At 51.7% G+C, this 60,948-nt stretch overlaps 1 protein-coding gene across 3 annotated transcripts; it reads right to left on the bottom strand.

The window, feature by feature from the left end:
• Positions 1 to 762: 762 nt before the first annotated feature.
• Positions 763 to 44,565, bottom strand: PRDM11 (PR/SET domain 11). 3 transcript variants are annotated; one of them, XM_045557878.1, is made up of 8 exons: positions 44,409 to 44,565; positions 43,697 to 43,821; positions 43,241 to 43,344; positions 42,418 to 42,680; positions 23,032 to 23,099; positions 8,626 to 8,813; positions 4,128 to 4,754; positions 763 to 3,022 (listed from the first exon to the last, which is right to left on the bottom strand). In XM_045557878.1, the coding sequence occupies exons 2-8, from the start codon at positions 43,813 to 43,815 to the stop codon at positions 858 to 860; spliced, it is 3,534 nt and encodes a 1,177-aa protein (XP_045413834.1). In that variant the 5' UTR covers positions 43,816 to 43,821; positions 44,409 to 44,565; the 3' UTR covers positions 763 to 857. The 3 variants fall into 3 exon arrangements, with proteins under 3 accessions (XP_045413834.1, XP_045413832.1, XP_045413833.1); XM_045557876.1 differs by lacking the exon at positions 4,128 to 4,754; XM_045557877.1 differs by lacking the exons at positions 763 to 3,022; positions 4,128 to 4,754; positions 8,626 to 8,813 and adding exons at positions 14,786 to 15,758; positions 18,537 to 18,958.
• Between the last annotated feature and the right edge of the window lie 16,383 nt (positions 44,566 to 60,948).

The following is a 60,948-nucleotide window of genomic DNA, read 5'->3' as shown; positions in this document are numbered from 1 at the left end:
TGGAATTATATTGTTTTATCTTCCACCACATAAAAACAGGAATGCAAGAAGCTCACACCTTCTCCCTTCCCTAGGATTTCAAGCTTGGCTGTAAGGCGATGCTGCCTTCAGCATAACAGGTAATATCTAGAGTCTCCAGGGCCTGGAAGGAGGGAATCCACAACCCAGGACAGGGGGAGAAGCAACAGAGGTGAGGAATGGTGGTGTCACAGTTTGACCGACGCTTTTGTTTCTAGGACAGTGAAGGAACCCTCATCAGGAAATGAATAAACATCTCTGAAGCTGAAGTCAGGACAGGGAGGGAGGAAGCTCAAACACCCCAATCCAGATACACAGCCCCTCCCCACCCCCGTCTGAAATCAGAGATCTGATTCAGCTGGACCAGAATGTCAGTGAGGAGGCCAAGACCCCCCAGCATCAAACCACACACAAAAATAAAAAGCAAGAACATAAACCCAAACCCAAACCCTCTCAATTCCCCAAATGAAAACATAAACAAATAAGCTACCTAAAGGTGATGACAGAGACCCGTCATTTTAGCTTATGCTCTTGGTAGACTGTTAGGTGGGCACACAGGTGGCCCCGGCACACGCTTCTGTGAGTGAAAATGAGTTGCCACGTATGTTGCAGCTGCCGGATTGTGTAGACAAGAGTCAGTTTCTGACATTATTCCTTTCTGAAAGCTCCCAGTGGCTTCTGGTGGACACGTCACCTTGGTTTTTAAAAAAATTTCAGTGTGAGTTTATATATATATATATATAATATAATATAATATATATTTATATAATATATCAAAGCTCATGAGTATAGATTAAAAAAATATTCAACAGCTTAGTGAACTCTGCAGCGCCAGCTCCCTAAATGTCGGGGTAAAACTCTGCCCCGTGGTCCACGGTCTGCAGCACTGGCTTCTGCTCCAGCGCAGACACCCTGCTGAGGACCTCGGCAGACAGTGCATAACTGTTGCCAGACTTCTCTTCGAACCAGCTGTCCAGGGCTCGCTTGGCATCAAAGTTGGCGATCGGCGGTCCGTTTACAGCGATGGTCAACAGGTCGCTGAGCTGCTCCAGGGTCAGGCGGGAGCGGTGGTTTTTGCGAACTCGCTGGAGGGCGCTGCGGCCTTTCTCGCAGCAAGCGGTGGAAGTGGGGAGGACTTTAAGAACCTGGATGATCTTGTTCAAGAGCGGAAACCTCTGTTTGTACTTGCAAATGTGGCCGATCAGGTCTTTAAAGCCATTTTTGGTGTAGTAATCAGCCTTGAGTTCCCGCCACTCCATCAACAGACTCCCCCGGGGGTCCAGCCCTTCCCTGCAGAGATCCCGGGAAAAGGTCGGGATGGCCTCCAGGTGATCGAATATTTGCACCATATCCTCCTTGCCATAGCTCATGAGCTCCTCACTATTCCTGGGCCAGGCGGCCAGGTCGAACACCTGGCAGGCTTTCACGAAGATCCGGCTGCGGGAATCGAATCTCTGAGCCAGGATGACTTGGGTCTTCTGGCAGATCTTCTCCCTGATGGACTGGAACTTGGCTTCGGCCACCCTGAGGTTCTTCATCGAAATCCCATTGAAGCTTTCTCGGAAGTTCTCCTCGAACTCCTGCAGGTACTCCCCCGGGGAGTCGGCCAGCCGGCTGACCTCCTGGATGGCCTCCTCGATCTTGTCGTCCACCTGGGACACCAGCAGGTACTCGCCCTGGAAGACGTAGGCCAGGCGTGAGAGCACGGCGATCACGTCCAGCAGGAAGTAGATGAGCTTGACGGACTGGTAGTCCATGAGGAACTGCAGCAGGGCCAGGGCGATGGCCGAGGCGTCCGCCCGCTGCGTCTGGCTGCTGACGTCCTTGAGGTGGGCCACCACCTCCAGGTAGTCCTTGATGAGGGCGTTGAGGACGTTCTGCTCGCCGATGATCCACCTCACGGCCCGGATGTCCCCCAGGAACTCCGTCTCCTCACAGAGGGTGGAGGCCGTGGAGCGCAGTTCGCACATGAGGCGCGGTGAGTAGCGGTAGAAGCTGAGCAGCTGCTTCAGGTTGTTCTCCAGCTCCTCCAGGCAGGGCAGCTCCTTGCCGCTGATGGCGTCCAAGATCTCCAGGTGCGGCCGGTGCACCATGAAGGGCAGGCACAGCAGCCAGGGCAGCGTCTTGCGGATCGTCATAAACATGCTGGCGCGCAGGCTGGCTGTGACGTTGGCCCCGTCTACGCCCAAGCCAACGGTTGGCTTCTCATCCTGCAAGCGGATGCCTAAGGCCGAGAAGGCCCGGTCAAGCGCCTGGAGATAGCTCTCTGTGCTGGAGAAGCCCAGCTCCTGCAGAGACAGGAACTCGGTGGCTGGGGGCCCATCGCTGCTGGTGTACTGGACGTAGACGGCCACCGTGTCGGCCAGTAGGTCATCGCTCTGCCCGTCCAGGATGATGCTGAGGCAGGGGGACTGGCGGATGCGCTCCACCAGGTCTTCCCGCAGGGCCCGGGCGATGTGATGGATGAGGATCTGGCAGTCCCCCTCGTTCATGTACTGGTCCACCACTTTGAGCTCGCACTTCCTCAGCAGCTCCGCCAGCGGCCGGAAGTCCAGGTAGGGCCTGCCCTCGAGGGCCAGGTGGTAGGCGGTGTTGAAGAGCAGGGTCATGTTGCGACACATCTCCTCCGTCTTCTCCGGGTGCATGCGGAGCTTGTACAGCTGCAGGCACTTCTTGTGCAGGTTGCTCTGGCTGTGCAGTTTGATGGTGTGGATCTTGAACTGCTTGGAGCCGATGATGAAGGCCGAGGTGCGTGAGGACTGCACCGTGTACTGGCGGCAGACGTGGCACCACATCTCGTTGAGGGTCGGGGAGTACCGCAGGAACCAGAACTTCTTCAGCCACTCCTGCTTAAAGCGCCGGATCCGGCGCCCGGTGGCGGACGACATCTTGGAGGGCTCGTCGGTCACAGTCATCATGTCGTTGGAGACGGACTCATCTGCCGAATCCACCTCCTGGTCGTCGTCCTCCATGATGGCGGGGCCGGAGACCATGCTCTCGGAGGCTGCAAGACAGAGGGGAAAGAAACATTTACACTTGGTGGAAAACCACAGATTGTTCCAAAAGGACCAGGAAACATTGCCTGAAAGGCAGGTGCTGTACTGTGTGCGACAGAAGTCCATGGAAGCCTAGGAAAGATTGAACCGCAGCCCAGAATTTATTTCTAAGCACCCTTGTTCTCCCATGTGACTTTTTCTCTCTGTGGATTGTCCACCGTGGCCTCTATCACCTCCACCGTGCTCCAGGCCGCCTGCCCTCACCCTCCACGTGCCGGTGCCCAAGGGATTCAAATGCTCCCTGTGTGGCCCGGCACAGGTCGGGAGAGTAGCACATTGAATATCCCCCAGTTACAGCTTCAGGACTTGGGACGCGTTTGCCCTCCACTAAGGTGAATGAAGGCAGCTTGGATATGGGCTCCAGTGATTTCAGGATCAAAATGCAGTGTAGTTCAGATGCATGCTTTGAATATCTAAAGTGCCTCATTCTGAGCTAAGGGATGTGGTTAAAAGAGGAAGTGCTGTGTAAACAGTCTCACTCAGCTGCAGATGTGACCTGAAAAACCTCCCTAGTTGTCAACCAACTCTAAAAGATCCAGGCAGCCAACAGAAAAGGGCGAAGGCATGCAGGTGAACACGCTGGACCTCAGGCTCGCCATCCTTTTAAAACTCCAGGTAGGGGAACTAGGATCACGGGTGGCAGAACAGAGACTCAGGAAGAGAAGAACAAGGCTGTGTCCCTACACTGAGTCTGGGAAGCTGCGAGACCTCCCCAGCAGGACACCCTGCTTGGGACTGGAGAGAGAGAAAGTTTGGGTTTAGGAATTGAGCTTTGGGCTGAGAAACCAGGAGGACCATCATAGAAAGGCAGTGGGTCAAGAACACAGCACACACCCCTTCTGCAGCGGAACTTCCTTTATTGACAAGGAGGATACAAGGGCGACACAGGAAGCATCCTGCCAGAGCTGCAGATGGGCTGTCAGAGGCAGCGAGGATGCACGCTCCCACCCACAGAGAGGGCCACCTCCACATCACACTCCTCTGGTCTCCCCGAAGGTGGCTTTAACAATGTTAGGCTACCCTCCGGCAATACTCTCATCAATACCAACTTACCTGCAGGGTCTGAGAACTCTGGGAGCTCCAGTACCTGTGGTGGCAATACGGGGGGCTCAGGAAGCTTCCCAGACTTAAGCATGTCTAATTCTGCCTGCAGTTCCCGGACCTTCTTCTTTAGGCGGATACAGTTAGGGCAAAAGGAGGTGGTGGGGAGTTCATGAGGGTCAGAGGCAAGGGAGGCCTCGGCGGGACTGTCAGCCTTGAATGATGAAGGCTCCTCTTCTTCATCCTCCAATGGGCCGGGCTCCTTGGAAACCCCCTGGGGGATCTTCCAGTCCCCTTCCCCCTGGGTCCGGCCGACGTTCTGCACGCCACGGGTCATGGTCATTGCACACCGACTGTAGGTGTCATCTTGGTACTTGGGGACTTTTCTGATGACCAGCGAGGTGCTCAGTGCCAGCTGGCGGGCTTCCACCTTCGCAGATTCCAACGAGGCCTCCAGCACATCCTTGAAAATGAGGTCAATTTTCTTCTTCTTGGGCTGGGGATGCACATCCCCCTCGTCAAAGCCACGCTTGTAGGGACTTTTGCCCTGTCTCAACACGGGGAGCTGAATGGGACCCCTCAGGTCTTCTGGGTTATCCAGAGCCTGCTCAGACTTCTCCCTCTGCAACCTCTTCTCTCCTAGGAAGGAAAACCAGGGTGTAAGGAAGTGGGGAAAATCCCCGAATTGGAGAAACCAACAGAAAACACGGCAGGCCTCCTGTTAGGAAGTCGCCTGACACATCCCTCTGAGTCTGGCCTCGTGGGGCAGGTGTTACATGGGAGAGGTGGATCACTGGGTGATCATGGGAGCTAGCGTCATAGGACCCGAAAGTGGAAAGACCTTTTTTAAAGAGACAGTTTCGAAGAAGCCTCACGTATGGAAGCACAACACTTACAAGTTAAGAGCAGTCTACAGGGAAGGGTAATTAAAAGTTCTTTTAAAGGGACTGGACATCCTGTGGCCCTAGAAGATGCCATCCCACCCACCACACTGGGTGATGGGAACATACCTTGGAGCCAGTGAGCATTGATCCCCAGCCCTAGCAATGACAAGACGCTGCTTCGACTTGGTAAAAGGTACACGTGGAACACCAGGAGCCTCGCCCCTTCCTCCTGCCTGGCTGCTCTTGAGACAACCCACTTAGGGAAAAGTCCATCCCATAGCAACTGTCCTTTCTGATTCTCCCAGCAAGCAGAAGACTAGGAACAGGTGAGAAAACAAGATCCAAACTTCTGCGGTTCTCACTGACAAACAAGGCTGGAAGACGGGGATTCCTACAATGGCAGACTCTAACAAGAAGGACAGGTTGGCCACAACGACCCAAAGCAGCCTCAAAATACAGCTGTGTTGCCTTCCCTGACAACTCAAAGGATGCTTCCTTTTCTGTTTCTATCATGTGAATTGCTTCAATTGACTTTGAATTACTTTGAATTATTTCAGAGACTTTGATGAGCTCCCCAAGAATGAATTATTTTAGCTTGATTCTTTAAAATGGCCAACATAGTTTCCTCAACTGCCATGGAAGAGCTGATGCTCCCAAGGGGAGATGCTAGGAAGGCACAGGCATCTCTTCAGCCCTCAGAAGGTCCTGGCGGCAGCCTGTGGGATTCGGAAGTCTGGGTGATGTGACACTGAGCAATGACTTGACCTGAATTTATGTTGTAATTAGGCTTCTGATAGCTACATTTGCTCAAGGCCTCTGAGTGGAAGCCCGAGGGCTGTCCACGAGCATCCAGATGTTCCATGCTTGGCTTCCCACAGCTGGCGTGGGGTGCCGTGCCCTGCCCGACATATGACTCCGGGTTTTCTACAGGTAACAGCACAAAAGGGAGTGATCTATGCGGGATGAATACGTAAGGAACAATTATATCTCCAAGGCTTCTGGAACTCAGGCTGCTCCCTGTAGCCTGCATTTCTATAACAGCTCAGCTGCAGAAAGGGGAGCGATGGAGAGAACTTTTTAAAATGCAACGTTTGCCTTATAGATCCGATATGGCACTTGCTCACTGAGACTCTCAAAAAATCAAGGGCCACCCTTTCACCTTGTCATGGACCAATCAGGCAGCAAACAGTGGAGGACACTGGGAGGTCAAAGCTGCACAATCACCAGAGATTCTTCATTGTGGCTTAAAAACAAGTCAGCTCAAATTTCCTAGGATGAGCCAGAGACCTTGTTGGATTAAGGTTTCTGGAAAAATCTACAAGCCAAAAAAGACCTCTAAGCCATATGAAATTGATTCCAAAGCCTCCATACAATATGGAAAAACAAAAAAACAAACAAAAAACCCTCAGAGTAAATCAATGATTCAAAATAGATCAAATAATATGAATTTTTAAAATATAAGCTTCAGCTGTGTTCTATTCTTCGAAGATAACCACAAAGGAATAATTTATACTCTCTTCAGGAAGCAGCTCTGGCTCCAACCAATGTCCCTACTTAATAAGGCCTAATAATTCATGCTCTGGCCTTTATTAGGGCACACAGCCCCCAGCCTCCAATTATGAAGAAACCTCCTCCTAGGTAAGACCTTAGAGCGCAGGGGCTGTCCCTTCCAGAGCAGGACCGGCACATCAATCCCAGACAGCACTAAAAGCGCCCAGAGTCTACTGACGCTACAGCTACAGAAACACACGTCGAAAAGCCACTTGGCTTCCGAGCCAAGACCACCCGCAGCTCTGGCACTGCCCCACTGTGGCTTCCTGTTTCCTTCCCGTTTCCCACTGCTCAGCCTGGCTGGGACACTCTTCCCTCCTGGATCTTCGCATGTCTCGCTGTTTCTCCTTTCAAGTCTGTCTGACGTGCCTCCTCAGAACCACTCCAGAAAGCTCACTCCCTTCTCTGAGCAGTCCCCGGGGGTCTCAGGGCTCTCTGAGGGTGGTCCAGCCATAGGCACACTGGAGAAGACACTGGGAAGGAAAGGGCATTGCAAATCCAGAAGAATGCAGGAAGGTTATGGCCAAGGGATGGAAACTGTGTTCTCAGATATGACTTCTCTTGATTTTCTTTTCTTCTGGTGGTATGAGTCTTTTGGAAACTTCTCGGTGGTCTTTATTCATTTCTTCTTCTATCCATTCAACAAAGATTTATTAAGCACCTACTATGTGCCAGACACTCTTACATGAGGCATCTCCAGAGGTCACATGGAAACCCCTGCAATCTTACCACAGAAGCATGCCTTCAAGTGAAATCAACACGTGCCCAACCCCCAGATGCAAAGAAGACAAGAGATGGATGTGCGTATCGCGTCTCTCACTGCCCACGCAATCACCAGATACCTTTTACCAAGTCAGGCAGCAGCTGCACACTCAATGTTCACAATTTGTCTTGTTTTTAAAGAAAGCTTAATCTCGATAGGTTACCCCTAGTCCCATCTCATCTTCTCCACTCATATCCCAAATGAAGATTTAATTCCAATAGGTAGGTTGGTTGGGAACATGATATGGTGGGGCTTAGGCACAGCTGTGGTTCCTGGCACCAGAGGGACTCTGGGTGTTTGGATGTGTGGCTTTAGTGCAAAGAAGATCCCCTTGAAAGAAGGACCTGGGCTCCCCAGTTTACTCTGGGCAGGGTGAGGAAGGAGTAAAGGGCTAGAGGCTGGGGAGTATTTAAAACCACTTTCAACCCTCTAAAGGGCGCCTGGATGGACACCCTGCCCAGAGGCTCCCCAAGTCTGAGGCCATCTCCCCACCTCCATCCAACCTTCTGGTAGACTGTCCTTTCACATCATGGCATTAGGGCTGCCGGTAATGAGACCAGGAGGCAGCGAGGAGACTGGTTTGTCTGGGAGGCCACATAGGTTAGAACTTAGACCTTGAAGTCAGACAGGTGTGGGTCAGAAACCTAGCTCTGCCCTTCCTAGCCATGTGACCCTGGCTGAATCACCATATTTACCTGATACTCAGTTTGCACATCTGTAAGATGGACAAAACAATCCACATGGGATCGTGAGCATGAAAAGTTTATAACGGAGGGCTCACTACGACCGAGGTGGGCATCGTTCTACACGCATCATGCACACTGCTCCATCTAACTCTCACAGCACACTGATGGCGTGGGGACTGTTGTGACAATGACACGGGACATGCAGAAAACCTGCTCAGCACATGTTAAGTGTTTAGTAAACGTTACCTATTAGTGCTGTTGTTACTGGGGTGGGCGGTTTGTAACATCTTTCCAGCCATTTGAAATGAGGAAACGGGATATGTTTTGATTAAACTTATTTGCTTGGCTGTAGGGACTTGTCCCTGTCACTGATGCTCTCAAACATGTATGGTAAGGGTTTCTGAGACCATTTCTGGGGGAGGAGAACACAGAGGGGTGGCCACTGCCTGGATTAGAGCTGCTGCTCAGACCTTGGCCATCTGTCCCCCTGAATTGCTCGGGGTCTTCCCGTTGCTGGGGAACTGTATTTCCCACTGGCTTTCTTAGGAGGCTCCAAGAGCAGCTCTCCCAGCCTCCCCGGGGGCACGGTGGCGGGCGCGGCCCTCACCCGGCACGCGGGCACTCACCTCTGGCCAGATTGCGGTGGATGGTTTCCTGGGACATGCTGTGCAGGCGCTTCATGTAGTCCTCGCTGTACCAGACCCGCAGCCGCTCCCCAGGCCGGATGTCCCTGCACGCCCGGAAGTAGATGCGCTCGCTGTGCTGGAATGCCAGCAGGTTCTGCTCCCTCTCCTCCCGGGAGATGGCCACGTACCTGGGGGCGAGGGGGACAGATGAGAACGCTCGGGCCACCCTTCGTTGAGTGCCTGCCGGTGCCAGCACACTGCTGGGCAAGTGTGGATGGTGAGAAGTCCCCAAGCCCGTGGGCACGTGTGAACGTCGACAAAGCAGCTGTCTAGGGAAGGAGCTCCAGCCAGAGCCGGTCCCTGTCCTGACATCGCTGCTTTGTGTGACCTCAAGCAAGTCTCTGAACCTTGAAGAATCTGTTTTCTGAGACTTGAAATGACACCTGCCCTGCTTGCCTCGTAGGCTATGGAAAATATAAAATTCAACGCCAGATATACAGGTGATTGGAAAACTGAGAGATCATCCCATCTACTCCTCAATAACTTCTAACCTCAGGGGTCCCCAGACACCCACAGGCTTCTGATGCTGGTAAGGGTAGGGTCCTTGAACTGTTCCCACTATTTCATAAAGCCTAGCAGAAATAACCCCTGTGACAAGGGTGCCCAAGAGATCAATTAATAAATGCTAAAGATCAAAGTCTTTAAAAACAGGGGTCCAATGGGGACAGGGGAGGAAAAGAAATAAGAGACAACAAAAAGTTGGTAACCACTGGTTAATCTAACTAAATGATTTTAAGATAAGGAGACTGAGGCTCAGAGAGGTGAAGTGACTTGTCCAAGGTCACACAGCCAATAAATGGGAGATGGAGCTTTGAGGCCTATGTTCTTCCCACGTACTCATGGCCCTATGTGGGCTTGTAAAGCACCAACACAGCAATGCCCAGAAAACCTTGAAAGTTCTGTCAGACCTCAGAATCTATGGCTTTCACCTAATCTCACTGAAACATCGTTTCCAACATCCAACCCGCCACCTTACCCACCTCCAAAAGGTGGGATGATGCAACATCTGCCAAGGAGTGGAGGTGGACAGATCAAAGGGCAAGAGGAAATTATTTGGAATTTTAGAGCTCTATGTTACATAAGCATCTAGGAAATTTGTAGTCAAAAATAAACTTATTTTCCTTATGCTATGGTTTGTTTCAAAAGCCAAGAAAGAAATCAAAGCTATCTGTAGCCCAAGGAATTGTATTTGGAATAGTCTGGTAATAGTAATTCACAGAAAAATTCAAATGGATAATAAACAAATGAAACATATTCAGCATTGCTAATAAGAAACACAAAGTAGCACATTATTTCACCGGCACAGATTTTTTTTTTAAATGATAACATCTGCATTCTGATGATGCAGAATAAACTGGCACAACCCTGTGGGAAACTAACTGAAAATATCAGTCAAGAAAAATAAGATGTGGATTAAGTATGCAGACCCTGCCTACCACCATGCTCGGTTCTATCACTGTGTGTGCTAGTGCAAAAGAAAAAACATCCGAATGTCTCCTAAAGGAAGTGATTTAATAAATGATGTTACATTCATACAATGGAATGTTACTCATCTATAGAAAAATGTTTTCAAAGAATCTTTCACGACATGGAAAAACGGTGCTGATAGAGTGTAGCCTGAGAAGAATAGCGCTGGAAGCTACTATCGCTCCAATAATGCTTTAAAAACAAGCCTCAGTAAACTACCTGAAGGAAATATACCAATGTTTTAACAGTGATTACCCATTATATGTGGGTCTTCTTTGTAATTTTGTGTACTTCCCAAGATTTCCTCAGTAAGTGATTATTACTGTTATCCACCCCCTCGCCCCATCCCCCCTGAGACACACACACACACACACACACACACACACACACACACACACACACACAGAAAAGAAATACACAAATGCCAATTCCAGCACGAGGTGGCCATGGGCACAGCCACAGCATTGAGAATCTACATCTGAGATGCCCCATCCGCCCTCACCTGCATCCTGCCCTTCTCATCTGGGGAGCCTTGGAGGAGGCTATTGCCTTTCAAGGGGGACCACGGGAGTCCAGGGAACAATTCATTCTGACAACAGGATGTAGCAAGACCCCCCGGGGAGTAAGAATAAGGCAGACGGGAGAACAGACACTAGCTTTGGCTGCTTTGCGCTCTGAAGAGCAGTGAGTCACAGGCTCCACCCTGGGGGTGTGGAACTTGCAAGATTTACGGTGCTCAGATCCCCAGAACTTGCATGTTGTCCAGATCTCACTCGGCCTCAACACATCTGCGTTCTCAACACCGTCTGATATGAGCCTTGGTCTCCCTGGGCTGTGAAGACAATAGAGGGATTTCCCTGCAGCCAACCACAATGGTATCAAAGGAAAAGAGGGCCCCCGGCCGAGAGAAGTCATTCCAGATTAATACTTCCCCATCTCAAGTCTCCAAATGCAGAGTCCACCTTTTCTCCATATCTGAGATTTCTTCTGAATATGCAAAATATTTCCAATCCCCAAATTAGTGAAAGTATAGGATCTGACCTCCAAAAATAATCAACCTTGTGGTGAGTACAGAACAGAAATGATGTCGTTCCAAACTGTCCTGCTCCCAGATACAGAAGGGAACCCATTCATTCACCCTTTTATCACAAGACTGAATCACAGAGCACGATAGGAGAAAAGCACCTTCTCTCCTTTTTTCAGTTTCTAAACAGCCACCAAGCTCTAAAAGCTGGAATTATTTCCCTGCCACTCAACTTTAAGAGAAAAAGATAGATGAGGAACACGTGGCTATCAGGGATTTATTTATTCAAAAGAACAACTTCTATGGTGTGTCAAAAGGTTTATTCAAGTCAATTTTCCTTTCCATCCTCTGGTCCTTTGCTCAGTAAGAATCAATATTTACAAAGAAAACCCCAAGGCTTCGTGGAGATCACAAAGTATTTGCAAAGGCAGACTGAAATTTGTTTGGCATTTTGCTGTATTTGGTAGGTTTGACATTTGGCATTTGAAACAGGATATGTATGACAACTCTTGGTGAATCACCACCACCCATTCCCCAAAATACGTTACATCATTTCTTGAGGTAAAGCTAAAGGGAGCCAGCTAAGTCCCCAAACCCGCTACCTCTAATTAAGTCTACCCCTTTTAAGTGTTTCGTGGTAATACCCGACGGCTTGACTCACTCCCAGAATCCTTCTGTCCCCATTCACGACAACCCCTTTATGAAGAACCATGCCATGGCTACAGGGAAGCAAAAGCCCTCTCCAAGGAGTGGAAAGCTTCCAGGGAGGGAAGCATCTTTCTATGCTTTGTGGCCGATCATCCCTTTGCAAAGAGGTTTGAGGAGCTGCCGGGTCACCGTGCCTGGAGAGAAGGCCAGAGCAGGTCTAGCAGAGGCTGTCCTGCAAATGCTAGTGCTGATCCGATAGCATTTCGAACCCAACCCACACAAAGAGGGACTTCTGAAGCAGTCAAGGGGTGGTGGTAGTGCTGCGGCTGCTGGCTGTGGAGAACTCTGGACTGACCCTGTCCTGGTGACAGTGGAGTGTTTTAATTCCAAACTACTCACTGACCTTGAGTGCTGGGCAGATGAGCACGAAGACAACAATTCTCAGACCTCACCCCCTGTGTATTATCAAGGGCACCATATTGTCTAGCTGGGTCAGGAAATGATCAGCAGTTCTAGCTCAAAAGAGAAGAAAACCCACAGGGCATCTATTTTATCAGAGGGGACCAACAAAGGCCAGGCTCAGACACTACGGCTTTCAGTGAGTATCTCTCCGATGGAAAGGAAGCTGCCCCGGTCAGGGAGGCAGAAATAGCGAAGACTGACTGAGAAGAGGCTGGGTTCTGTGTTCTTACACGCAGGTAGGTCTCCAGGCTGGGAGGGACGTGTGTCCTGCATCCACCCGCCAGGTGGTCGCCTGGCCTCTGGCAGGCCACCATTCACAGCCTCCACTCACTCACCCTGGTTTCCTATTCGAGTCCTAAGGTGCTAGCACCAAAGTCCCCACCGAAGCCAAGAAACAGAAACTGCAGTCTTTCCCATCCCTAGTCAATGACTCTACACCTCATTGTCCCCTTCCCTCTGACACTCATTTCTGTTTCACTCCTCCCAGGTTGGTCCCCTCCCTCCCCAGGACCAGCCAGTCACTGCTTAGTACATTGTCCTCGGGGCGGAAGACCCCAGGCCTGCTTTCATGGCATCTTTGCACCTCCTGCAAATTGAATGGTCATGATTGCCTTGGACATGCTTTTTGGCCAAGAACTAGAGGACAGCCTGGATTCTAAGACACAAAAGGTAGGGTAGAACCTTCTAGAAAGGGGATCTGTGGTCAAGATGTGGGAATTTCCTGCCCGGGAGAAGCTCTCCCATGACTGGCAGGAAGCCAGGGCAATGCACAGGTGAAGAGGCCCCGTGAGAACCGGAGGAAGCAATTACTTTGAGGGGCCTCAGGTCCGGGTGGGCGGGGCCTTGCCTGTGCCAGACAGACACTTGGACCCCAGGGTGGTCCCTAAAGTGCACTGGCACATGGACAGCCCCTGACCCTTCTGGGGTCTCCTGTCCTTAGTGGTGATTTGTTCCCCAGGATCCCTAACTTATTTTTAGGGAACAAAAGGTGAAATTCACTTAGCAACATCTCACTTTTGATGTGCAGAGAAACGAAATATAACTGAACGATTGAGCGCATGGCGGCTGTATGTCCTCAGCCCCAGCATGCCTGCCTTTCCTCTGAGGCTAGCGCGGTGCCGCACACCGGGCAGCCGTGAGCTTACAGAGCCGGGGAGGTCGAGGGGAACCGGGACCCTTCTCACCAACATGCCTTTCCTAACCATCTAACCCCTGCTTTGGGGGCCTCAAGGTTTTCACAGGAAGCAAAGAAAGAGAATATACACCAAAGAACGATCCTGGAGACTGCGTGTGTTCAAAGTGTGAGATTGATTTCTTTTTATTGCCGTCTTAACAAAAATACTTCTGAAGGCAATCTTTGATTCCAGCATAGGAGGGCAGGGCGATTCCAGGCAATAATCGAGCCTTTGGGCTGTTGGACAGGGGAGTGTTCAGTTTAGGGGAGCAGGAACCCCCAAAGAGCCACAGAAAGTGGGGATGGACCCCAGGGTGCAGGGACATCTCAGTTGCCCTCTGTTCTCTCTACGCTGGACGAAGCTGGTATAAGCAGTGCTCCAGAAACAGCCTCGGCAGCCCTGGCACAGCAGGCCCCCGGCTCCCACTATGGCACTAGGGGTGGCGGGATGGGAGGGTGGAGAGGGGGGCAGGGGGAGTTCTGCTGGCGTCAGCCTCAGGCCAGGGAGCAAAGAGGACACAGAGCTGAGCTGCACCCAGATCAGAGCAAAGCTTGCATCTGCCACCTGACACTTCTTCCCCTGATGCTAAGAATCCAGTTCCCTCCACACACTCCAAAATGAAACATGAAGCTAAAGACGTGTGTAGCTAGTGCGTACGCAGCCCAAGCGAGCAGAGGCGAGGCATGCTGGAACCTGGAATGGGATACGAGCCCTGGTGGGCTCTGAGTTCTTTTAGAAGCCAGAGGAGGGGTTGCCCTCCAGCTCCTGACCTGGACCCTGCCTCTCCCCAGCCACTGGCTGTGAGCCACAGGGCCAGGGTGGGATGTAGACTCACCTCCCAAGTGCTGTTGCTGCCTCCCACTCTGCCCAGAAGAGCTGCAGCAGGGGCAGAGGCCAGGAAAGGGCGAGACCTCTCTTCCCACCACTCCAGATCTGGCCTCTGACAGGGGGAGCTGGAAAAATCCACAGTTCTGGCTTCCAGTCCTGGCCCCCCACTAACTGGCCATGTCATTTGTCATTGATAAAATGCAGATGATAATAGTAATGATCATAATCATACCCAACTTGGCTGCCTCTCTGATTGTCCTGAGAACCCACCAAGAACCCTCTGCAAGGATGGGGAAAGGCGTAAAGTGCTCTCTATGAATGCAGGATCGTCTTTTCCTTCCTCTGACATCCTCCTGTTCTCCCCACTCCACGAAAGGCAAGCACAGCAGCTGAGCACAGGCACGAACGAGGGCAAGCAGAGGGCCAAGGCACCACCCCCCTGGGGCAGCAGAGGACAGACCCTTTCTTGAAGAGCAGATTCGACCTGCCCATCCTCAGGCCTGGCCCCCTTCCAAAGCAGCGGGACGGGGCCTGGGGTTATGCCAGGTCTGGGAGCTGGTGCAGTAACCCATTCAGATGCTGCCCACACTGCCCCCCTTCCCCGCAAGGCCTGCTGCCGCCACGGGATACAGACCAAGAGGACAGTGATCCTCCAGGCCAAGCAAGCATCAGGCAGGTAGCTTTTCTTGCACCTTGAGCATCCACCAAAGATGAGGGAATGGGGCTGAATACGTGTTATTACGGCACAAGCCAGCAATCTGCACTTGGTGAGGAGGTGACAGTGCCCCCAATGTCCTATAAGGGTCATCGGTCCTGGACACGAGATACTAGCCCCTGTTGCAAGGCCAGACACCCCTCCTTCATCCTTCTTCCTCCTAGAGCAGACTGGCCGGGTTAGAAATTGTGCTTTCTTTTCCGAGACCTGGTAGTCCGTGTGGGGGCTGGCGCTGGGGGAGCTGCTGGGGGTTCCGGCACCGGGGCTTGGGCCTGGGTGGCCTGGGGGGTGAAGCCTGTGGGGGCTGCCCCGTCTGGCCCCCGCTGAGACGCCTGAACCCCATCCCGGATCTCTGTCAGCGTCTGGCACATCTGACCGACACGGCTGGTCAGCTCGGCCATGGCCTGCCCGATGACGTGCATGCTGTTGGCCATGTCCTGGTGCACTGTCACCAGCTCCTGGCAGAACTGCCGGAACACCTCGGTCTGTTGGGCGTGGACGTGGAGGAGCTGCCAGTCAAGGCCCGTGGTGGGCGGGCTGGGATGTGGCCGAGGGGTCCTGCAGGCAGCCTGGGCTGGGGGCGAGGGCCGGGGCAGGGCCTCTGGCTTGGGGCCCACCGGCTCGGACTGGTCTGAGGAGGAGGACGAACGGAGCAGGGCGGGCCTGGCCAGGCGGGCCTCTTCCTCCGGAGACCGCTGCAGGGGCACTCGCAGGGGCTGCCTTGAGGGCCCAGGTGCCTCCTCATCTTCATCATCTTGGGGGACAGAAACAAAGGACAAATGATTACAACAGGGAGAAAAGGGCGGCCCTGGGCTTGGACCCACCCCTCCAAACACCCCAAATCCCTGGGGTGCATGGGCCAGGTGCCCCGGGGGGAAGGGTGAGCGTGAGCAGCTCCCAGGTCCCCTCCTCTCCCTGAAATGGCTGCAATCTAGGGGCAGGAGCCCAGGCCAGGGACGGCATGTCAGCCCAGCACCTCGTGACCTCAGCCACACCACTGCACCTCTCTGTGACTCACTTTCTGCAAAGTAACGATGATGCCTGTTCTGTCTACCTACCTCACACTGGGCCACCTAGCCGGGTTGTGAAAAAGAGTGATAAACAGAACAGACACGAGGGCACTTTGCAAAGCTGAAAGGGTGACACCTGCCGAAAGGTACTGAGATGCTTTCCGCCCTCGAGCTCCAGCCTCCCTGAGCCCGTTTCTGAGTTGCTTGGGGCCACCTTGTGGCCTTGCTGGAATCTGCAACTTTATCGCCGCAGGGGGACACTGACAGGCCAAAGAACAGGCAGGATGGTGCAGAGCAAGGCAGCCACCTCTGCAACCTGCCCTGACGCCCCCCTGGACCCCCAAGGCAGGTTGCCAGGTCAGGCACGTCGTGTCCCCACCCACGAGCCCCTGACCTTGCAGGGACTGTCAGACAGACTGCCGGAGGAGGGGCAGGATGAGGGAGGGCCCAGCCCCGAGCACCCTGGTGACCAGCGCTATGGACTGATTCCCACGCAGAGATGAAAAAAGTGTGATGGGCCGACCCGCCCAACAGGCAAATCCTCACTGCCTGTGCCTGTGGGCTAAACTGGGGACCACGTCCAGGAAGGTGACAGGGAGGACACCCAGGTCTACTCTACAGGTCGCCTTGTACTCCCCCAGAGTCCTGGGGTCTCACTTGGGCCAGCACAGTAGGAGCTTGGTGCCTCTTGGCCCTCCGTAGTGAGACAGCAGCCATCCAGGAGATCCCAGAAACACAGCCTGGCACAGCCAGGCTGGAAGGAGCGAGGCCCAGCCGAGGGGTGCGGCTCCCTCCCTGCCGGGGCCTCATTCCACCAAGCCCAGCTAAGCGCACAGCAGCTGCCACTAGCTGGGAAGGGGGGCTGGGGGAGCCTCCCGCGTGGGGTGCTCTGCCCGACTGGCGCACAGGCTCCCTGGCAGCCAGGTCTTTGGCAATCTTGCCGCCTTCAGCCTCAGGGAGACGCAGGGCAGAGCAGCGCAGGTTCAGGGCACAGGCTTAACTGGGTACTGGCTCCCCTTTCTTTTTGCTCACAATTCAGTGGAATCACCCTAAGACTTAGGAAAACACCGATTCCCAGGACACTGGCAGACCCTGGCTCTGAATCGAGCTCGGGACCACCTCTGTTTCTGGAGCTGACTTTCCTCGTCTGCGTAGCAAGGAAGTCAAACTAGATGGTCTCCTTTCCAGTCCTGAAGGTCTGACTCTGTGCCTCGCCACCTGTCAGGAGCCCCGGCCAAACAGGAAATGAGCAGATCCCAATGCAGGGGCCTGGGAAGGGAAGGCGGGAGTCTGTGCACCACCTTCCCTGGGCTGGGCTGTGGCTGCTTCCTTAGAGCCCCTCCTGCCCTGCTCCCGCCTCTCAGGCCCCTCGGGCAGGTGGCCTCCCTCAGGGACCGAGGCTGGGAGCACAGAAGGGCCTTGATTGCTCCCCTGCCTGGTGAGCCCCAACTAGAACTCCAGCCCCAAGGGACACCCGCCCCAGCCGCTGGGCCCGGCTTCAAAGTGCATCTGAGATGCAGGAAGCAGAGGGGAAGGCAGGGACACATATGGGAGGAGAAGGGGGGACAGCCAGGAGGACAGAGAGCAGGAGCGTAGAGACAGCCTTAGGGTGGGCAGAGAGGAGCGGGGCAGGCAGCACGGCACAGGAGGGGGAGTGCAGGAAACAACAAAGCAGTTAGGACTAGACACAGAAAGGAACTGATCTTCCCACCACCTGGGCCCTGACAACTTGGCCGCCTCCTCCCAAGCCCCTTCCCCCTCGCCGGCTACACTACACTCAGGCTTCCCTGGCTTCTCACTGTTCCTGGAACGTGCCAAGCGCCTTCCTGAAGCAGAGACTTGTACATGCTGTTCTCTGCCTGCGTGCTCTCCCCTCCCCTCCTCTGCGCCCCGCACTGCTGCCTACCCTAGTTAACTCTTACCCTGCAGATCAGCCTCCTGCCACCTCCTCGGGGAGCCTTCCCCAGCCCCCAGCACAGCCAGTGCTCACCGCGTCTCACTCTCAGGCAGAGCTGCTTCGTAACTTGCAGGGCCCAATGCAAAAGAAGACCCGGGGCCCCTGGTCCAAAGATTATTAAGAATGTCCAGATGACACTAGCAGAGCCTTAAACCCAGCAGGGCCCCTGCAACTGCAGGGTCTCGTGCCCAAAAGTCAGCCCTGCTCCCGGGACTTGCTAGACTCATTTGTCCTTCATCCCTTCAACACAAGTTTACTTGTGCGATTATTTAAAGTTGGTTTATTCCCAAGAGTCCAGGACCTCCCTAAGAGCACAGTGTGGGGATGGTTTGTACACAGCTGTCCTCCCAGCTGCTGGCACAGCGCCTGGCACAGAGATGCTCAGGAGATATTCTAGAATGGATGCACAGAAAGGGGTGGGGAGGAGACAGAACGGGGCGGGGGAGAATGGAAAGAGTGGGCTGGACAGAGAGGGACAGGGAGGCAGGAGAAGGAAAGTGCACGAGGCCGAGCGGAGCAGGCTGGGAGCGGACAGCCCAGGCAGGCGTGGGGGACGGATACTCACAGCTGGTCGAAGGGCTGTCGGTGCCATCCAGTTCCGCCCTGGGGAAGCTGCGCCCCGCACGGGCCGTGAGCAGCGCTGACTCGATGGCCCTCTCGTGGGCCGTGAGCACGATGGTGGGGGCCCGGCCCCCGGCCCCAGGGCCCGACAGGGACTGCTGCATGAAGGCCAGCTTGTCCTTGGTCCTCCGCTTCATGTCATCCCATCTGTGCTTAATGTCCTTCACGGAGCGGGGCACCTGGCTGACGGAGGTGATTTTCCGAGCTATGCCTTCCCAAATCTTGTCCCTGTCAGCATGGGACAGCCGCATGGTCTCCCTCCCAAAGAGAACTGCTTCGTGGTGGGTCACCTCTGTGACCAGAATGTCCAGCTCCTCCTTGGAGAACTTGGGCTTCCTCTTACGCTCGGCCAGGGGTGCCACGTTCCTTGGGTTGAATATCCCACAAAGCACAATTGGGTAAATGACTGTCAACGTGGGTGGTCCTCCTCCTTCCTAATTGCCGGCCCCCAGCTGGGGAGCCCAGGAGGCACCTGGGGCCACTTGGCCCCACCACAGCCTCCTCCTACTGAAGGTCCCTTCTCCTAGGCCTCCGGGGGAGACTGGGGAGAGGAGATGGTGGCAGTGGGTGGGAGCGCTGGACTCAAGTCGGTTTCAGGGCCTGCTTCACCTCTTACTAGCGGTGAGAGCTGGGGCGGTTCAAGTTCATTTAACCTTTCCTGCCTCGGAATGGGAATAACAACCACACCAACCTCTCGGTTGTTACTAAGGAGCGAAAGGCACAATGAGGTACAAGAGCTTTAAAGCCCTGAAAGGCTGTGACAAAGATCCTTATTGGAATCAGGATTAGACCTTGGCTTCCATACAGCGGTATTTACATAGAGCCCCACAGCCCAAAGAATGGCTCCCAGGAGCCTTCACAGTGGGTGGCCACTGGGTGTGGCATCGGTGGTGCCACCGGTTAGTGAGATGTGATCACAGCAAGCTCCCCCTGTCAGTGGCTTTCTCCCCCTTCCCCGCCAACCTCCCCAAATCCCCCGTCTGTGTATGTGCAGGAAAACAGGTTCCCTGTCCTATGGGAGTGCGTGCTCCTTTGGGGGTGGCTGTCATGGCATTGTGGTAAAACAGAGGCACCTGTGAGCTTCCAGAGGGAGGCAAGTCCCACTCTGATGGGCACCAGCAGTGGCCTCAGCTTCCACCTCCACGGAGCAGCCGGGGCACTAGGCAGGGGGCACAGAACAGCCCTTGCCTCTGACCTGGCACCTGCTGTGGCTTTGGAACTCAATGTCTCCACATTGTGGTTCTGTTCACCCTTTAACTAGCTAAAAGGTCTGTAAAAATCCACCCACGAGAAGACATCAGGGTATGGAGGGAAACCCAGAGCCTGATCTACTTCCCTGACTGCTTCCAAAACCACAGAGAGAGGTCAGCGGCACCAAGACCCATCAGCCCTCACCACCCCACCCCGACCCCCAAAACACCAGGGCCTGGAACATGGGGAGAAGAAGGCCGGGGTTTTGTTACCCGGCCCAAGGCAGTGGCAGGGACACAGGCCTCACACTCAGACAGACCTGGGACTAGAGGCTGAGTCTTCCCGGGCAACCCACGGGATCTGCGTAAACCTGGTTTCCTCTTTTGTAAAACTAGGGTGATAATTCTAGTGCCGAATTAGCTGCTGGGGTGATTTAATGCAGGTTTCTTAATCTCACCACTATTGGCATTTGGGGCTGGAAAAATTCCTTCAGGGGAGGGGGCATGCCATGCAATGTAGGATGTTTATCAACATCCTTGCCTTCTACCCAAGAGAAACCAGTAGCATCCACTCCCAGATGTGACCACCAAAAATGTTTCAAGACACTGCCAAATGCCCCCATGAGCACAAAGTAGCCCTGGCTGAGAAACAGCACCTTCAGAGCACCGAGTACAGGGCCATCAGGTCAAAACTCACAACGTGAGAGCTCACTCCCTTCCTGGCCCACCACTTACTTTGTAAAGAAACAAACTGACTCCATCTGAGCATACCCAGCCCGGCGCTCCGACGGTGCGAGCGAGAGTGTCTGCAAATGAGGAGCTGCACGGGAAGGGGAAGGGCGGTTTCCAGGCTGCACCGGCTCTCCCTTCACTCCAGCTACCAGAGGGGCGTCTCCATGGCAGTGAGCCACACACCCGACCCCAACCTGCTCCCTGAGTCATCATGAGACGAGGGCCTGCCAGCTGTGACCAGGACAGGCTGGGAGCAGAGCAGCACAGGTCCCATGCTAGGCAAGGAGCTGGAGGCAGACCCCCGCCCCCACCAGCACCCACAAGGCCCTGGAAGCCACACATCGCCCGGTCCTTGGCACACAACCAGAAGGACCACTGGCCTGGAAGTCCAGAGTCAGAGGTTCAGATCCTTGTTCTTCCACTGACTGCGTGACCCTGAGCAAGACCTTGCCCTGCTCGGGGCCTCAGTTTGACCACTGTGGCATGAAGATCAGTACAGAGCGTGGTCCTCAATGCCAGCAGCACATCGGAATCATTACGCGAGCTTTAGAAGTACCAACGCGCTGGGCCCATCCCCAGCCCGATTCAGTCAGAATCTCTCGGGTGCCAAATGATGGCTAAGTTGGTTCAGATGACGACTCCCCTTCTGTGAGGTTTTGGGAAAGATCAGAGACGGGTGGAAGAGCGGGGCAGACTCAGCTCTTGGGGCAAAGGTCCTGGCACCTTGAAAGCAGCAGTGCAGAAGCCTGACGCCAGCAGGGACTCACACACGCGTCTCTGCTCGCCTGGAGCCCGGCTGCAGCCGCCCGGCAGCCTGTCTGGACACCTCAACCCCACTTGCCCACAGTGCCCCCGAACCAAAGCCTGCCCCCTCTGAAGGCCCTTGTCAAAGGCCCCCCAACTTTTATCTGGGCCCTCACAGCACAATGTCTGTGCCCCTTGCCGCAGCGGTGTTAGAAGTCATTTCTGTGGTGCTAAGTGTGCGTCCCTGTAGGGGCGGGGGTGGGGAGCGGGGCCGGGGATCCACTCCAGGTGCCCAGCACGTGGCCTGACTCGCACGTGGCCTGACTCGCACGTGGCCTGACACTCAGTACCTGGGTGATCACCTGCACGTGCCGAGCTGACCAGGGCCTGGCGGTGGGGAGTTAGGAGCGTCAAGCCACCTTCCTGGGGCCACTTTCAGGGCAATGTCTAATCAGACTGTGTGAAAGAGGATCGGGCGGACTGGGTGCCTGTCCCCATGCCGCAAGGCTGGAGCCCACTCATCTCTGGCACCTCTATTCTGCAGCTGTCAAATGGCAACGAGAGTAGCTGACCCAGCCCACGAGAGGACGAATGCTACGGAGCTCCGAGAAGTGTACACTGCTGCTCGGCGGATCAGGTGCTCAGAGGGGAGCACGGGGGGCAGTGGGACCACTGGGAAGGGCACAGGGAACCCCCTCACTGACCCCCCACCTCAAACCTGTGTCTCCTTATCTGCTCGGAAAGTCTCAGAGTGCAACACAGCACACTCCCTCCTCCAAGCACAATTGCTCTCTCACTCCCCGCGCCCCCGGCACCCATGGGTCACGAAACCGTACAAACACCACCAGAAGGCCCCAGCCTCCAGGAGGCCCCAGGTCCACGCTGCAGCTGTGCCCCTGGCTCCAGACAGGCCTCCCTCCCCTCCCACCCAGATCCAAATCCCCAGTCACCGCTCTTGGGCCCCAGAGAGAGGCCACTAAGGAGGTAACGAGGCATGTCTGATCCCCAGACTCTCCCCACCTCCCCCAGACCCCACCGCGCAGGCCCTTGGCACGCGGCACAGGCCGGCAGCGCCACAGCGGACCTGTGATTCCAGGCTCAGCTCAGCTGCCTCTGGGCCACCCTGGGCCAGTCTCCTGCTCTCTCTGTTTGGCCTTTAGGATCCTTCTGGTGCAAACTTCCGTCCCAAACACAGGAACAGGGTGAAACAACTCTTCAAAAAAATATTTTTAAATTGTTGCCCCATATGATCTGTAGGAAGGTAAAACTACTCTCGAAAGCAATCAGGCCTGGGCAGCAAGCACTGTCAAAAACTGAGCTAATGGCTTTGCCAGAAGCTTCCTCCTCCAAGACGGCCATTTAAACAACTGCTGGGGGCTTCACTGGAACGGTTCCCAAATTAACCCAGCTGGAATCTGCCCTGGGAGAAGGTGCCACAGTCCTAGGCAGGGGACACTCTCCCCCTCCTCCCAGGAATGCTGCCAGGAGCCTGGGGCTTGGGTATGCCAGACACACTAGCAAGTGTACAGCCCCGAGGGGGTCCCTGTAACCCACCAGCCTGGCCACAGGCCCTCCTCCAGAGCTCCCTGATGAAAGCCTCGGGGAGTAGGAGGGTCCCCCAGAGCTAGACACATTGCAAACCCTGCAAATGGCAGCCCCAGAGCCTTTAGGGGCTTCCACCACTGAAGATCCCCTAGGCCTAGTACGTTCCCTTGGACTCCTTGTCAGATACCAGGCAAGACTCCCAGGAAATCAGCAGAGAGCAGGACTCACCTCATCCAGTTGGCTTTAGTCTCGTCTGACCCATCTATGGACTTGTAGCGGTTGTTCTTGTCTACAATCTGGAAGAAAGAGAGAGTCTAGACTGGGCCATGCTAGAGGGGCTCTCACGTCCCTGAGCTCCTTCCAGACCCAGGGCCCAGGGCCTGGCCCCACCTGCTACCTTACCTCCCTTCCCTCTGCCCTCGCCCTGACATGTCCCCACTGCCACTGTACTGAAACCCAGGTTGGGGTCAGGGATCCCTGCTACCCACCCTCCACCCATTTCCATTCCCTCAGAGACTCTGGAGGAGGCACAAACCCCTTCACAGGCAGTTTTGAATTCCTGGGAGATGGGAGGCAGATGGGCGGGACCATCTCCCTGTCTCGATAGAATACTCAGCAGCATGGCCAGCAAGCGGCATTTCCAACAGCCTCCCGCTGGAACAACACAATCTAGATCCAGTCCTTCTCTCGACAGTTTCTGCTGGATGACTGGGCATACATGGTTTCAGAGGGTTCCTCCTCTCCCCAACCTCTGAATGTTCGAGAGCCTCAGGGTTTGGGGCTGGGCTGCTTTCTCTTCAATAAAAATGTCTTTATTTCCCCATTGCTCTTGAATCAGAGTTCAGCTGCGTATGAAATTCTAGGCTGATTAAGTTTTATTTTCTTTCAGTACTTTGAAGATTGCTAAAAAGACTGCCATAGGCTCAAAAGCAACCTGCTGTTAGCCTAATGTTGTCCTTTTGTAGGTAATCTGTCTGCAGTAAATTTTAAGACTTTCCCTTTAGTCTTGATTTTCTGCAGTTTTGCCATGTGGTTTTGAAGTGGAGATCTACTTTTTTGAAATTCTCCTCATTACTTGATGAGCACTTTCCAACTGTAGACTTCTCTTTTTCAAAACTGGAAAATTCTCGGCCATTATGCTTTTGAGTACAGCTTCTTAGTCATGTTCTCCAGTCTCTTCTGGTAGAATTTCTAATAAGCACATGGAAATAGCTCAATCTATCCTCCATGTCTTTTAACTACCCTTTCATATTTTTCCTTTATCTTTCTCAGAATTCTCTTCCAGTTCACTAATTATCTCTTTGACTGTGTCCAATCCACAGTTTCTCCCACCTACTGAGGTTTTTCCTTTCTTCCTTTGCTTCCTTTTTTAATGAGTACCTTTCATTCAAGGAATATTTTTCATTCTCAGAATTTTTAATTGGTTCTTTTCCACATCCATCTTTCTTTTATATCCTGCCTTTTTCTTTCATGATGACAAGTTCCTTCTTTTTACTTTTTTAACAGCTTTATTGAGGTATAACTGACATATAAAGTACAATCCAATAATTTTTGACAAACGAGCTAGACCAAGGTTGGTTCCCTGAGAACTCAGTGAAGCAGAACCACTATACCAGGCCTAGAATCCTAACTAACTTCCCTGATGGCATTCTTAACCCTTCACTGATTGTCCTCAGAGCCGCAGAGAAATCTCTTCCCAACGTAAATCAGATCTGTTACTCAGCAGCTCAAGACGGCATCAGCTGCACTTACAATAAAATTGTACTCACGGTCCAGGCTTTCAAGGCCCACGTGACTGCCCCCTGCCCGCCTCCCAACGTGCCTCGCGCCTCTCCCCACTTTCACTGGTCTGCAGACACATGCTCTGAGAGTGAGCCTTAACACTGGTTGGTTCCACTGCCTAGAACCTCTTTCCCTACTCTTAAAAAAAATAACAATCCTGAAATAGTTCAACCATTCAGAAACTATAAGGAATAATGCAGCTGACAATTCTGTCCCCATCAGATACAGCCAACAAAAGTTAACACCAGTTTATATGTCCCAGACCTCTCTCTCCTTTCACTATGTGCAGCTGAAGACCCTCTCTGCCTCCTTCCACTCATCCTCTCTCCCTTCCCCCCTCCAGGGGTAACCGCTGTCCTGGCGGGGAGCCTTCCCATTTTCAGCATGCAAGGATTTTCCTAAGACAACATACAGAACTGTTTTGCATGTTTGTAAAGTTTACAGAAAAGACACCCAAGTGAACCTATCCTTTTTCGACTTTTTCTCGCTAAGCTCTGAACGCCTGGTCCCTTCTTATCTTTGGGGTCTCAGATGACGTCAGCTCCCCAGAAGGAGCCTTTCTCCACCGGAACCTAAAGTAACTTCTTCCTTGCCACATGTCAACCTCCACACCTCCTGCCTCCCACAGCCATATCTCTGGTGCATCGTCCTGTTACTTCCTTTTACAGCCCTTACTACGGTGAGTGGTTTTCTTGTTTTGGGAGTGTTGACAGCGCTTATCTATCTGTCAGCCTGGCAACCAACAGCCTCCCTCTCTAGACTGTAAGCTAATGAGGCCAAAGCATATGCTGTCCCGCTCAGGATGGTAGCGCTGGTCCCTAACGCAGATGTGGCCCGTGGTAGAATCCTGGGTGAAAGAACCAAGGATTAGATGAAGAGCCTTCTAAGTAAAACACAAGTTAAAAAAGAAAAAAAAAAAAAGAATGACACGATTTTTTTTTTTTTTGAGAGATGGGGGTCTCACTCTGAAACCCAGGCGGGAGCACACTGGTGCGATCATAGCTCACTGCAACCTCGACATGATGTCAATATTTTCAAGACGAAATGAGCGCTGTGCTGAAGCCGGCTCATGCTGACTGAGGGTCAACTGTTATGTTTTCAGGATTTTGTGAACCAGTTGTTAAACACAGCTATTATTAAAAATTAAAGTATATAAACTTACAAGTCAATAAATTATTTATTTTTTTAAACAAGACACTCAAAACTTACCACTTCCCAATTACTGTGCTACATTTTACTACTATCTGTGTTCTTGAGGGTTCTGGCATCTACTGTATCGGAACAGTAGAAATACCATATCATACTAATAGTTGCTACTGCATATTTCTTCCCAACTGCACATTCAGTGGCTTCACGTTAGTAGCCTGAAATCAGCCGTGGTGGGAGCGTTTACACCACGGCAATCAGCACACGCTCCTCCCCGGCCCCCTCACCAGCAGAGTGTGAAACACACCAGCACACCACTACACACGTGTTTATATGAGCGCAGAAAGTCTGGGAGATACATTTCAAACTCTCCACTCTGGTTACCTCCAGAGGGGAGGACAGAGGGCAGTGGGGATGCTTCTGCTTTGTCTATTTATGAGACTATTCTGCTTTTGTGTTTTAAAAATCTCAAAAAGATAAAATAAGAAAACACGCAGCTCAGGTGTCCTTTTTTTCTTGCAGTCTCCCCAGATGCTGCCGGGGTCTGTAGCAACCCTCCCCTGGGGTCTCACAGAACCCTGTACTTTATCGTAACAGTAATCACACCACATTGTCATTTTCTGATTGCTCCTCTCACACCTGGGGGCAAAAAGAAGCATCTCTAGTTCCCACAGCCAGTAGTAGAAGCATCTAGAGGGTTGTAGGAGCCACAGAGCCAGAGGAATTGGCTAGAATCTCAGCTTCACCACTTACAGGCTGAATGGTGACTTCACTGGCCATGCCTCAGTTTCCTCATCTGTAAAATGGAGTAATAACCAACCTTGCAGCACTGTCATCATGACTGATGTGGAGGCACTCAATGAGTGGTCACTGTTAGCATTGCGATTGTAAGTGATTACTGATGAAGAAATCAAATGCTAGTCATTACTAATGCTGGGTGGTGGGAGGCCTGTGGGTCAACACTGAGTTGTTATAATCAGCCTTTTGCAGCTCCAACTGGGCAGAGAGCCCTGGGTGGGGGCCGTGAGGGACACGGGAGCTGCCCAGAGGGGTGTTTATTTATTCGTTTGTTCACTTATTCCTTCCTTCCTTCCTTCCTTCATTCAGCCAACAAACATCACAGAGGGAGCAGCTACAGTGACAGACTCTGGGTGTAAAGTGCTGATCCTGGCAGACAGAATCTTTGCTATCAGAAAGCTGACACTCCAGTGGGTACAGCAGCGAGGCCACTGTGACGATGCCTGGTCCCTACTGTGGTGGCAAACGACGTGGGATTATGGGAGCTCCGAGCTGGAGCCCCATACCTGGGAGTCAGCCAAGGACCTTCCTGGGGGATATGGAGTCTAAACGGAGATCTTGAAGAAGAGGAGGGTGATGGCGCTCTAGGCAGAGGGCCCAGGGCGGGCAGGAGCACGCAGGCCAGCGATGAGCCCAGACCACCCTGAGTGGGGAGTGGGCTGTGGGCCTCCAGGCCTGGGGCCAGATGGGGCCAGGGCCAGCCAGCCAGGGCCAGATTGATCCCCAGGAGGCTGGTTTCCCAGTGCCCTCCCTTGCCTTATCCCTCAAGGTCAACTCCTCGGCCCCTCTGAACTTGGTGCTTCTTGGACCAGCCCAGGAGCTCTGAGCACTGTGATGTGAGGACTTTGATAACCTGGACCCAATCAAGGAAGCACAACCAGCATGGTCAGGGGTCCCTCGGCCTGGAGAAGGGGAGGCTGAAGACAGCAGAGCCGCCATCAAATGTGGGACGGCCCACCACGTTGGGGGACGGACCAGGACTGGCATGCATTTAGAAGGACACAGACCTGAACTTGGCACAGGGAATAACTGTCCAACCTGCAGAATGGTCCTGAAATAGGACAAGCAGCCCATGAGGTGGCAAGCTTCTTGTTATTGGAAGTATCTAAGCAGTGGATGATCTGCTATCAGGGAGACTGAAGAAAAGGATTTCCCCCACTGAGTGGAAACCTGTCCTAAATGACCTTAAAATTCTGTCTGTAACTAATATCGTATGATTCTACATAGAGAGATGCTCAGAAAAATAATATATAAGCCTGAGTTTTGGCCCCTTGGGTCAAACATGGTCCATGTGGACCAGAATGGTATTTCTGACCATGGTAATAATTAATAAAGACAACAATGATGTCACCAACAGCTACCACTCATGCAGCTACTGCGTGAATTCCCACAGTTAATGAAGTAGCTACTATTATTATCCTCATTTTATTTTACAGATTAGGAAACTGAGGTTTAGGGCCGTTAGGATATCTGGCCAGGGCTACAAAGGAAATACACGGGGAAGCTGGAGTATAAACTCAGATCTCTGATGGTACAGCCCATGCTTTAGCGTGATAGACGTTACCCCCAAGATTCCCCTAAGGGCCCCATCAGAATGAAGCAGGACTCTCCCAGAGCCTGCTCAGAAATTCCAGCTTTGCCTCTGGTTTAAGTGAATTTGCTATATGCAACTTGGCATTTTAATAGGGAGAAACACCCCACTTTGCAACAGAACGTCCACCCCAATGCAGGATTCACTGTTGAGCTCCTCTAAATGGTGTCATTACCAGATGCTGCAGAGACTGGGTTTTCAAAAACCTGATTTGCTTGCAACTTTCCAGGAACCCACTGAATCCATAAAGCATTCTGATTTTCAATCCTGCACCTCCTCATACAGTGAAGTGGTTATAAAGATGATTTGCAAAGCATCCACAGTTGACGAAGTGCTTTGGCACACCTCAGATGCTCCTCCCCAATCCCTGGGAGGCAGACAATATAACAGCCCTCTGAAGACCAGAGAGATAAAGAGGCTGGCCTGAACTTGAACTCTGGCCTCTGCTACACCCAGAGACATGCAGTGAAGAACACTGAAGCTGGGCTGGGCATGGTGGCTCACGCCTATAATCTCAGCACTTTGGGAGGCTGAGGTGGGAGGATCACTTGAGGCCAGAAGTTTCAGACCAGCCTGGGAAACATAGTGAGACCCCGTATCTACAAAAATTTTTTAAAAAATTAGCGAGGTTTAGTGGCACATGCGTATAGTCTCAGCTACTCGAGAAGTCAAGGCAGGAGGATCATTTGAGCCCAGAGTCTGAGGCCGCAGTGAGCTGTGATTCTGCCTCTGCACGACAGTCTGGGTGACAGTGAGACCTTATTTCTCAAACAAACAAACAAACAAACAAACACTGAAGCTGGACAGGCACCTCTGAGATTATCCAGGCCCTGGGTTCCTCACCTGGTGTCCAGGGGTCCCTTAAAACGTGTGCAGCATTTTATGAATATTGGCATGTGAGTGTAACTTTTTTGAATCACCACCTAGGTGATTCAAAAAGCTTGAGAACCATGATCTAAGGTATCTGCCCTAATTTTACTGCTAAGGAAATTAGCACTTCCTTTTATTGTTCTAAAACTACCTTTTATCAAATTCCTTTTCTGTTTAAACCACTTTATTGAGGTATGACTGACATACAAAAAGCTGTACACATTTAATGTATATAACCTGATGAGTTTGTATATTAAGTGTACACCTGTGAAAACATCACCACCAACTATGTCATGGACGTATCCATCACTTCCAAAAGGCTCCTCCTGCTCTAACTAATTAATTAATTAATTATTATTGTGATAAAACTTAACATAGGATCTACCTTCTTAGCAACTTTTTTTTTTTTTTTTTTGAGACAGAGTCTCGCTCTGTTGCCCGGGCTAGAGTGAGTGCCGTGGGGTCAGCCTAGCTCACAGCAACCTCAGACTCCTGGGCTCAAGCAATCCTTCTGCCTCAGCCTCCCGAGTAGCTGGGACTACAGGCATGCGCCACCATGCCCGGCTAATTTTTTCTATATATATTTTCAGTTGTCCAGCTAATTTCTTTCTATTTTTAGTAGAGACAGGGTCTTGCTCTTGCTCAGGCTGGTTTCGAACTCCTGAGCTCAAAGGATCCACCTGCTTTCTGTGAATTTGACTATTTGGGATTCCTCAAATAAGTGGTATTAGGCAGTATTTGTCCTTCTGTGTCTGGCTTGTCTCACTTAGCATAATGTCCTCCAGGTTCATCCGTATTGTTGCAAATGGCAGCACTTCCTTCTCTTTAATGCTTACAAACACTCTGGAGCCCTGGTAAATGAGGCATGTTTACATACAACCCCAAATTCCACATCCGGGTTTTATATACTTTGATTTCACCCCCATCCCCAGACATTCCTGAAACCCATGTGACGTAACCGGAGATAATAAAGCTAGCTGTGACCTGCTCAGTCCCTGCCGGGCAGCAGGCATGCAACAAGCATCAATGTTCACAACTCACAGGGGTGTGTTCCATTAGACGGAGCTCAGAGAGAACAGGTGAGCAGCCTAAAGACACACTTCCAGCAGGTGGCAGAGCCAGGATTGGAACCAGGAGCACGCGAGTCCGGAGCCCTGTAACCAACTCAGACAGCTCTGTCCTTCGCCCCTCCCTGCCCTGACCACACACGGCCTGACTCTCCCTGGTGCAAGCAAACAGCATTCTCAAGTCCCAGAAGGGGCCCTTGGGCAGGGGGAACTCGAGGAGCGGCCATCAGGGAGACCAGCCTGAATCCTGTCTTCTAGTTATGCTTTACATGAAGGGGCTTGGGCAAGGGTGGGAGAGAGATCTGGGAGAATCTCCCCATCCAGGAGGGAGTAAAAATGTAAACTGGAACGAGCCTGTGGCCAGAGAGAAATCAGGTAGAAACAAACTTTAAATGTCATGCTGTAGATTAGAAGGGTCTTCCCAGTTACAATGGAGGGGGAAGCAATTAACAGGGATGATGCGGAAAACACCCTATAGAGTTGTTCAGTGCACAACCCCCATATCCAGCATGGGTGGCTCTCCTCCAATAACCAGTAAAATGACTAAGAGACAGAAAAAAAGCAGTGAATAAAACCTAAAGATCCACAGTGAGCTATCACTTCACGCCCACTAGGATGGCTAGAATCAGGAAGTCAGATAAAAACAAGTGTTGGCAAGAATGTGGAGAAATAGGAACCCTCATATGCTGCTGGTGGGAACGTAATCTGGTCCAGCTCTTTGGAAAACAGTGTGGCGGTTCCTCGGGTGATTCAACACAGAGTTACCACAAGGCCCAGCAGTTCCGCTCCTAGGGGTTATACCCAAGAGAAATGGAAACATATACCCACACAGAAACCTGGACACAGATAATTACAGCAGCATCATTCATAACAGCCAAAAAGTAAAACAACTCAACTGTCCACTGGTGGATGCACGGATAAACAACATGTGGAATATTACTCAGCCATAAAAGGGCATGGCACATGCTACTACACGGATGAACCTTGAAAACATTAGGCTAAGTGAAAAAAGATGTCACAACAACCCACATACTGTATGATCTCATTCATATGAAAGTCCAGAATAGAAAAATCTATAGAGCCAGAAGGTTAGTGGTTGCCTCAGGCTGGGGGTGGGTGGCAGGGGGAGATGACAACTAAAGGACATAGGATTTCTTCTTGAGGTGATGAAAATGATCTAAAATTGACAGTGGTGATGGTGGCACATATCTGTGAACATCCTAAAAAGCACTGAATTACATGCTTTAAATGGGTGAATTATATAGTGTGTAAATTATATCGCAATAAAACTGTTAAAAAAATAAAATCTGCCAAAAATTCAGGAGTAGCAATCAGAGAAGGGAACGGAAACAACCTTATACCGTATGCTTGAAAAGCATTCCTTAAAGAAACAGGAGGTTTCCATGTGAGTGGGAGGATGACCAATGGGACATCGTGTGGGCATTTAGATATTCACATTTGGGGCCCGGAGATTATGAGCTTTAGTTTGGTTTGCGATTCTGGCCCTACAATTAGCTGTAGAGCCTTGGATAAGTAACTTGGCCTTTCAAGCCCCATAACTACCCCACAGTACTGTTGTGAGATACAAAGAGTTAGGACACACAAATCATTTGTATTCAATAATCGGCAGTTACTATTATTCCTGTTATTATTGATGTTGGTATTGTTGTCCATCCACCCGAACTAGCATGCGCTGAACTAGGTTCAGGGAGCATAGATTAGATTAGACCTCCCCTTGGGGAATTTTCAAACACCAGGAAACTCAAAATCCCCCATTGTCAAAGCCAAGGCATTTACTAGAAATTAATATTTCTCAAACTAGGGTCTTTGGATATATTCCCAAGATCTGAATGTTCTCTTTAAGAATTTTTGATTCAGTGTTTTCATTTTTAAAAAATCAATACATGGGAATCACCATGAGATTTCCGCACCCACAAGAGTAATGTGTTCATGACTGAGTTGGCACCATGTCAGAATGAAGTCTTGGCGCCAGTTCTTCACCCGTCCCTATCACCCTTTGCCATGTGACTCTGCATTCAACTATTTGACGGGTGGTTCGCACAACCTCATGTTCAACCATAAGCTGTGTGGCCAATGGGATGTTAACAAACGACGCAAGCAAAGTCTTGAAACATAGAAGAGCTTCTCAGGGAGCCCCTGTGCACTCAGCCTGGGCCCAAAGCAAACACGCTCCAGGTACCTAGAGCCAAAATCACCTGCAGCTTGAGGCCAAGCCGCCCAGCGAGCCCAGCTAAACCAGCCAAGCTGCAGCGGACCAGCAGACACGCAAGCGTAAGTGAGTCACGGCAGTCAACCGGCAACTATGTAAGAGTAAACAACGGTGGTCCACCAGCTAAGAATGATTTGTACGTTTTTAAAAGGTTGAAAATAAATCAAAAGAACAATACTTCATGATGTAAAAATTATGTGGAATTCAAATTTCAGTATCCATAAATACATTTTTACTGGAACACACCATACCTGTGGCTGCTTTTGCACTACACCACGGCAGAATTGAGTCATTGCCACAGACACTATAGGGTCTGCAAAACCCATTTCCTATCTGGCCCTTCATAGAAAAAGCCTGCTGACCCCCACTTTATGCCACTGAATTTTGAGGTGGCTTGTTTCATGGTAACAGTTGGCTGTACAACGCTAATTATTACTACTTGCCAAATGAACAAGGAATGAATGCAAACTTAATATGTAAATGCCGCATTCTGGCGAAGAAAAGGCCAAGGGACATTGTAGCAGTTGCACTGACAAAAGATTTCCAGTGTTTCAAATAGAGGCAAACAGGAAAATAAAGACACACATGGCACAGAAAAGGCATTCCGAACACCAGTGACACCGTGTCTTAGCAGGCACTACCATATTCTCCCTACAAACAGTAAAACAATATCATCCATCACTTTAAAATGGTTTTGTTAACTTGAATTATATTGAGGTTTTTGTCATTCTGTTCATTTTATATCTGTAAATTTGTTTTGGTTTTATAGTTGTTTAAAAGTTATAAGTGTTAAGCAACTTTGTCTTTACTTACATAGCTTTATGTTTATACCTTTTTAAGTAGCAGTAAAATAAAACTGATGTAACATTGGGACTCCACCAACATTAAAAGTCACCTGAACACAACTCAAGTGAGAAACAGCTGCGGTAGAATGCGGCGAGGTTCAAAGACTACAGAAGGTCAGGTTAGGACCTGGTCTCTGCTGGAAACAGTGGACCAATACAGAATAATTTTTCATGTTCTACTTTTGTTCCAATATAATAGATTTTGAGAATTATAGACTCTGCTCCCGCCAGAACTGGTTCACTATTTTTTGGTGGAAATCCTTGGTTTGGTTTATGTTTCAATAACCAAACTACTTGCATTTATAAAACAGCTATACAAGCTGAAACCATTCAATGCTTCTGACATTAAGAGGAATCTCAGGATTGAGGTCCATATTTTTACTCCCTGAAAAGCTGATACTGAATGAATAGCATTTTATATAATCCATAGCATCTGAGAACATGAGAAATGTGACTTTTTTGTAGCCTTATCTTTCACTTTTCCTTCCAAGCACTCTGGGTACCTCTGCTAAACCCTTTACCACCCCCACCTCAACATTATGTATGTGTCTCAGGGCCTTTGTACATGCTGTGCCCATTGCTTGTATGTTGTGTTCCCTCAGTTTTTGACTTGGTAGGCCATTCACTTCAACTCCTCTCTCAAAACCTAGTTCAGGCCTAGAAGCAAGGATACCCCAATAGCAATCGCGCACCCAGTGCCCAGAGATCTTGGCTTCTAAACACCATTTCCCACTACAAGGAATCACAGGTCCTAGGAGAGACAGCTGGAACATCTTTTTGTGCCAGAAAATAAGGAAGTGCTAAAATAATGTCAAAAGAACAAAGAGCCAGTTTGAAAGGGCTCCCACTGGCCACATCTAGGGCCATTTAAACATCAAAATGAATAATGACAGGAACGGACTGTAACATGATGAATGAAAAAAGAATTCATGAGTCCATACAGATACTAAAAATAGTTTTAAAATAAGAGATGGGGTGATGGAGAAGGCTGAACACATTTTTTTTAAACAGAGGAATGCCAAGTAATAAATGTAGAAGCAATGGAAGAAATAGGAAAACCATTTTAAACTATGAATACTAATTGATACAGGTAAGAACCATCAACGGTTGCTAAGACCACTGTGTAAAAGACAAGAAACGCTGACATCACATGCTTCCTGATCGCATGCCATGAGAAAGCTCCAATATTGCCTGTGCCAAAAAGGCACCATCTGAATCCACCATGAGGAAAGGATCAGAAAATCTAAACTATGCAACATTAAGCCAACAACTAGCCTGAACTCTTCAAAAGTGTGACACCATAAAAGAGAAAAAAGAAATGCAGGGGGACTTTTCTGGAACAAAGGAGACTAATGAGACATAACAACCAAATGCAATGGGTGATGCACAAGTGGGTCCCAGATGGGGAAAAAGTACAATCTGAATATGGACCATTGATGAGACAGTGTTGTATCCATGTTAAATTTCCTGGGTGTAATAATCACATGGTGGTTAAACAGAACTGGGCCAGCCACCTACCACTGGTAAGTCAAATTCAGCCCCCACCACCTGTTCTTAGACAGCCTGTGAGCTAAGAATGGTTTTTGCAATTTTTTAATGACTAAAAAAATGTTCATGTCATTTCATTTATATGATTTTAAAATTCATGTGAAATTCAAATTTCAGTGCTTACAAATAAAGTTTTATTGAAACACACCATGCTCTTTATTCATTTCTCATCCATGGCTGCTTTTGTAATACCAGAGTTAAGTAGCTGTGACAGAGACTATATGGTCCATAAAGCCTGAAATATTTACCACATGGCCCTTTCAAAAGATGTTTGCCCATGCCGAGTATAGAATGTCTTACTCTTAGGAAGTATATAGGCTGAAGTGTTTAGAGGTAAAACGTCATGATGCTTATAATTATATCTCAAACAATTCAGAAAACAAACAAAAAAGAATGTGTGTGTGTGTATGTTTGTGTAAGTACAGAGAGAGAGAGAGAGAAAGCAATAGTTATAAAATATTAGCAATAGGTGAGTTCTAGAAGCATGTGTGCAGGTGTATACTATACCATTCTTAAAATTTTTCAACAGAGTTTGAAACTTTCAAAATAGTAGAAATTAATCAAACAAGCATGAAAATCACTTGCTCATCACGTGTGCACACACACACGCCCCCAACCTATTTCAAATGCCCCTTCTTTCTTGGACAAGCCGGTTAACTCCTCGTTTCTCTGAGCTCCCCCAGACTTGGTAAAACCTGCCTGTTCCCACCCCACCTTGTGGCACTGCAGCTGTCTGTGTACGCTGCTGTCTCGCCCAGGCACTCGGTGTCTCTCGGATTCTATTCCAGAGGGTGTGCCATGAGCTTTCGAACGTCCACTTTCAAGTTTGAAAAGAAATCCCCGTTTTACAATGGAAGCTGAAACGGGAACACTGCAGCACCGTCTCACATCTGCTCCTCCCCAGCACAGTAGCAGCCCGGCAGGCGGGAAGGCTGCCCGGCCTGGGCCGAGTCATCCCATCTCACATCCCCTGATGTGAGATCAGGGGCCCCTGGGAAATATGTCCAGTGTCCGTGCCCAGAAGGGAGGACTCCTCAGGAGGCCTCTGGTCCCTTTCATGTGACGGGGAGAATGCGCTAGTAGCCAGCCAGGCTCCCCTCTCCCGGGGCTGCCGGATCTGGAGCCTATGTAGCTGAAGTGCAGATCAGATATAGGAAATTACGGTATGCATTTGCAGCCTCACACTTGGCTCTGCGTAGGGTCTCCACCCTTGTTTTTCTTTCTTCTTTCTCTCTCCCAGTTTTAACATGTTATCATGGTATATTTTATGTATCCTGCTAGGCTGCCCTAAATCCCTTCTGGAACAAGCCGAGGTCTGTGTGAAAAACTTACACCAAAACCCTGAGTTGGCCTCCTCGTTCTTCTGCCTCTTTACAAAACCACACGGCTGCATGGCACCTCCAAGCACCTCGTGGCTGCAGCATCAGCCCTGGCCTGCAGTGTCTGAGGCAGGTCTGGGAAGCCTTAGCAATGATTTATGGCATTTATAATTTCCAATGGGATGAAAAAACAGAGGAAGGGGCATTTCTTTTCTAAACAGCCAGAAGTGAGTGCCAAACTCCTGGGTGCACGCAATGGGGCCAGCTTTCCTCCAGGGTGAGGGGTGAGGGGAGACGGAGAGGGAACTGGTGCTGGGCAGGAAGCATGAGTAGAACAGAGTCAACCAAGGCAAGGAGACAGGAAGAAACACGATAACTAAGGGAGGCAGACAGGACCAAGAGGCGGAATGAGAGGGTGGGTTCTGGAGTCAGACTGCACAGGTTTGAACCCCAGCTCAGCGACTCACCAGCTGTTTAGCTTTGTGCAGAATGACTCATCCTCTCCAGGCCTCAGTTTTCTCAGCTGTGCAATGGATAGAATAATACCTACATCACAGAAGTGCTGTTAGGATCAAACGCAATTATGCTATAAAGCGCTGAGCACAGAACCAGCATGTAGTAAGTGCTCAATAAACATTAACAGCTAGGCTTATCAGGACCACCACTATCATTTCTGCTGGAGTAGAGCGCACATATGAGGGATCGTGAAAAGAAACATGTGGTGGATTGGGACCAGAGCTTCTGAAGGCAGGCAGAAGGTCAAGAAAAGACAATACCCAGGATGGCTTTGGGACAGGACTGGACTAATGAATGCAGTTTATTTAGGATGTGGGGCTTCCAGATGCTGGTCCAAAATCAGTGCCCAGGTTCGGCCTACCTTTCTCTCCACTCCCTGCCACACCATTCAGCCCACCATCACCTGAGCAGGCAGAGCCATCTTCATGCCTGCTTTTCCCCAGCGGAGGCCTTAACGCCCACCCCAACACACACACACACACATACAGACACGTACACACATGTACACGTACACACATACACACTTTCCTTGAGCCCTTTTGAGCATCTGGTCTCTCAAGGCCTTCAATGCCTCTCACCTCTCAGATTCCCAAAGGTGAAAGCCTCCACATTGTCCTATACAGCCCACAGCCAGTCCCTCCCTGCTCCCATCTGCTTGCTGCAGCGCTCAGGCCCTGGGAAGAAACCTCCCAGAGAGAAACCTCCTGGCTGCTGGCCCCCCCTTGAACCGCAGGCCACACCCACTCTTGCCAGGTGAAGCCGGTCTATACCCAGGCTGCAAACTCCAGGGCCTTCGATGCTTCCTTTTCTCCCACCATGGACCCATGCTGGGCAGCAAACCTGGGCTAGTCTGTCTGCTTTAGCAATGCTCAACCTTCCTCGGCTAGGCTGCAGCCAGGTATAAACTCTGGCGGGAGGAGGAGGGGATCCTAATAGCCCTTCCCTGGGCATGGCCCTAGATTTTTTCCCTTGCAACTGTCCACAGGCTGAGAAGCCAGGAGCTTCCTCTGTTGAACTCCTACCCATCCTTCAAGACTCATCTCCAATCTGCCCTGTTGAAACCAATCCCCCCTCCCTGCTTCTGCAGCCCTCTGCAGCACTGTGATCACACAGCAACGCTCTGTCTCTGTATTACTTGGTTGGAAGTAAGTTTCCTCCTCTCCTGCTGCCACCACAGGCCCTGCTCCTCGGAACTGAACCGCAGGTTCCATGAGAACAGCGACAAAACCTTATGCATGTCTGTTACCCCAGCTCCCTGCTCAGAGCCTAGTGCTTGGGAGTTGCTCTGTATCTACGAGGTTGAGCTGAATTTGGGCACGTAACCACACCTGGCCCAGGGTGCCTATTAATTGCTCCTCCTCCTTAGTGCTGTCTCCCCAGAAAGGAACCCCTTAAGGCATTGTGGAGAGGCACTACCTCTCAAGGAACCAAGATCTACAGCGGACCAGCCACGGGAGTCAGGGCTGCTCACTTGTCCTCTTCAGCCCCGCGCTTCTCATCTGAACAAGAGGGGCAGCAACGCCTGCCTGCGGGGCTGCCACAGGAAGGAGAATGAGATGACAGAGGTTCCTGGTATACACCTGGCATATAATAATTGCTCAATGGGCAACCAGACTTTTAAAACAAGCCACACACCCTTGCTGGTTCCCTCTCTTCCCCTCCCACTCACACCTTAACCTGCAGCAATCTGGCTTCTGCCCACGAGACTGCTCCTGCCAAGGGGACCAAGAACTTTGTGTCACCTGGGCCAGGGGACTTTCAGTCCTCAGGCTTCCTGACCCACTGCAGCACTGGCCCCACCCACCACCCTTCCTTCTCCTCACTTCTCCTCCCACTGTCTCTGCCTTCTCAGCTCCCCTTCGGCCAAGGATTCCTTAAACCTGCATTCCTAGCGCAAGGCTCTTCTCTCCTCCAGAGCGCATTTTCTGTAGGCAACCCCTCCCTTCCCAGGGCCCCAGAGGCATGTATTTATACACTCAGTTTCCACTGTATCCCAGCATCTCCCCTCCACTGCAGACCCACACACCCCAACACGCCTCTGGACAGCCCTCCCTGGGCACCTGGGGCTCTACCCACCTGGACCTGAACTCCCTTCTCTGATCTCCTCCATCTCAGGCCACCTCACTCCACCTCCCTGCACATTCTAATAGACGCCCCCCCCCCCACCAAGCACAAACACCTACTGTATTAGTTTCCTATCGCTGCTGTAACAAACTGCCACAAGCACAGTGGCTTAAAACAACACAGATGTATTACCTTACAGTTCTAGAGGTCAGAAGTCCTAAAATCAAGCTGTTGGCAGGGCTACCTTCTTTCTGGAGGCTTCTAGAGGCTGCTTGCAGCCCTTCCTGGCTCCTTCCTCTATCTGGAAGGCCAGCAGGGTAGTGTCCTGCAATCTCTTTCTCCTAACTCTGACCCTCCTGTCTCCCTCTTATAAAGATGCTTGTAATGACACTGGACCCACCAGAGAATCGAAGATAATCTCCCGGCCTCAGGATCCTTGATCACACCTGCTAAATCCCTTTTGCCATTAAGATAACATTTTAACAAATTCTGGGGATTAGGACGTGGGCATCTTTGGGGGCACAATTTGGTCCACTACACCTCTCTGCCTTCATCTGCCCCACTGCTCTGTGCTACTGCCCCCATGGCAGGACACATGCTGACCCACCCCCCTCCATGTCCAGTGTCTCCATCTGAACCTTCTGAGATGACGCAGCATGGCCCTCAGTGCCTTATCTCTCCTCTCCATTCAACCACCTCTTCAGCAGGACTCCCCCACTGGCTCTTTAAGGATGCTGACGTCTCTCAAATAACAAACTCCCTCGACTCCACCTCTCTTTTATCTCTTTCTTCCACATCTGATCTTATCTGTCACCAAACTTCTGAGAAATGACCATGCTTGGCCACCTCCATGCTAATCAGGTTTCCACCCCCAGCGCTCTCCTCCAGGGTTTCTGCAGATAATTCCTTGTTGGGGGACACTATCCTGTGCACTGTGAAATATTTAGCAGAAATCTTGGTCTCTACCTTCTAGATGCTAGTAGCATACCCCCACCCTGAGCTGTGACAACCAAAAGGTCTCCAGGCATTGGGCAAGGGGCAGGGCTGCAAAATTGTCCTGGGTGGAGACCTGTTGCCTTCTGGTAACAGCTCTTGCTAAAGTCACCAATGGCCTCCCTGGCACCAAATCCAAGGAACACTTTTCGGCCGTTCTCTTGGCTCAGCATCTCAGCAGAATTTGACACTGTTGGCCATTGTAGCCCTGGAGAACCTCTCTTCTCCCCTGACTTCCAGGTCACCCACTCCCCTGGTTCCCTCCTACCTCTCTGGATGCTCCTTCTGTGTCTCCTCTGCAGAATCAAGCTCTCCTTCTGGACCACGAACTGCTGAAGCTCCTCAAAGCTTAGCCCCAGGCCTGTCCACCTGTCACACAGCCTGGTCTCCCCAGGGGCTGCCCTCCACACCTCTGGCCCCACTGACTGCCTATGCGCAAGGGACTCACAAAGTGACATCTCCAAACCTCCTCTCCAGCTCCAGACCTGTGCGTTCCACAGCCTACTCGACCTCCCCACTGGGATAACTTGATGTCATTCCAAACTAAAGTCCCAAAGCAAAACCATGATCTGTCCTTCAACCCAGCATCCTCCATTTCTCAGAGAAAGGCACCTTTACCAACCTGTTGGGAGAGGAAACTGAGGTATCCTTGACACTTTCCACTCCCTTACTTAGGCCAATTAGTCTATTTCCAAGTCAGAGCTGTCACCTCTGACACAAAGCGGTTTGCTTGTCTCCATGTCATTGCCCCCATCCCAGCCCCAGCTTCCACCATGGCTGACTTGGAGAACTCCCCCAGCCCTCTAACTGGGGTGAAGGGAGTGGGTGGCCATGCCCGACCACCGTCCCTGCCACCCCCATCAGCTCTCCAGGCTGCAGCCAAAGTCACCCTTTCAAAACATAAATGCGACCAGGTCACTCCCTGCTAGCTCCCACTTAAAACAACCTGAAAGCTTCTCACTATTCCTAAAACAAACAACAAAACTTCTAATTTGGCCCACTGGGCCCTACGAGGTCACAGCCCCATCTCCTCCTCCAGGCCCCGTGTGCAGTGCACTAGGCACACTGCCCGCTGTCCAGTTGCTCAGACTCGCCATGCTCTCTCTTGCCACGGGGACTTTGCTCTTGCTGTTCATCCGCCCGGATGCCCCGATCCCGTCTTTGCTTGGTGGGCACTCCTGCCCTTCAACCCCAGCTCAACGAGCAGGAAGCCTTCCCCGACCTCTGGCTGTACCACTTCCTCGGTTGCTCACTTTCTCCCCACCTCACTATCTCACCGTCACCTTTAGAGCTATAATTTTATATGGATTTATCCTATTCTTGGATTAATTCCATCTGCCCCACAGCAAAATCCACGAGGGCAGGATGTACGTCCAGTCCGGCCGGCCACTGTACTCCCAGGGCCAGCACAGTGCCTGACACAGGAGACACTCAAGAGTGCGTCTTTCATGAACGAGGACCTTGCGCCCGCTGACTGCCTTTCTCTATTACGCACATCCTCCCATCTCTGTCCGGTAGTTCAAGCCTGGCTCCCACGGCGAGCTGTCTTTGGTAACCCTTCCTGCTCATATCACTGAAAACCCCTGCTCCTCACTTCGCATCCCATCGTCAACATATCTCCCTCCTAAATCTCCCTCCTAAACCTCTTTCACATCTGTCCACCTCTAGCACCTGAGTTCAAGCCACTAGGTTTTCTTACCTGAACCCCCACCCCTGCCTCCTACTTGGAATTCTGATTTTCCACACTGCAACCTGACCAGGTCACACCTATGCTTGACATGCGTCAGTGGCTTCCCCTGGCCCCAGGATGAAGGATGCACTCACCCTGGCTTATGAAATGCAGCGTGACCCAACCCCTGCCTTCCTCTCCTGCTAATGTCTGGCCACTCTGCCTCTCGGGCTCACTGCTGCCACCAGCCTGGACTTCTCCAGGCTCCTCTCGCTCAGCTCTTCTGTCTGCATTTTTGCACCCCTCTTCCAAGATGAGCTGTGATTCATTCTTCATGTTTTAGGCTAAAGGAAACCTTCCCCAAACCCCTCACTAGGCCAATAATAATAGTAATAATAATTGATACTCCTGTGTGCTTACTAAGTACAAGCATAATCCTAGGAACTTCACAATATTGATTCATTTCATCTTCACCAACAGGTATTATTACGCTTATGTCACAAAACAGGCACAACAGAATTAAATGACTCGTCCAAGGTCACATTAGATAGTAAATAGCAAAGCTGGCTGACATTACAAACTAAGGCTCCAGGCCTCAAATTCTTGAGTGCTATGAACACTGCCATGTCCCACCGTGCTATGTTCCCAGGGCGTCCTGTGTCCCCCCGTTTGATCACAGTAATCACATGTGTACATTTTCAATGCCTGTCTTCCCACCAGATGCTGTACTGCCTGAGTGCAGGAATTATGCCTGTCCTGTTGAAGGCTTCACCTGCAGAGCCCAGCCCAGTGCCTGGCCTTACAGCTTTGGAAGAAGGAAGTCAGGCTCTGCCTTCACCGCCCCAGCTCCAAGTCACCCACTCTGGAAGAGGGGTTAGCTAAACCTTTCGTAAATGCCACCAGACATACACACGGGGAAACTGCCCTGAGCTTGGCCTGGTGATTTACTGATCTGTTGACTACTGCCAGGTAGGCTCTCTCAGCATTGCCCTTGGACACCAAGGGTTGCAGCCACTCAGCCAGGGCAAGGGGACAGCCAGACCCATCATCCACTTGTCCAGAAGTGATGGCAGAAAACCTCTCAGGCCAGGCAGGGCCAGCGTACGGCTCCACCTGCTGGTTTCCTTCTACGTTCTCTGGCAACCTCTCCCATGGAACGGCCCAGGGGACACTCACCAGCCACGAGAAGAAGCCAGCTGATTTGTCCTGGGTGGAGATCTGCCCCTCGTAGGGTCCGAAGATACGGCCCTTGGGGATGACCTCGTTTATGCATCGCACATCATTCTCTCCACTGGCTTCCTTCACCACCTCCATGCCCTGAGGGATGGTGAGGGCCGCCCGGTCTGGGATGCCCACGGGCACCGGAGTGTCAGACACGAACACCGGGGGACCGTGGTTCGGGCACTCATCCACAAAGTACTCCTGGCAAGACTCGCAAACTGGAGGGATGGAAAGAGGAGGGAGGGTCTCAGTTGCTACAATTCGGTAGGACCCGCAGAGGGGGCCCGCCAGAGGACAGCCTGGGGCAGTAGAAAGCACACTGTGTGTGACTCCAGAGTCCCAGCCCTGGCTCTATGCCAGCCAGCCACAGGCCCCCCAGTCATCAGTGGCAATAACCCATCACCCTCCCTGGGGGCTCAAAGAAAACACCTGCCAATGCCAACGAAGCCAGTCGATTCCTTCGTCTCAAATTTGAAAAAGTAGGAGAGTGAGTGTGGCTTTAGAGTGCAACGGGTCTGTGTTTGAATTCAACTGTACTTCCATGAGTTGCAGGACTAAGGCAGGATACTTAACCTTCACTAAGACTCAGTGTCCTCGCCTGGAAAATGGGGCCAATGACAGCCACCTTGATGGCTAATAATGAGGACAAACGGAGGCCTGGGCCTGGTACACCACAGGCGAGGCCCTGTCATTAGTACCACTGCTGTGAATTCCTTAACCAGGGATGGGGCCACGAGGGTGAAGGGAGGAGTAGCCCAGAGCCTCAAGCTCCACTTACACCAGAAGTCCACTTGCTGGAAGCTTTTGGGCATGATGAGGTCACGCTTCCCCTTCAGTTTCTTGGGCTCAACTTCCATGGCTGAGGAGTCTGGTCTCCTAGAGCTGGCCGGAACGGGGTCCAGCAAAGAAAGCAAAGAAGCCATCAGAGAGTGACAGCCCAGTGGGGAGAGAAGCTGGGGACAGACCTGGCGAGAAGGCCAAGGAGACCTGGGGTGGGCAGAGGAGCCCCAGCCAGCATGCTGCTCAGTGCAGGGCATGGTGGAAAGACTGTGGTCCTAAGACCTGGGCCCAGGCCTCTCTGGGCCACTGCTTAAATTTTTCTAGAGCCTGTGCCCCAGGAGCTGCCAGGAGCAGGGTTAAGGAAGGTGGGCAGGGAGTGAGAACTTTCCCCAGGGTCCCAAACCAGCCCAGCCCCGACCTCCCTCCCTCTCCAGTCCCCACACAGGGGCCTCACCAGGGCTGGCCATACTCCTGGTCGCGGAGTGGTGAGCAGACCTCTGTCTTCACCACTGTCACCATGTCCCCTACGGCTGCCTTGGTCTGGGCCAAGCACTCCTTCATGTTCTCAGTCATTCTGTCCTGGGACGCAGGAGGTGGGACCAGCACAGGAAGAGGATCAAAGAGACAGGGGAAGAGGGGTGAGTGGCGGAGAGGGCAAGTGGGGGTCCCGAGGAGTCTGGTTACCCTCCCTGCCATCCCCAGAGGAAGCGCTTGAGAACACAGACAACAAAAACAGCTGTAGCCGGGCCAAGAGGAAATGCCATTTCTATCCTGGGCTGGTCCTGGGGACGCCTGGAGCCACCAGCCCCTTGGGGTCAGGGGCCTAGGGCAGCTCAGGCCAAGAGGCAGAGCTGTGACACACAGCCTGGACCCCAAGACCAAAGGGCAGAGGGCAGGAGAGTCCCACATGAGCCTGGGTACAAAACTCTGCAAAAGGGAGCAGGGAGGGAACTCAAGTCAACTGGGGCCAAGAGGGGTGGGCACCCGAAATGGGCCTTCGGTGCCTGGCAGGGTGCCCCTCACCCTGGGGCTGCCAGGCCCTTTTGCCAGCTCAGAGCAGGTACAGGCGGGGCCCGGGGGTGCTGGCGTGGGCCGTCCAGGGCCAAAGCCCCCACTCAAGCCCCACCCGGTTCTCTCTAGGGGACTCTCCCCAGTCCCCCGCTTACCGCCCTCCACCATGCGCCGGGCTTCAGCCCCTCCCTCGACACCCCAGGGTCCTCATGCCAAGCCCAGGGACACTCTTCGCGGCTGGGGTGGCACGCCGCTCGCTCGGGCTGGGACCGCGCTGGGCCCCGGGACTGGGCGAGCAGCGTGTGTGACTCACTACCCGGGGCCCCGCTGGCCACACCCCTGCTTCTCGGCTAATCAGCCCCTTGCTCCCCACCGGGGCCCCAAAGCCCGCGGCTGGGAGGGGTGTGGGGAAACATGACGGCCTGCCCCCTCCTCCTTGCCGGCGGGGCCGGGGGCGCGCGGAGGGGGCGGGGGCCGCCCGGGCGGGCCGAGCCGGGAGGGGTGCCCCGAGCGCGCGTCCGGCGGGGCCAGCGTGAGCTCCGGGGCGGCGCGGGAGGCCGGCACGGGCCGGGGCGGGCGCGGGCCCGCTCGCTGCCTCTCACCAGCCTTCCCGGCGGGGAGCTCCTGCCCGGCCCGGCCCGGCCCTGCCCAGCGCCCGCCCCGCCCGCCAGGCCCGGCATTCCTTGCGGGGGCATGTGGCTTCTTGCCGGCCCCGGGGGCACGCAGTTGGCTGGCGGCCGGGAGGGGGGCGCCCGGGAGGGGCGGCGGGAGGGGGCGGCCGCGGGAGGCCGCTCGGAGCCGGGCCGTGCAGGAATGCCAGGGCCTCCTGCGGGGCTCGGCCCGGGGGGCGCCTGGCGTGGGCGCGAGCGCCGCCGAGGCAGGGCCCCGAGGCCGGCGGGGGGCTGTGAAGGGCGCGAGTGGCCCCGGCCGCCGAGCCCACTGGGCCCCGCGGAGGCGACCGGGCCTGCGGGGCCACGGCGCAGACGCCCGACCCCCAGCTCGCCCAGCGGGCCGCGCGCCACTCCCCCCGCACCTGCGCGGCCAGGGTGGGCACGGGCGCCGCCGCTCCCCTGCCTCGGGGCACCGCTATGCCCGGGGCTCCATGCTTGGTGCTAGGCCGACCTCAAAGCCTGTGCGATGGTCCCGGGCCACCCGCGAGGGGACAGGGATTGGGGGCTGGAGATGTCAAGTGACTTGCTCAAGGTCACGCAGACCGTGCCTGATGGCGTCTGTACTGAAGGTTGGGGAGCGCTCCGTAAATTGAAGCAGGAGAACCCCGAAATCCAAGAGTATGTTTCCGGCCCCGTTGGCCTCCATGCCGTATCCTCAGCCCACTTCTCTTTCAGAGCAATCCTGGGATGACCCTGGGAGGCCGGGTGGGGGTAAGGCCCTGTGGATTTGTAAGGGATCAGGGAACCCCCCTGCCCTGAAGAGCAGTGCTCACTCGGATGGGCAGTACTCCCACACAGCGCACCCGGGGCAGCAAAGCCTAGTGGTTAGGAGCCTGGGCTCCCGAGAGGCACTGAGTTCAAATCCCACTGATTGGCTGTGCATCTCTGAGCAGGCATTATGGACTGAATGCTTGTGTCCCCCCCCCCAAATTCATATGTTGAAGTCCTAACCCCTCAATGTGACTGTATTTGGAGACAGGGCTGTGAGGAAGTGATAAAAGATTAAATGAGGTCATAAGGGTCAGGCCCCTGGAAGAAGAGGAAGAGACACCAGAGCTCACTGTTTCTCTCCAGCATGCAATGACACAGCGAGGCAGCCATCGAGGAGGTAGCGGGCCAGCACTAGGAACTGAATAGGCTGATACCTTGACCTTGGGCATCCCAGGCTCCAAAACTGTGACAAGTAAAAGTCTGCTGTTTACGCCACCCGGACTGTGGCATTTTGTCATGGCAGCCTGAGATGACCAGTACAGCAGGTTCTCTAACTTCTCTGTGCTCCCGTCTTTCTTCATCTGGAAAATGTCACCCACAGATTCTGTCACAGGCGTGGCTGCATTATATGGACAGAGGCTAGTTTGGAGGGGGCTAGACACAGTCCCTGCACATCCCACTGAAGACAGCTGATCAGGAAGATGAGTACTAGTGACATCATTAAGGGGCGGCTTCGTTTTCTCTCCATTGAATCAAATTTATTGTAAGCCATTCATTTGCAAACGCTGGCACTGTATGAGGACAGACTGCCGAGGACTGTTTTGCATGGGGCTCCCCAGCTCTGGCCTCTCTGCCCTCAACCAGCCCCACCTGCACACCATGCTTCATCCTGCCACAAGGCCTGCGAACTCACTGTGTCCTCACCTGAAGCACACCTGGGAAACTCCCACTCATCCTTCAGCCCTCATGGCCTCCCCTGCCCCCATAACACCCTCTTAGCCCCATGTCACACTTAATGACACTGATCACACTTACAAGTCTTTTGTTAGCATGATTATTTGTTTATTTTCTGTTTGCTCCCCAAGGGCAAGGTACAGGCCGGTGGCTCCCCATTGAATTGCCAGCACCGTAATGGTGACTGCCACCAGGGCCAAGGCTAGGGAAGACAAGCCAGGCACTAGGGCAAACACTTTAAGGAGGCCCTCACTCTCAGGGTCATGCACTGGCAGGACTGGCACCCGAGAGTGAGGGCCTCCTTAAATTTTGCACCCCAAGCACCTTGCTTGGCTCACCCTCCTCTCAGTCTCGCCCAGTATATAGCATATTCTCAATAAGTATTCGCCAAATGAAGCAGTGACCAAATGACCCATGTCACATTCACTGCCCTCTCTAATATGTCCTGCTGGTCCTGTTGAGAATCTCAATTCTAAGAGACCCGAGAAGGAGGGACAGGGTGGGTGCATTATTGTTTGGAATCCTCTTTCCCATGGGGCTCTCCCAGTGAGCTCTGCCAGGCAGGGTAGGTGGCACGAAAGGCTGGCAGGGTGGGAACTGAGGGGTGGCGAGGTGCACTGGAGGATATGATGGAATTAGACTCATGAGGCCTGGAGCCCGATTCTGACAAGCAGTTGAGAAGTGTAAGCCGTGTGCCAGGGCATGCCACTTACGCTCTGTAGGCCTTGGTGTCTTTTTGGTAAAATGGAAAGCATTATTAATTGCCTGGTGGTCCTTGTGAGGAATAAATGAGGGAAGAGGGACTGGAAGGGGAGTAGGGAAAGAGGAAAAAAGTAGGCAATAGTAAGAGAATAAAGGATGGAGGGGAAGAGGGAGAGAAGGAGGTGAGAAGGTGGGGAGGGCAAGGAGACAGAGAGAAGGACTGAGGCATACACACATTTTTCTAAGTCCTAAATTGTCACCAGCAAAGCATCCCCTTGTGGAAAAAGCATTTGTTTGTATCTCAGTAGAAATGTCTATGGGCTACTTGCCTTCATGTCTTATTTCTCACTTGCATCCCACCTTCACCACATGAAAGATGTGTAATGTTTTATAACAAACACCTACTAAACAGGACCATTAGGAGACAACCAGAAAGAATGTCATGGAGAAAGAGGGGTGCCAATTATATCAAGAATCAGTTGTAAGATGGTTAGCAATTGAGCTTTCCATTCAGTTCTGAGCCTCCTGACAGCCAAGGCAAAAAAGGAAACATGATGGGTTATACAGTTCTATTATTTGACACCAATTTATTGACTGTATATGCACAATTAAATTCTCTCCATAATTGGAGGAGTCCAGCTGCCTGGAGAACCAGGATCAAGCCTCATTGGTATGACTGATGTGCACTATAATCCTCAAGTGGCCCACACACATCTCCACTTTGAGATAGAGATCGACAGAATTTCTCGGTCTAAAATAAAGGTTGTAGGGGCAGGGAGAGAGGAGATGGGATGTGGCAGGACCAAATGAACTTCCACTGGGGAGAGAGAGAGAACGTGGGTTGGTGTCCTTCACTGGGGCCATCTCAGCAGGCACGAGAAGGCCCGGGCCAGGTGGAGCCCCAAGAGCCTTTTCTGCAGACTGCTCTGGCCCTACTTGCCCAGTGAAGAGCCTGGGGGAAGGGTGGTCGGCAGGCCTCATGGAGGATTCCAAGTTGCTGGCAGTGCTCCCTGTCAGCCGGCTCCTCGGAGTCTGCACACGCAGAGATTAGGCTTGTTGCAAACCCAGCAATGAGATGCAAACCCAAAAGGAGGGGGCAGAATGCAGCCCAGGAGCTTGCAGCTCTGTTTTCACCCTTGGCAGGGTGCCAGGATCCTGGAATGCCCGGCAGCCATGTTGCCAGGGGACTGGGAATCTGTGCCCACTTGGTTTCCCTAGAGGATGGCACCATGAGAAGGAAGGTGGACTCTAGTACCCACCACAGCATCCTCTGTTGTCGCCCATGATAACAAAGGGGCAACACGGACCTGGGCTGGGTATCCCAAGCCCTGCGTCACAGTTCTGGCTATTTCAATGGCCCTGGGCAAGTTCCTGACTTGCCCTCAGTGTCCCCTTCCTGAAAAATAAAAGGCCCATGAAATGGTTCTTGACAGTGAACCATGGAGGTGGTGGGCAAGGGCTTGGAATTACGACAGGGAGTAATTGCAGGTACATGCACAGCAAGCCTATAAAGGCTGTAAAGAGAAAAAGTTATGTCTTAAACTTCTATGTAAGACAGATTTGCAAATGAGTGCTTTTCTGATAAATGAAAGGTAAATTTGTTAAAAAGTGTTATTGAATTCATAGAAGCCTCATGTCACTGTGTATTTCGTTCATCAACTGATACCTGCATGGCCACTCACAAGCTGTATAACTTTGGGAAAATGAATTGACCAATCCTTCCTGAGTTTCCTCATCCGTTGAGTGGGACTGATACCAGGGTCTATCTCATAGGGCTGCTTTCTCATAATTCCCGGCCTATAATAAGCATTCTTTAAATATTAGTTATTATTGTCATTCATTTTATTAATATTTAACAGTATAACAGATATCAGATGTGCATGTTGGGGGCAATTTTTGACATGAAAAGGGGGCCTTCACAAACACTTAATACTCCTAACAGATAAACCGTTTTTATGAATACTATAAATAAAAAAAATGGAGGAAAAAAAAAACATTAACAGGAAATTTGCAAAGGAAGACAAATACATGGTTAATATGCTTTATGGAAAACCACGAAAAGGTATTAATACTCAAATAAATATAAATTAAAACAAATAAATATCATTTCTCCTCTATTAAATTGGCAAAGATTAAAAATCTTGATGACATTTGGAGTTGGCAAGAATATAGGGGTAATGGGCACTTCACACACTATTGGTTAGAGTGTAAACTGGTGTAACTTTTCTGGAGGGCAATTTGGCAACATACATCAAAAGCCCTGAAATGGCAAACCCTTTTTTGGAGCAACTCCACATCTAGGAATGTATCCACGTTGTATGCCAAGATTTACCTACAAAGCTGTCCTCTGCAACATTATTTTTAGTAGCAAAAAAAATGGGAAATAATTTAAACCTCCGAAACAGGAGAGAAGTTCATCTACAGCATACAATGAAATATTAGACAGCAATTAACAATGATGGAGAAGAATATTTATTGACATGGAAACACGTGTTCAATATGTTTAAAGTTATTATTAAGTGAAAGAAGCCAACCTGAAAAGGTTACATACTGTGTGATTTCAACTATGTGACATTCTGGAAAAGGAAACACTATGAAGCCAGTAAAAAGATCAGTGGTTGCCAAGGGTTGAGGGGAGGGAGGGACAAACAGGTGGAACACAGAGGGTTTTTAGGGCAGTGAAACTACTCCGTATGATATTACAATAGTGGATGCATGTCATCATACATTTGCCAAAACCCACAGAATGTGCAACACCAGCAGTGACCCCTAATGTAAACTGTAGACTTCGGGTGATGATGATGTGCCAATGTAGGTTCATCAGTTGTAACAAACGTTCCCCTCCGGTCGGGGATATTGGTAAAGGGGGAGACTGTGCATGTGTGTTGGGGCAGAGTATATAAGGAAACTCTACTTTTTGTTCAATTTTGCTGTGAACCTACAACTGTTCTAAAAAAATAAAGTCTAGTTTTAAAAAAATAAAGTTATGAAAGGAGAAATTTAAAAAAATAATTCCATTTAAAATCTATATAGGATGATATGGATTTCCACGCACAGGTCTGGGAGGATATATCTGGGGGTATCACTAGAGTTTAGTTCCGGGGGAGGGTTATGTGTTTATGTTTTCTTCTTTTTGCTTATGAGAAAAAAATTTGCTTCAAAATTCTTTAAAGGAATTCTTCACACTCATTTAGTTTAGAAATTGCTAGAGAAGATAATTTCAAGGGTCCTTCCACCTCCATCCACTTGTCATTAGATGCTGAGATCCAACCAATTGGTTGGGAGGAAGGAGGAATCCAAATTGGAGACTAAGGACCAGGCATAGAAGTGGTAATTGATGCATATTTGATGAATGAATGAATGAATGAATGAAAAAACCAGTAAGGGCCTCAATATCTCCACCCTAAAACATACCTGTTTTCATTTTTATGATTCCCATTTCGAAAGATTTTGTCTCCCAAAAAGACAGCATGTATCCAATAATAATTAATTCATCTTCCTAGTTTTTCCTATGTGCAGAGGGGATGTGATAACCAGGGTTAACACACTGGTTAGTTGCTATCATCCTAAGCAAAAGCAAAGAAGTCTGGCACCTTCATTCACGTGTCTTGCCCGATCAGAGGGAGCTGTACAACATTCACTAAGCTTCTTTATGTTTACAAAGTTCAGTGGAGAATACTATACAGAAATGAGAATAAACAAATGGTAACTACGTGCTATTAAATATAATGTGCATGAGTCATAATGCTGAGAAAAGAAACCAGACCCCAAAGAGTACATACTGTATGAGCCAATTTATATAAAGTTACAAAAAAAAGAAAAGAAAAGAAAAGAAAAGAAAAGAAAAGAAAAGAAAAGAAAAGAAAAGAAAAGAAACCCAACCAAGAACACCTTTGGTGTTGGAAGGCAAGTTTGTGGTTATCCTTGGGAATACGTGGACAGGGGCAGCAAAGAAGTTCTAGGATGCCGGTCGTGTTCTATTTCCTGATCTGGGTGCTGCTCCCATGGGTGTGTTAAGTTTGTGAAAATACATTGAGCCATGATATCATAATATGTGCATTTTTCTATATGTATTTATATGTTAATAAACACAGAGAAAAAAATATCTACAGGGGCTCTAAAAGGCAAAGAATTCCTATATGGGGTCCTCCAACCCTGTCTAGCCTCTGATTTTGCAGCTGAGGGAACTGGGCTCCAGCCAGTGGTGGCTCCTGCCTAGGTCACAGCAGGTGGGTTTCAGGCCTTCACCCATAGGGCAGTTTCCACTAAGCATCAGGGAGACAGCTGGCCAGGGCCAGTGGAACACAGTCTCCCAAGGTGGTCCCTCCCGCAGAACTTTTTAAAGGTGATCTGTTGGCTCCAGGATCGGTAAGACTTTGATGAGAAGAGGTTAGAGAAGCAGTGTAAAGGTTCATGAGTCATGGAGAAGGTGATCAAGGGTGGCACCATGTTGAATGTGTTTGCTTCTCACAGTGGACACGGCTGGTGGCTTATATGGCAGCCATTCCCCTGTTATTCTCCACTAAAAGTGGGACTTTGTTCAGGTGCCACACCTTCCCTACAGGACCTATTGAGATTCAGAGAAGCTGAGCCTTTGCCCAGCTCCAGTCGTGGGCTCAGATTCATTGAAGCCAATGATAGCGATGCCATCTCCCTTCCCAGTGACTGGATCAGGAACCGGCCTTCAGCTAATCAGCACATGACATTCCCCTCCGAGGTCAGACACCTGACCTACTTTGGCCCAATCAAAGGGAAGGGAAGAGCTTTTATTTCATGACCTGCAGGAGACTGCACACAGCCATTGTTGCAAATGGGAGCCACGTCCCGTAGAGGACCCAGCAGGAAGCATCTTAGCATGGAGCTGGTACGTGAGAGCAGAGGGACATGGTTATAGAATAAGAAACACACAGTTTTCCCTCAGTGTATGAGGGGCATGGGTTCCAGGACCCCCTCAGATACCAAAATCCTTGGATGCTCAAGTCCCTGACAGCATATGGGGCAGTATGTGCGCATAACCTTGCACGTCCTCCGATACACTTTAAATCATCTCTAGATTACTTGTAATACTTAATACAATGTAAATACTGTGTAATACATTGTTAGGGAATAATAACAAGCCCTTAACCTGTGGGGTCTGTGCTAACTGGATGGTTTCAGAATTGAATTGAATTGAATTGCTAGACACCCAGCTGGGGTCGGAGAATCAGAGACCTGGCTGGTGTTGGAGACCATCTCAGAGATGGGGACTTTAGCTGACATGGTTGAGGTGCTGAACCAACAGTCCTAAAATCCACCCTCCCTCTGCACTTCCTGTTACACTGCTTTACCACCCAAGGCGTCAGGAACAGGGTTTCCGTTACCTGCGCCGTGAGCGATCCTCACCGGGACCCTGCCCTACCAAAGTGCATTCCACCGCCGGCCACCCCTCTCCCCTAAGCTCCAGAGCTGAACTGGGCTTTCTCTCTCACTGCTGGTGGCGGTGCAAACTAGTAACGCCATGGACAGCAAATTGGCCCTGGGGAACTTTAAAAAAGGCCCATAACCTTCCATCCTGCAATTTCACTTCTAGGGATTTCCCGAGGCATATGTGCAAGAGTATTCATCGCAGCGTTGTCTGGGATAGCAAAAGACTGGAAACAACTAATGTATCCATGGGGAGGGTTGGTTAAATAAATGCCTGTGTAACCGCACAACAGACAGTGGTTTCAAAGAAGGAAGCCGTGGAACAAACTCAGCCCCCTCCTCCATGGCCACCACCCCGTTCTGAGCCACCACTCCCTCTTCCTGGAATCGTTGCAGGGTCAGCCTGACTTGTCCCCCTGCTTCCACTGTGCCCTTACCACCCAGTCCCCGTGCCACAGTCAGGGTGAACCTGTTATAAGGCAGCTCAAGCCTCCGCCCCCATCCCCAGCTCACACAGCGCAAATGCCAAAGGTCTTCAGTGGTGGAACAGCCAGACACAGTCTGCGTCCACCCCCTCTGAGCCCTCAGCCCTTCCTGCTCCCCCACTGCTCCCATCACAGCCACAGGGGTGCCCTGCTCTGCTTGCAATGTGGCAGGTTTCCGTCTTGAGTCTTTGAGCTGGCTGTTCCCTCTGCCTGGGGATGCTCTTCCTGCATGCACCCACGTGGCTTGCTCCCGCAGGCCTGTACTCAGTGTCGCACTCTCTGGCTACCCTACAGAAAATTCCAACCCCCTTACACTTTCTGCCCCTCCTTCCTTGGTGTATTTTTCTCCAGAACATGTATCGCTTATTTGTGTTATTTGCTTTCTGTCTTCCCAGCCAGACTGTAAACCCCAGGAAGGCAGAGATGTTGAAATGTTTTGTTCACTGCTGTGTCCCCTGCAACCAGAACGGTGCATGGTACGAAGGCGGCACACAATAGACATTTGTTAAATGAATGACTGAATTGGTGGTGAAAACAAAATCCAAGCCAGGAACAGAGCGTGTAATTGGAGAGGCAGCAGAAATGGTTAAGAGCAGGGATTCTGACCCTGGGCTGCCTGGATCCAACTTCCCTCTGTGCTGTGCTGGGGGAATTCCTTGACCTCTCTGTGCCTGGGGATAATAGCTCCTACCTGGTGAGGTTGTTGTGAGAAGTCAATGAGTTAATATTTGCAATACACTTAGAATAGTATCTAGCACAAAGTGAGTAAGCTATCTATGTTATATGAAATAAACATATCCCGGTTGCATAAAATTTAAAAGGACATACCTAATTCTTTATATGTGCTCAGATATGCTGAGAATAGCTCTAGGCTGTGACAGCTGCTGCTCCTAGACTGAGGGCTAGAGGAGGAAAGGGACTTACTTCTCACTGAATTTTATACTATCTGGTATAATGCACTTCTGATTTTAAAAACACACTAGTAATGACTATGCGTTAATTGTTGAGGTTGGGTGATAGGTATGTGGAAGTTTATTATACTCTTGTATCTATTTTTTTTGCATAATAAGAAGTAAAAAATACTTATTGGTATTAATAGTTTAAAAAAGAAGTCCCAGGCTGCCCCTACCCATACCCCACCCCCACCCCAAGCATGCCAGTGACTTGGGCTGGGGGGACGCAGGGGGCCTCTCCCCACCACCTGCTGTTTCTGTGGAAGAGGACCCTGGAGTCCTAACGAATTCCCTGAGCCCAGTCTAGCCCCAGAATTCCAAGCATCAGGTCAGCCACAGCCTAGTAAGAACTGGGGACGAGGGGGTGTGGCCTGTGAAGGGCCAGGGTCAGACTGAGGCCACCTGAGCTCAGGAAGGCCACACTTGCAGGTGACAAAGTGGGAGAGTGGGAAGGTCATGTCTGAAAGAGGCCTGATATGCAGATTCATTTAAGGACAGTCAGAGCTGTGCAGCCGGGTGCGAGGCAGGTGCTGGAGACCCAGAGCTCCTCTGGTCCGGTTGGCTCCATACCCTCAAGATGCTCAGGAGGAAGATGGAGAGCTTAAGTCACACCTGTGGCCCCGGGGGAGCAGGGCCAGGATGCCAGCCCAGGTAAAGGTGTGTTCTCGCATCTCGCTGCCTCCTGCAGACTATTAGAGTGGAAAGGACGCACCCAGACCAGCCGGCCCAAGCCCCTCCCTTCTAGACCAGGAAAGTGAGGCCCGGAGGGGAAGGGGCCCCAAGGCCACCAGAGGAAGGCAGTGGGAAATAGGAACACACAGCCCCTGCCCTCTGTCCTCCAGCCCCTGTCCAGAACAGAACACAAGGTTCTCATGCTCCTCCCAACACACAGAGCCAGAGCCTCTTTCTAGGGAGGTAGGACTCTGAGGAAACACCACAAGGTTCTTTTTCAGTGTTTTGGTCCCAAGGAAAGAGGTCCCCCTCTCAGGGCTGTGAGACCAGAGGGCACGGCTTGTGGAGGGAGAGGCTGCAGGGCCATGGGGCCTTCGCTCCCCTGCAGTTCCCTTCTCCTCTCTCCCTCACTGTCATCTGCCCTGCCACTCTCACTGGCTATTTAACTGCCTAATCCTGCACAGAATCTCAGAAGTAAAAGAAACTTTCAAAGCCTTCCAAATCCTTGCTTCTCGAGGTGTGGTCCACGGACCACCAGCAGCGGCATCACCTGGAGCTTGTTTGAAATGCAGTCTCCTGTGCTCCACCACGGAAGACAGCCGGAGTCAGAGTCTGCCCACCATGTTTGCCCAGGTGATCTGTGTGCACACTGCAGTTGGAGCAGGACTAGTCTAAATCACAAGATGCAGGCGTGCATGAATACCTCTAACAGGGAACTCACTGCCAGGCAGCCAGCTCACCATCCCATCTTTGGACAAGTAAGGCGTGTGTGTCCGTGTGTGTGTGTGTGTGTGTGTGTGTGTGTGTGCGCGCGCGCGCGCGCGTGCGCGCGCTTCCGTCCTGCTCATGCTGATGTTTGCTGTGCTGCGAGTCATAAACTGTCTTGCTGATCCATTGAGTCTTGACCACTCTTAGCACCTACACTACAAGACTGAGGTTCCTCCACGGCCATATATGCGTGTGTGTGCAAGCATGCAGCACATGCGCTATTCGTGGTCATTCATTAATGATTAAGTACCTTCCCATGTATTCATGGAAAGGGTCATACATGTGAGCTCCCACTAAGACCCTGATTTGAAGGCATTCAAAGGGAACCCGATCTTTCTTGAGCATCTGTTTAGTGCCAGGCTTTGTGCCTAGTGAGTTCCATTTTTGCATTATCTCACTTAGTCCTCTCTATGACCAGCAGCGTAGATTATATCCCCTTCCTACGTTTGATGCAATTGAAGCACACAGCCCAGTCTCAAAAGAGCGATATGAATTGTCTGGATTCAAGCCATAAAGAAGTAAACAAAGAGTGAGATGATTTCAGAGAATGATACCTGTGAACGCAAGGTGATGTGGTCACTAATGATTATGATTACTATATGTCAAGCTTGCTGAAACAAACAGGCACACTGGGGCTTCTCTGGCCAGGCTGACAAGCTCATCATGGAGGAGGCACCGTGGAGCCGTGACACTCTACCACGAAAGGGACCCTCAGAAGGCGGAAGTCCTCCTGGAAGGAGGTGGGAGGGGCACAGATGTGGCTGCTGTCAGGCTCTGTGCCAGTGTTTTACACACACCCTGAAGTGTCTCCATTCATCCACTCCTGACATGTGTTTAGGCACTGTCCTAGGTTCCAGGAACCCTGGGGTGACCAAGGTCCCTCCCGTCATTGGGCTTGCAGCCTGGGTAGAATGCCTATGGGTTTCCTGCCAGCACCCAGTGCCCTGGTGCCCTGGGGAGCCCTCATCTCCAGATGCTTTACTCCAGGGCTGAGAGTGTGACCGAGGACCAATCAATCTCATATCTGCATGGCAGCCACCAGGATTGGTGCGGGATAGGGTACAGGGCCTAGCCAACCGGTAAACTGCAGTTTGGGGACTTTGGGGACTCCTCTGGAAAGAGAAATGTTCTTTCACTGCAAAGATTACAAAAAGAATAGGACATAAGGATGGATCTGCTGGCAGCCGGCCGCTGTGCCACCACATACAACAGCCTGTCTATGAATGGGGCCGGCACAGAATAAAGCAAAGCAGCACAGACAGAGCAACTCCTGATGACAATGTGACAGCCCCTGGATCCAACAGTGCCTGAAGCTCTCAAGATCCTCCTGGACCTTTTGCTGAGCCCACAAATTCCATTTTTTGCCTACTCCCGCTTGACTTGAGTTTCGGTCAGATTGTATTTAGTTCTGTCAACAACCTAGTAAGCACAGTTTTACTTTGTTTTTCAGTTAGGAAATGGAGGATCAGAGAGGTTAAGAGCCCTGAACAAGGCTGCACAGCAGCCGTCTGGAGTGTGTGCAACTCAAAGCCCATGCCCTTTCTACCACTCCCAGGTGGCAGTCTAGTGTGGTGGACGACAAATTGTCTCCCATGGCAGGGGGTGAAAGGGCTTCCTGAGAATGTGCCCCTGAGGGGTAATTGGAAGGAAAACCGGCTCCAGTCTGAGACAGGCCTGCCTAGAGCCAACGGAGGAAAGGAAACATAGGCTGCAAACTGGTGGCTGCTCTTTTCTTCAATTTTTATTTTTGCCAACTTTGAAGGAACAGAAGATTTCGTGTAAAAACATGGATGTTCAGCTTTTCTGGAAAATCGGAAGGGCTGGCAACACCATGCAGGCGGTCGGTCCCACATGGCAGCAACTTGCTGGTGCTGGGTGGTGGCCCTGCTCACACGGGCAAGGTGCTCACTCTCCAGGTCTCGGTCAACCCGTGTCATTCACGTGTGCTCCTGCCTGGGCTGGGCAACGGTGTTTGTGGCCTGCGTGGCAGAGACCAAGGCGCTGTGTAGACGCTGTCCTCTGAGAATCCAGCCTCCCAGCCTCTGTCCACCCCGCCTGCTCCCAAGTCCCCAGCACCCAGAGTGGTTCTTGGCAGCTGGGAGGGGCTCAATGCATACTTGGTGAATGAAGGGAGAAAGCATGAGGGTGGGGGTTGGGGCTTCCAGCACTGCCTCCACAGCACCTGGAACCCCACCCCCATGGCGCATGGGAGAGGCGAGGAGGGCCCGAACAATGTTCGGCAGCCCTGCGGTGCACTGCCGAGAGGCAGCTTGGTGTAGAAGTTAGAACGGGGGCTCTGGAGTGAGACTCCCTGTGTGCAAATCCCAGCTCCACCGCTTACTAACTGGGTGACCTGGACAAGTTATTTCACCTTCTGTGCCTTCAGCTACCCCTCCATAAAATGGGGATAGTAACCGTCAAATAGGGTTGTAAGTAAAGTTGTAAGCAGCCAGTCAATAACTATTAGTCCGGTCTCTTCTACTGAAGGACTGACCTTGCATAAGTCCCTTTCCCTCTCTAGGCCTCAGTTTACCCATCTGTACAATGACACAGTTGGGCTTGATTTTCCCTTAGAAACTGCTGGCTCTGGCATTCTGTGACTGTGAAAAATCAGCTGTTGTGCAAATTCCCAGAGCTGGGCCACAAAGAAGCATCCCAGAAGGTCACGGGGGGCTCTCTACCAAACCATCCCACCACTGAGCTCACAACAGACCCCAAGGACCGTAACGGTGGAAACCATTTCATTCTAAATCCCTCTGGATGTAGCCCAAGTCCCAGCCCCACAATCTGCTGTGGCTCATTAACTCCAAATCATGATAACCCAAAGGCACAGGGACATGGCTGGAAGGAGCCAGCCCTTCAGGGCCCTTTCTGTGGTCCATGGGTGCCCTGTCCCCGGGAGGGGCCCTTCTGAGAGCACGCAAGCAGGTCTGACCACGGCCGTTCACTGCGGCTAGCGCCCGGGCATCCAGCTGGCAGAGCCGTTTCCATTTCTCTCACACGCCCCCGGATGGGAAATGATTCATGAAAACCAAGAAGGTAAAATTAGCCCAAAGGCTGCCGAGTAATTTATGCAGCCAACAGCCCGGGGAGGGAGGGGAGGCCTGCACTGCCAGCTCGGGCTGGCCTCCCGGGGGCTGGCAGAGGGCAGTCTGGCCATCTGGAGCCTCTGTCTCCCGGGTCTTCTATTTCTGGACTTAGCTTCCAGGGCTGTTGGCAAGGTTTCTGGAGCTTTCTCTGACCCCTCCCCGGCCCACCCAACAGACCTAAAGCGCACTGGGCACACACCACTGGGGACCTGCTAAGTGCCAGCGCGTTGCCGGGGAGTCAGACACATGGACTCATTTCACCCTCACCTCAACCTCTGGAGGAAAATTTCCCTTACCCTATTTTACAGGTGAGGAAACTGAGGCTCAGAGAGATGAAGAGGGTGGCCAAGGGTACATGGCAAAGCCAGAATTCAAACCCAGACCTCACGAGCTCCACGGCTGTGCCTGCTCCCCACAGCGGGCTCCGTCTGCCAAACCGCACGTTCCCGGGTGGGCCGAGGGCAGCGGACCCCGCCAAGCTCACCACGCCCTGCAGGGGCTTTTCACAGTCGCAGGACTATTCGATACCAGAACGTGGCCCTCGACTCCAAGCCCAGTTCTTCTGACTGGCAAGGTGGAGGGTCCCTAATATCCCAGTATCTTAAAAACAGACTGAGAAAGAAAGTTTCAGCCTGGGCCCTGAGGCATAAATCATGCCCCTTAAAGCAGGTATCAGCGAGCCCCCTGGTCTCACTTTCGGGGTGATACCCCATGGCCCAGAGAGGGGAAGGGACTCACTCCACACCACACAGCAAACCTGTGTCTGGGCCTAGACTAGAACTGAGTCTCACTGCAGAGATCCTGCGTCACAGCCATTTACGACAGCACATCCGAGTGAAGGTGGGGGTCCTCTACATGCAGGGGCAGTCGAGGTGGGAGTCACTCCCTGAGACAATGGGGTACCCTGCTCTTCTTCTGCCCCAGGCACCTGCTCCTACTTTGGGGACGCACAGAGGCTACGTGAGCAACTGGGGAGGGCTCATCAGAAGGCAGTAGGTGAGGCAGGCTGGAATCCCACCCCACACCTGTGGGACCTCGGGCAAGTCACCTCACCTCCTGAGCCTTGGTTAAAGATGCGCTCGTGAAAGTGACAAGAAAACATGTGCGTGTGAATCACCCAGCAGGCTGGGAGTGTGCGATAGGAACCTGCAGGTCTGGCATGAACGTGGGCACAGTGCCTGCCTTGGGCCCCACTGGCCCCCCTGGCTTTGCCCAGAGGAAGCCCAAGGCCAGCCACAGGTGACACCCTACAGCTACCCATGCAGAGAGAATGTGCCTCTGTCCCCCGGGGCAGGCAGCTGAGTGCCAGTGTGGGCAGCCAGGAGCAGCACCTGCCCACTCCCCAGGACACGGTCCGGAGCAGCCCAGAGGCACCACCTCCCCAGAGGAGACTGCGGCTGCCGTGGCCCCAGCCCTGAGCCCAGCACTTCCAAATACCACCACACTGGACCTTCCCATGGATGGCCAAGGGAAGGCGGGGAACTGACGTTCAGAGAGACTGTCACGTGCCCAAAGCTTCACACTCATCCACGCAATTATTTATTCGATAAATTTACTGAGCGCCTGCCATGTGTCGGGGGTGGTGTCGGGCATGAGAAAGGTGCGTTGCTGCCTTAGTGGCCTCCTGGCTGTCAGAGGCGTCAGAGTGTAGTGGTTCACACACGTCCCCTGGAGCCACGTTGCCATGATTCCAGTCCCAGCTTCACCCTGTATGATCTTGGGAGGTCACTTAGCCTCCTGGTGCTCAGTTTTGTCAGCTGTCTCTACCTCACAAAGTCATTCTGAGGATTAAGTGAAATATTACGAGCCACAGACAGTGCCTGGCGTGTACGTGCCCACTAAGTATGAATGGTTATCACTGAGCCGGAACCCAAGCCACATCCCTCTGACACCAATGGACCATGCTCCTAACTCAAAGCCAGGCCAGGTCACTTGCTTTGGTGTGACCCAGCAGCAAGATGTGCGAGTGCCACATCTGGAACCAGAATGGGTTTGAGTTTTCCCTCTGCATCCACCAGCTCAGATGAGCCTTTGGCCTTTCTGAGCCTCACTTTCTCCAGCCTAAAAGAGGGTGCAATGATGGCTACTCTCCTGCCTCCCTGGGAGAAGCACCTGGAGTCCCCGGGGTTGCTGCAACCCCCTGCCCATGTCACAGGACAGGCTCAGGGAGCGAGTTGTCTCCCAGCAGGGCAGACGGGGCTTCGCTGAAGCAGCCACACTCTGCCGCCCAGCCACCTCTGGATACCAAGAGGGTTTGCGGCTGGTGACAGGGAAGGGCTGGGCCTGG

This window comes from Lemur catta, chromosome 7 (genome assembly GCF_020740605.2).
Source record: "Lemur catta isolate mLemCat1 chromosome 7, mLemCat1.pri, whole genome shotgun sequence".
Lineage (NCBI taxonomy): Eukaryota > Metazoa > Chordata > Mammalia > Primates > Lemuridae > Lemur > Lemur catta.
Note: the sequence above shows the minus strand (reverse complement) of the source record. Positions and strands in the feature narration are given on the sequence as shown.

What these genes read in the sequence shown, in the direction of transcription:
- PRDM11 (XM_045557878.1), bottom strand. Translation starts at nt 43,815, where the DNA reads ATGACTGAGAACATGAAGGAGTGCTTGGCCCAGACCAAGGCAGCCGTA. An exon ending in CCAGCAAGTGGACTTCTGGT is followed by an intron (nt 42,681 to 43,240) that starts GTAAGTGGAGCT and finishes CCATCCCTCCAG; the next exon opens with TTTGCGAGTCTTGCCAGGAG. An exon ending in CTGGCTTCTTCTCGTGGCTG is followed by an intron (nt 23,100 to 42,417) that starts GTGAGTGTCCCC and finishes TCTTTCTTCCAG; the next exon opens with ATTGTAGACAAGAACAACCG.